Here is a 72,089-nt window from a genome sequence, read left to right as displayed (position 1 = left end):
TTCTCCCGTTTCCTCCCACTTTCTTCATTCCACCATTTCATTCATTACTCATCATCACCGTCTCCTTTAGTCTAACCGGAATAACCGTGGGACGTAAAACTCACAGATCCTTTAGCAACGTTCCGAGAATCACTACTCTCACAGAATTATTTTTCGTTTGATGGAGGTAGTCTTGTTTTCGCTGCTACGTGAAGGCAGCAAATTAATTTTTATAGATTTAATTTAGCTAGGCAGCTAACATTTTTCCTTTTCATTTTCATGCCTGCTGCGGTCAGAGCTCCTGAGAACCACTGTGGAACCCTAGAGACTCCGAGAAGCACAATTGGGGAAAGGCTGGGTTATTATTTTCAATATTTGCTGCTCTTCCACCCTCCTTCCACAAGAACATTATGATTTTTTTCTACGCATGTTAGTAAGTCTTTATCGCTTGTTAGACTAGTTGCTGTGTTCTAGAACTAAATTATGCAGCACGAGGTCCATATCAGAATGCTATTGCATACTTTCAATATTATATGACCTTAAAAAAGAGTGCTATAATTATACCAACTGATTTTCCGAGTGAAAAACGTAGTAACGTTCTCAATCATTTGACAAAAAGCGAGGGAGAAAGAGGAAAGATAAAGATGAAATCGAAAAAGGAATAATATATCCGCTCCAAAATGTTTCTTGGACTATTCGTCTTTCTAGGATGCTTAAACCTAGTTAGAAGGCAATGTTATCACATGTAATGCATTCTCCTAACTAGGAGTCCAAAGAACAAAATGCTGTTTCAGAAGAACCACAGATGAAAGTTTGTGATAGTTGTAACACTGTTTGAATTTTAAACTTCATTCGTGACTTAAACAAATTAAATACCTAGAGAAAACAAGAATTGAGAAATTATCGGATAGTCTTGTATTATATTGTATTGCACACTATTGTTTAATAAGCATATTTGTAATAGTACTCAGGTACATTTCTTTTCCAAAAAAGTTTAAATGTTTACTTTACAATTGATTTGCAAAAGATATATCTTATACGCATATGAAAAACGAATGCGAAATGACACTGAAACTCATATAACAAACATCGTTAATATCTTGAAGATAATATAAAAATAAGACATTAGCTTTATTTTATATACAGTTTGAATGTTTATTCTCAACGAATGCACATCTTTCATTGTCGTAAATATATTGTCAACATGCAATGTTGCGTTCAAAGAAATGCGAGGGTAGTCCCAAAAGTAAGGTCTCCAAAGCACTGGGGACACAAGGAAATTATCCGTGACGCTGTTGGTAACACTGTTGTGTTGATTGTTTTCCCCACTCCCAAATAATGAGGCGGCTCCCCCTAAATGCTCACACAAGACTACCAACGACAACGCATTTCTGCGAATATATTCGACGTTACGATGACAGTAAGATTAACTTTGTGATTCGATTGTCAGGGGTAAGGAAACCTGAACGTTCCATTTCACATCTGAGACCAAATAGCAGTCACGTAAGTGGCAACAATTCTTGAATATTCAAAGAAACACAGTCTGTCAATAAAGTCATTTGAATTTTATTTTGAAATCGCAAGGGGTTTTATTGTACGACTTCGTGGTTTCTGAGACCAAAATAAACGCTGAACAGGTATTGTGGCACACTGAAAAACATCAGGCTAACGTTTCAGACCCAGAGAGGAGGAATGTTGAGCAATATCAAAAGCATTCTTAATGACAACGCTCGCCCCTAGATCACCAGATAAACCGTTGATCTCCTGCAATAGTTTGGATGGGATATTATAATCCACCCACCCTATTGTAGCACCTGCTTCTTAAATTAAAATAATATTTGGCCAGAAAATGCTTTAGCAATGACGACGAGGTGAAAGATAAGGTTCAACGCTTCGTCATGCACATGGCAGTGAACCGATATGATATAGGCATACAGCGCCGAAGTGTCACAGCGCCTTCGCAAAGGCATCAACCAAAATGACGATTATGCAGAAAAATAGATAAATGTACAAGCTTTAAAATGATGTACACGCTATTGAAAATAAAACGTTGTTTTGTATTTCTAAAAATATATGACTCTACTTTTGAAATTATCCTCGTACTTAGATCTAGATTTCTGTGGAACAGCGTATGGTAAAATCTGAATTCTTAACACACTAACAACGCCAAATACTATTTAATATGTCTCACGTAATTTGTGTTGCTAAATTGAAACGAAAAATTTAGGATTTGTAGATTCGACTGTGGTTATATATTTATAATAATCTCCGGAAAGGGCGTTCATCGACAGATAGACCTTTTTCATAAGAAAAACACTCGGCGTTTAATCCAGTGTGGAATGGTCTATCTTATTTCTTAGGAACTTATGTATATACAAGTAATTGAATGAACTAGAGGAATATACTTATATTCAGCAATGAGTTAGTAATGAATATTTAGAAACAAACAATATTAATATTATAAACGAGCAAGAGAGAAAAAGTAAAAGAGTGAGTTTCCTTTGGTTCTGCTCCTTTTAAGTTAAGGCAAACACTTTCCTATATATATTTAGAATTCAAGAAATCGATGTAAAAGTGCTTCGGGATAGATACAAATCCATTTTAAAGAGTCATGCATATGAAAAGAAGGTCGATAACCGAAGTTATTATTTTGTGAAGGGAAATAACATGTAACGCACACCTCTTATGAACATTATTTTCCTTTCACGATATTTTTTAGACCGACACCACACCTTCCGCCCATGCCTTGTGGAGAAAAGGAAAGGAAGACCGAATAGAAAAAAATGAAACTACACACACACACATACCACTTTGCGTCAGCAGTAGCAAAAGTAACATTGCAAGGATCGTAACACTTGCGATTGCGCCATAAACTTGAATAAGATGGTGAATTGAAAGCAGGGTCTTCAGTGAATGCATGGTTCTAAGGGTTGAAAGAGAGGTACACTACGTAGAAGAGTCAAAGGCAAGCAAGGGACCATGATTGGAAAGGAAACGCCCGAGTGAAACAATGTAGAGTTGGGGAAAGGTTATAGAGGATCATAAGGACGAAGGTTGTGCCAAATATTGACAATTAATTTCCAAAGGAGTGGGAACCGAGATTGAGGTTAGCATGAAACCTTTAGTGATGAAAATATACAAGGTTACAGTGGATGGGAGGGAGATGGGAAAGGATGGAGAGAGAGAGAGTTGTTTCGACAAGATGGCCTCTGTAACGAGGGAAAAGCTAGGTCATTAGGCCTGAAATTAGAAAGTATAAGATCCTTTCCCCTTCTTCCCTTAAGTGGTTATTTTACCCAAATCCTTATATTTTAACATTTAATAGATGATTATTTAATCTGGAATTGAAAATATAAGTTTTTGTGATAAAACGTAAACTTCTATTTCGTCTGGTTAAATAAAATAAAATAAAATATTATCAACAATTTTTGTATTTCCAGCCACTAAAGACAAAAAGAAGATGTAGCTTTAACTTATTTATTTAACTGTCGAATGCCGCCATTAAAGTGTCAAATGTTTACGCATAAAATTATCAAATGTATGATTGCTATACACTTTAATAAAAGATTCACTTAATACAACATTGAAATGCAGGTTCATTTATTTAAATAATTCATAACCTTCGACCAATAGGAGACCTATATTAACGGGAGAACTGCTTCAAAGTTGTACTATGTTATGTTTCTTGATTAGTGCAGAGAATTTGATATAGTGTTATAATAAAGTAGTTAATTACAATGTGGCAAACAGGTCTGGGAAGTTGAACATAACATGAGTTGTGTTTTAATAGCATGAGAAACTTGTCGTTTATAATGGGATGATTTTATATTAGCTGACTGTGTGAAATTCTATAGTTGTCTTGTAACATGTTGCTTTTACATGAGTACCAACGAATCTTTACTTAAGCTTTTAACAATAGTATATATTGAAAAAAAATGTTTCGTGAGTTTTGAAGTAGCATAATAGAAGCAATTAAATAAAATATGGGTAGTGCTGAATTTATTATTTTTTATTTAGTTTTATGTTTGAGGAATCTCAACTTCAGGGTAAAGGAGGTGATGAGGAATGAATGGTGGAATTGAAACAATACTTGTTAGCTATAAGAATAGGCACTTATAATAGTTACGCATGTTTCATTTGGACAATATTAAAATAATGAATAAAACAGGACGAACGAAATTACTCAGTAATTTTATATCTATATTAATTTGGTTGTATATCTTGTTTGGTATTCTGGTTTGCTTTGAACAAAATTAGTGTCTATCGGCAAAAAATTTCAATAATCCATTAATGGATTATTGAACATAAATCTAGTTGCTTCACTTTCTTTGTTTCATGTAGACCTGGACACTTTAAACCAAATTGTTATGATGGTACAAGATATAACATTATTACCTTGCTCACTCGCTGTATTTTTCTGACGTCTTGTTTACTGACTGCAACCTCCTCTGGCATCTTGATCAATTCTTAGCAGAGAAGAACTTCCCTTATCACAGTGCTGTTAAGGACTTCAGATTGTAAACTTCAGTTTTCTCTTCTTATGGGATCCGTTTGTCGTTTGAGCGATTCCGAAGCTGGAGTTGGGAGTTACTTAAACTAATCAGGTGATGTAGTAGTTCTATTTATTTATTTATTTTTGTCTTTAAATATGGCATTCATCAGTTAGGCATTTCAATCGTACTAGTTCAATGTATTAATCATCGGCATCGAGATATACGCAATAGTATATTTCCATTAATATATTCCGAACAAGTGAACCAACTTTTATTCAATTTTCCTTGACTAAGAGATACCGTAATTCAATACAATACTGAAAACTTTATTACAGTTCGTCATTGTAGTTGGATGATTTTGAGGAAAGAATGTGTGTCATGTAAGTACCCAGGTTTGGTGGTAGTACGCATTGTATACTTATTGACATGAACCTATTCGTATGGGTTGAGCTATATTAGCGCAATGTTTTGGAAAAAGGGAACGCGTGGCGCGTAGTGTTCGTAAGTTGGAACACTACGCTTTCAATTGCTCATTAACAAATGTGTCTGTAATCTTGAAAAAGTTATATGAGCAACAGAAGGGTAAACAATCATAGAGTTTACATCAATCTGCCGCATAAAAAAATATTCTTGTATGAATGTTGTTGAAACAGATTCATACACCTAATTGTAGGCTCCAAAAAATAATAAAAAATAATATTGAGTCCATTATATAAAGTATGTTTTCATAATATTTGATTTATTACAATTAAATTAAAATTAATTAGGTTTCAAACTTTCACTTTTAAATTACTATACATATTATGTAAAACAGCTGGTAAACTTGTGCCTATTGAAAGTACGTAAAACAAGGTATCAACACTCATATATACGTAAAAATCTAAATGATACTTGCAATACTTTGAGTTTGTCATAGAGAAGTTACTTTTGGCGCCAGAAATCTCTTGTTTGATACCAGAGTAGTGAACATCGTTGTGCCATGAGTTTCCATGACTTGCCCCTTGCCTTCCACAATGTCTTCTCACTAATGCATCTGTAATCTTTGACTTTGGTCCATGATTTGTCTTCCTTCATCTATTGCCTACAGGGTATGACCATGAAATGCTGAATTATAGATTTCTCTAACAAATGATAGCGTATGTCAATATTTCATTTCATTTATCTCAGGACTGTTTAACTCGAGTACATGTTAATGAGTCAAAATCTTGATTGGAACCTCAGAATGATGATACATCCTTATTACTACGTACAAGTCCTAGAAGATGACCACTAGTTTAAAAGAAAGTACAATATGTGTTAAATGGTGAATAACATACATTCTCTTCTTTTAATTATTGGAGAGAAGTTCCTCTTTACTCAACTTAGGCGTTCGTTTGTCGATCTACTCCTCCGAGATGTCTGAACTGTTCATAACCAAATTTAAAATGGTGGTTCGAGAGAGCGCGCAGAGTGTTGCAAAGGGCCGCATGTCCCAATCGAACATACCATTGAAGATTAATCATCAAAAATGAGATGCCCAGCATTAGAAATAGGGCAAAGCCCTTTTCGTTTCGTCCTGAGTACACAGTTTATCAAGCCATTGTGTTTTACGCTGATATGCCAAACTCTGATGTCTACGTGTTGAGTTCTTCCGTGAAAACAATTGATGCACTAAACAATCAATGAATAATCAATAAAGGTCGATCGGTTTGCTCCAATTTGCAATTATTGCAGACTAATTTTTAATTTGCTAGCGATTTTCTTAAAGTAGGGAAAATCAAAAGATGTGGGAGAGTATCTGAGAATATATCTGTGTAGACCAACAACAGGTAAATTTAGTTTGATACTGGTGGCTTGCAGACTCCAAGAAGTTTTCCTTCTTGGGAGACAGAGTAAATGTAATGGAAATTTTACCCATTAACGCAAATGGATTAAGATTTTAGTGTCTGTTGTATGCTAGAAATATAGAATTATTTTAAACATTACCTAAATTAGTTGTGTTATTTCTCTGAAACTTGTAAAGGTTCGTTATCTGTTTCACTCTATCACTATAGTCTATACTAAATTCTATTTTGTCGCTGTCTGAGCCTGATATCTTTACATTAATTGTAATAATTTCAAACTTTCGTCACGTTCTATTTCATGAAATTCTCCGCTTGCAATGTTTTCTCTCGTAATATTGCTCACAGGATCTGCAATCTTTCTTCGTTAATTATTAGTTAATTACGTGGTCACTTTCCTCGTTAATCAGTTGAAGGAATGCTGGCTGTCATTCTTGCCTGAATATAGATAATTCTGAAATCTCTTCCTCTGAAACTTCCACAATTCTGGAAATGACTACTGTGATGGGGAATTCTTTTTTTACCAGTATAAACATTAACAATTCTTCGAAGTCTTATTTATTTGTAAATTTGATTACAGCATCTATTGTTTTCTTAAGCTTAACTATAAATTCTGCAACTTATGATAATACAAAATTAATACGAGATGATTTCGCTAAGAAAAGCGAAGAAATATTTATAAAGCTAAGTTTATGTTTCCACTCAACGATATCACAATTTATGATACAAGTACACTACAGTCTAGACTTCAGAGTGTTACGTAACTGGTGAGTGTCCCAAAACAGTCGGACTTAATTTGGTTACGAAACTTAATTTGGGTACGAATATACTTTAAATATCCATAATTCTGTTTAACAGTATTGATGCTTTGATACTAAGTTGAAGGAGAACAATAGAGTAATGTTGCATGTTTTCCCTTATGAAACATGAGGGGAAAGGTCGCGTTGGCTACAGCAGATAAAGAAGAATTTGTTCCTAAAATGTTTCATGAATGAAGGAGAATCGTAAGATTTTCTATATTGTTAAACTAATCCCTACCCGTGTATTTGTAAACATCTAGGTGCATTTTTAACTAATTGCAGACGTGTACGCAGTTGGTAAGTCATTTTCCTTACTACACTGTAGATGGTATTTTGGGATTTGTTACATATAAGGAGATCCACAACAATTGTGCGTGATAAACAATTTATGCTCAAATTTGATTTCCATGGAAATATTTAAGCGTTACTCATGGCAACGGGTTTACATAAAAACATGAAGTCCCCATATATGTGGTCATACTTTTTCCTACTTTCCAAAGTGAGCAATCCGCGCGCTAATACAATATTTCTAGGTACCATATCTCGTATCGTCAATCTTTACAGTAGTGCAGAACGTAAGCACACACTATTCCCTGTCTGAAAATGACAATACCATTTGCAGTAAGTTCAATGAAGAGAAAAATTGCTCAAGAACAAACAACTTGATCACATTATGTGCTCGGACATACGAAAGAGATTTTCTTTTTAGAACGTAAAGTAAAGTATACTTTCTAAAAATTCGAAGGCCTGAAATTGCTTCATGATTTTCTATCAAGACGATCAATCTATTGGTATAAGATGGAAATAAATAATTAATTTTTCCTAACATTGGCCACGGAAAAGTCATTGAGGAGTGGAGGATCAGAATTCCGTCATTCGAATTCGCATTAACGAGTTCTCTCAGATTTTCTATTATTATTATTACCAGGCGCAATCAAAGGATAGACATTTCAGTTAGTATTGAATATATACTACAACGTACGTGACGAATAGAAAAATGCTTGAGATCGAGTCTTCTAGCATTTCTGATTAATGAATAAAATATAGTCTTTATGACTGATGTTATAACAATGTTGGTCAATTAAACTATTTTAATCTCACAGAAATGTGGTACAATTTTGATCCATTTTAGTTTCATAACAGCATGCCAATGTATACAGTAACGATCCATGGATGTCTTTCAAAGCGCTAGAAAGCTTAGGTAAAAAGAATCACGGAATAACTGGTAACCTAAGAATAATATTATTTGTATACTTAAGAATTGAAATTTTTTATTAGTCCCAGCTGACGATAGAAAACCTCTCAACACTCCAATCAGATAGTTCAAGCATCTGTATGAGCAAGATTGATCACTAACACTGAAAGAGCGGAATAAGTCAAAATGACTCATTTCAGTTTCCGAATGCAGTTTTTTAAAACTATTTTTCATTCAATTCTTTTGGCTTTTTGTGACTTTGTCACTTATCTTCCCAGCATAGTACTGTGCATTTAAAAAATGGATGATTAGTTTCCGAGTTATTGCTATATATGTCTATAAGAAGAGGGTCATTTTGAATCATTATTATTTCTATATAAAGTTTTGAATGTTTTAAAAAAATCGAGCTAAAATACTTGATTTAGTATTGCAACAGCAGGTAACAGTGAAGTTAATTTTATCGTTATATTATTATTACAGGCAAACAGTGGCCCATTCCGTGATGTAATTTTTCTTTTCGGTTTTTATACATTGAACTCTTTCTGTCTCTTATACTCACTACTCTCTCTCTCTCTCTCTCTCTCACACACAAAGCGACAAGCCTCTTCTCCGTCTGTTCAACGTGAAGCATTTTTTATTTTCATGTAGATAGCAGGGAAGGGCACGGTGGCATGCCACTCTAGCGAATTTTACGCGTATAAGGTCACAACCTGTAGTTCATTTACAGAACTAAAATTATCAAGATATGTGGATAGGGATGGATAATTTCATGAAAGTTTTCAAATTGGAATATTTCATAGAAATATTTCATCTGAAATATTTCATTGAAGTTACAGAAAAATATTTTTTTCGTTTTTATGATTGTTTAATACAGATATGACACTGGTATTTTGGAAATAAAAATCACAGCTATTAGTAGTCAATAATGCCTCTTTTTTCATTAAAGTAGGCTAAGTTACCCAACAAGAAGTATGATGTAAGACGTGTAAGACTTTTGTTATACGAGTACGCGGCAGACTCGAGAGTTCCCATGTTTAACTGACTTTAATATGTTTCTGCATCAGAAACATCAGAATGTGCACTGTCACTGTTCTCGGAGATATCAGATTCACCAGTCTCTCTGTATATGGCACATCAACATCAGTGTCACCATCATCAGATTCTGTAGGTGCAAAAGTGTCTGTTTCTTCTTCACACGTTAAGTCCATTCGTCCTTGCATCTGCTTCTCCCTTTTCTTCACTAAATATCCATTTGTTCCTGCTGTAGGTTCATTCTGGTTACGACTCGGACTCGGTCGACTCCTCATAGGAAGGGGAAGATAGCTTCTCATCTCCAACAGATCTCTCTGTAAATAGTGGTGTGTACTTCAGGTTATGCTTTACAAAAATTAGTTTAGCAGCACGTTCATTTGTTAAACGGTTGTGTTTCTTCGTATAGATTTTCTCGTATGTAATGAAGATCCTTTCACAAGTTGTAGATGTGGCAGGAAGGCCAAGACCTTTGCTTTCAACTTTTGTGAGCTCACAAGAAGGGCATAGCCCCTCCCACCAAGTTCCAGGAGACACATATGGCGCAGGAGATCACAGATATTCTTTGGACCAGATATTTTCTGTCATTTTCTATTATGCAAATTGGGCCAGAGCTTTTGTCTCATCAACATCTGAATAAAACCTTGAAATCTGTCTCAGATATTCTTGAGCGTCCGATTGTTTTTCGGTAGTTAAGTTCTTGCCTCTGTAACTTGGATCTAGAATATTCGCTAACAAATGTTTCATTTTGTAATATTTCAAAGTACTGAAATATATCGAGCTCACAACCCTATATGTGGGTTATTACCTTCTACACTCGAGGTCTATCTATCTACATCTATATCTATCAATCTATCTATCTATCTATCTATCTATCTATCTATCTATATATATATATATATATATATATATATATATATATATATATATATATATATATATATAGGGTGTTAATGAACTATACCAAAAAACTTTAAGAGGTGATTCCTCACATCAAAATAAGAGAAAAAGTTCGTATGGACCTAGGTCGAAAAGTGCATAGTTTCAGAGCCTGAGTTGTCCAAAATCGCGAAAAACCCAAATTTCAAGAGGCCCTATTTCGAATTCGAGAGAGTTTGGATAGTGGACCTTATCAGCTTAAAGGAAGTCAAGCATAAGCAATCGAAAAATGCATATTTCATTAATGTTCAATGGGTGTACAGATTATTCCCTGCAGGATGAAATTCCCAGACAAGGCCATCAACCGAATTTTGAGATATGCTCTGACTTTACGATTGGTCCAAAATAGGCAAGCGGTAAGCCTTAATAGCAGTGAACACGGAATCCTTTGGCGCGATGTCGGAAATGTTAAGTATCGTCAGCAGTACGGTCTCTCGTACTCGGGAAAACGCATGGTCCGATGTTTTCTTGCACGCTTATAAATGAAGAAAGCTTGAAATATACGGTTACGAAATACATATCATCACATGTTATTCCGAACACAAAGGAACGTTGAGCTTTCGGTTCCTAACACATCCGACTTTTCTCCGAAGCATTGGATGTCCATTGTTGTCAAGGTTAACCTCCTTCCTACTTTGGACTCTTCTTGAAATCAAGGTATATCTGAAAACTCTATTGAAAACATATCTGAGAATTACACCTTCTAGGGAATACCCTCTACACCTATTGACAATTGATAAAATATGCACTTAAGGATTGTGTATGCGTAGCTTGCTTTACACCGATAAGAACCACCATCCACAGTTTCTGAAATTCGAAATATGGCCTATTAAAATTTACCTTTTTCGCGATTTTGGACAGCCCTAGCTCTGAAACTATGCACTTTTCGCCATAGGTTCATATGAACTGTTTCTCTTATTTTGATGTGAGGAATCACCTCCTACAGTTTTCGGTATAGTTCATTAACACCCTGTATATAGTGCACCCTGTAGTGCAGACATAAACAATACTTTATATATACTAAATAGGAAAACAAGTTTGGAATAAAATAATAGTTACTCGTACAGTTAAAAAGTAAGTGCTATCTCAATTGTTTTCCTTAGATTTGAAAAGATGAATCACTGCCCAAACGCCAGCCACTTTCTGAGCATGTAGTCTTACGAATCATGGAGCCATATAAAAACAAGGGTATATATGTAACATGAAATAGTTATTTTACTTCAGTATCCTGTGCCGAAAAGTTGAGGAAAGAAAACATTATTATTGTTGGAACAATTATGAAAAATTGCGAAGACCTACCAACATCATCGAAACACAAAAGTCAGAAAAGGTTGTTACACACAACAATAATGTAAAAAAATCAATTTGGTTACACTCTAACACATTACCAATTTAATAAAAATAATCATGTGTTAGTGTTTAGTACACTACATTCAGATATACGTCTGCAATCTGAAGAGAAGAAGAAATCTGAGACTTTATTATGGTACAGCAAGAGGTATGAGGTTGGTGTAGTCGACCAGATGCTTCGACAGTATTCCGTTCGGGCAGGCACAAGGCGGTGGCCAGTGCATGTACTATACAACATTTTGAATCCAGCAGCTGTACATTCCTGGATATTGTACAGAGTTTTCACACGAAAACGCAAACATAGAAGAGTTTTTTTTTGTTTTGAAGGAGAGAACAGAGCAGAAATCTACAGCTGCAGGTCCTTCAAGAACTTCAAGGATATAGAAGAGACTTTCCAGAAAATACAAAAATAAGTGTACTAATTGTGGACAAAATGAGTGTGGAAAATGCTCTGCAGAGGAGATTGTGTGCAACACTTCTTACATAAACAACTAGATAAGAAACGTTAAACTTATTTCGGGATCAAAAGTTTGATACATTACGCTAAAGAATATTGGTATTACAAGTGTCACTAGTTGACTAATTGTATCATGGTCAAATATTACAGGAAAAAGTCGATAGAACTTATTTAAAGAATTCTTGTAATTTTGTCCGCATTATTTTTACAGATATACCCTTCAATATGAATGCATTACCAAACAATAAATATTATAAGTTACGTGTAGAATTTAAGCTACTACAATACTGGTAATAATAATAATAATAATAATAATAATAATAATAATAATAATAATAATAATAATAATAATAATAATAATAATAATAATACGTAAAATAGTAGTATTAGTACATTTTACGTATTCTAATCACTTCACCTAGGTATACCTTAAAAACAAACATTTACTATCGAGAGTTCTCTTTCAACTTAGTCGTAGTAATGGTAGTAATAGTAGTAATGGTGGTGGTAGTAATAGAAGTTCTAGTTAAAGTAGTAGTATTAATACTGCTACTGGTAATACTACTTCTACGTAATACTAATCACTATACAATAAAAATATTTAGTTTAATGTGTCATTTTGACTCATCTCTGTCTTTCTAACGCACTAAAGCCTTTCTCATCCTAGCTTGAGTCAAAGTTGATTCAAAATCTACAGAACAAAAGTTCTTCCTAGAGGGGAACTTTGTGATGAACAAACACTATGTGCGTGCGTTTTTTCGGACTTCTCGTGTTTCCTTCCACTTTATTCATTCCAGCATTATAATCCAGTCTCTCTTAGGTTTGGCACCTAACCGTGGGACGTTAAACTAAAAAGAAAATAATTTTCTTGCAAATCCTGTTCATGAAATATTGCATCTACATTTGCAAGTAAAAACCCTTTAAATGGGCATAGATCTGATCAGGATTCTACTTTTCCTTTCTTATCTTTTCTCTTCTAAAGAACAGTAAGTACACAGATGGGAAAGGATTTGTCTATCTTTCAGTCATCGAAATACTGGTGTTTCAGTCAACCAAATTTGTGTTTTTGTAAACTTAATTTCGTTATCCTAGCAAAAATGTTGCGCCCCCTAAAGCCATATAAATAGTTAAAAGACACGCTATGTGTTGTACAGCATCCGGCTACTCACCTGAAATTGCAATTGAGGTTTCTTCGTATCCATTTTATATAGTGTTTTCTAATATGGAGTTCGGCAACGACACTCTTCCACTCTTACAAGCATAATTCAGCTCAAGTGTTGGAATTTTCCATAGAAAATGACAGTCCATTCTTCGCGGAGTGCTCTAACGAAGGCAAGTATCACTGTAGGTTTTCTCGTGATTTGACACGAATTCCGAAGCTCCGGCTTTAGTTTGATTCATCAAGTTGATGATAAATTTAAACTTTCGAGGAGTACAATCCTTTAACGTTGTTTTCATTTTAAAGTTTCTGTGAAACTATGTGTCGACTATTAGATATTTCGTGATGGGGATAAATAATTGTGACATTAATTATAGAATCAATCAATTATACCTAGGTAGAAATCAATAACCACTTTTCTATTTGTCTTGGAACATTAGAGTACAAGTTACCCCTTAGCGTGTATGTGACCCTCATTAACTTATTGTAAGATGGGTTGCATACAACAATGGCATTTCATTTCACATCCTTTTATCCTTATATTCGAAGTTGTTAACATAATTTCTAAAATTGTTACTAAACACATGAAAGTGAGTGTCTACTTATTTGCGTAGATGGTATTCAACTTCGTTTGATTATCTTTCGTTTCTCAATAATGAAAGATTCATGAATGATTTACAGTTATATATCAAATTTGATTTCATTCAAAAAATCGTCATTCATTATCAACACTGTCTCGATTTCTCGACAGAAAAAGGTAACATGGTTATTAAAATATAATTGTGGATTCAAAATTTTACAATTTTTAAAATAAGGAAATAAAAAGTAGCATCAAACTTTGAGCATCAAGACACTTTAGTACTTAAAAAATTATGAAACAAATTCGTCTAATTCTTTTGAGATACTTTTCATTACTGCAAATCACTTCTTGTCAAGAATGACTTTATGAACCAAACGATTAATTATGTAGTAATAACATCTTAATTTTACAAGACATTTGCTTAATTTTATTTTCTACGTACATCTGAAATTTCCGATTTTTTTTAGAATGTGTTACTTTTTTCCATGCTGTCAGAATTAATAGAAACAGTGAGTCTCATACAAGTCACCTCTTGTTAATTATATTGCATTACGTTGTTATTCTTTCGACTTACAAACGTATAAAAACTGTGGTAGTGATATGTTCTGTTTACATGATTTTCTTAAAAACTTCGAATCTCATACCTGTGTGAACATACTGCTAACAGTACAAATGCTTTATTACCATTACAAATGCCTTAAGGTAAATAAATTTCCAGGTTTTAACTTTGTTTTCAATATTTTGTCGAAAACGTATCTTGCGATTTAATTCATATGTCATAAATCATTTATGTCAATAATGATTCTACTAAAAGAAATTATTAATACATGTCGAAAACTAATACAAGAAACGATAATGTGTCTACTTCCTTTGATTGTTATTATTATTACTATTATTATTATTATTATTAACAATAATAATAATATACTATAGGGCAGAATATGACTTTTTCGTCCACCTTTGCCTTTGAAAGATTGCACGTTAAGGAAATAATACCGAAAATGTTTCTCACAAAGGCCACATTCATACAAACCAAATGAATACCAAAAAAGAACCTGAAATTATTTTTTCATAATTCTAATTTAAAAAGAAAATTTATGAATGCCTTTACTTCTTTTACTTCCAATTTTATTACGTGCAACTAGAGGTTTACCAAACAAGTTATTCATAGAAGGAAAGTACTTGGGCTTGAACGGCTGAAGACGCACAAAAAGCAAACCCCGGAAGCACACAGTAATGTCTATTTTCTGTGTTGAGCACAATAGGCACACCAAAATGATATACATTTTGTTTCTTCTTCTGTCAAAGTTGCTGCAAAAATATATCTCATTTCCCAGTTTTAAAATAACTACATCGTGGATCTGGACATCAATCCTCTTCATATTCATTATCTCGTTACTTACACAATTAAATAATTTAATAGGCTTTCTTCTCTGAAATTACTTTTAAAAAGGACAGAAAACGAATGTGTATTTTAATATACGTATATATATATATATATATATATATATATATATATATATATATATATATATATATATATATATATACACTGTGAGTTACAATCTAAAAGTTTGAAAAATTAGAAAAAGAAAAAAACAAAAGAGATTCTGCAAATATTTATTCATTTATTTTAGTTGTGAGTTAAGTTATATTTACTAACATTGTGAACTAGACAACCAGACAACCTTCACTTTCACTCTTTGAATCCGCTAATCGACCACGTCTGCCGTGTAAAATACCACCAAAATACAGATTGTTTTTTTTTTAATGAAGTGGTTTGATGCAGTACAACTGATCCTCTTATTAAAATATTGGCTTTTTGTAGACCTAGCTTATTAACGTTATTTTGATTGGGTCTAGCGATGTTATTCAGTCTTGTACGGACAACTTCTCACTTGGTAATATATATTGAATGTTCTTTTAATCCTCGAGCCATTGAACTAACAACTAGTGACAGCTACAGGCCCAACAACCACAGGAAGGGGGGGGGGGCATGGAATATTTAGGGAGGCCAAGTCATTAAAAATGCTCTTACTAATGTCTAAATATTTTAAAAAATCACAATTTAGACATTTGTAAGAGAATTTTTAATGACTTGGCCTCCCTAACATATTCATGCCCCCCCCCCCAATTCTCTGTGGCTTGTTTCGGGCCTGGACAGCTGTTCACGTCGCGATATTAGTGTCAAAGAAATTCGTAAATATCTGAGTGTATGGATACTTTCCAGCATATTGAATAGGATATTCATACTTTCCTGTGTATTTGCTTATAACGAGTGGATTATCAGTGCTCTATAGTTGATTGTGTTTAAGTGTTAGTTTCCCACACAGCAGCTGAGTCATCCAATTGAAAAAGGACTTATAATACAGTTTTATGTTTGATTGTCGATTTGATAGCCATCCACAGACGCCGTTCATTTATCAGTGGTATAAATCTACACATTTTTGAGAATGTTACTGAATTGCAGTTGAATGGAGACGGGTATTTTATATATGTAAAATTTAAAGATTTCAATGCCTATAAACAGTTTGCATCTGCAGGCTCTGAGTCGGCCGTTTTATTACAAGCAAATGGAAGTATTAGCTGCGTGAACATAGTAACAAGGATGAACTTATGATGCTTTATATGATTACCCATTGGAGATTCCGATTTTAATGTTGGAAGAGGATTTTCGAGTTTATGGTGTGGTATGTAAAGTAAAACCATAATAATGGAGCGCCTCTTTTTTTTTTTTTTTTTTTTTTTGAATTGATATCAGAACCAGGGTCATAGTGCATAGTGCATAGTGGTAGCATGCATATCCAACTTCAGAAGCATATTCCCTCTCACGTTACAGTGCATGATTATCGTGATGGTTACATATGATGGTAAACCATTATTTGCTTTCAGTGTAAATCTCATTTACATATTTTATCAGGTTTTTCTTTTATAACAGATCCAACACTCATCAGCATCGGGGTCAAACCCCCATTCACATCTAACTGAGATTGGTTAAATGCAAAGCAAAACCTATCTCCAAATAACAGCATTGGACGATGAGCAGCGATTTCCTGTTTTATTTTCCTCGTTGAAGGCAACTACTCCGCTACAATCAGTTGTGCAACTAAATGAGGAAACGGGAGAACCAGGATTGAACGACGGGACATCGGAGTTAAATAGAATCGCGTTGCTCGTTATAGATGTCGAAGTGCATGACCCCTTCTCTACGGAGACTTCACACATTACATCAGGTAATTTTGAGGGAAAGCTAAATAATCAAGGATTGTCCCATGAGGCACCCCCATTAGCTCCAGTATCAGTGGAATTAAACTCTCAACAGAAACAACGGAAACGTCTCCGATCAAATTTACTTAAAAATATTTAGTTGACTCGCACAAGGGAAAGAAAGAGAACACGTAAATTACGATCTCAGTCACGTGCAAACCCTGCCTCCGAACTACCTTGAAAGAGGTAGTACGTATTGTTTGTTTACTGTTCCAATGAGACCTTCAGCCATGGTTAACAGTTTAAGATATGTTAGTGTGTGTTTTCGATTTCCTTTTCACTGTGTTGTTTATATGACTCGTTTTCCCCGAGATTATTCACGGAGTATTTGTTATACCTCCTGTATGATTTATGCCTTTAAACAGGCTTATACAGTTTCTTTTTCTTTTTACTATTTGGTATTGTTCCTTTTTTAAGCCAGAAACTAATTAATTTCAAGGTTTTACGCTCGATATAATCGTGTTAATTCTGCTCAAAACAAGACACTTCTTCCACAGTTTCTTAGCACACGAGAGTGTAACGTCATTTATTTAGAAGTACTTACTTTTTCCTCTTTTTGGGCTTTATGACGAATTATGAAGTGTTATTTAAATTAGAACGCTGCATGGGAATGGCAGTGCTGATTATGAAGGGTCTTCATTGCAATCGGGTAATGTATACCTTAATGGAAGAGGAATCCACTGGTTTTTAAGGATATATGCTTTATTTTATTACATAAACATTCAGTATTATTTTTGGAAAAGGGAGGGGGAGGAGTTTTATACAACAGTCCTCCCAGCTTTGATCTCTGGTGTCACTCGTTGTATTATTGCTGGAGGCTATAACGCTGCTCTGATCTCTACCCTCGTATGCCATTTTTACCATAAATGAATGTTTGCTAAGTTTGCAAGTCATGTATTTGCGTGACACACTTATAGTGTCCAAGTAAATCCACGTTTTCACTTACGTAATAGCGCATTGAGGCTGAAGGGTTTTACCAACTTCATTTCAAACGAACTTAACACCAGTCACGGATATATGCAGAGACAGAAGTAAATGATACTTTTACGGTGTCAGGTCGTGAGTATACGATGAATCCATTAAAAGCTCTTTTAAATTGTCTCAACTTCTCAAGGTTCGTTAAAGATGCTTGTTGTCTAAGATTGTCGGCGTGGTTAACAACACGCTTTCTGTTGGCCAATTCCTGCCATTTCTTTTGAATTGTTAGGTGTACTCGCGCTAATTGTTGACAATTTTACCTGGCGTCAGCAACTTGTCATGCACGATGCACTTCCAATCCTACCGAAAGCACAGCATTGCCTTCCGGTCTTCAGTGTGAGCTTTGCCACAGGCTGTGAAGCTTTTCCTTAACTCGACCTTGATCTTTTTCGCACATTGTTCTAGTAAGTTATTCATTTTTCATAACTAGTGATCAACTGTTTTAGAAATGGCTAGAGTTCGTTATGTTTTAGTAGAGAATAGCAGATAGAAATTCCATCTAGTAAATATTTTGAATTAGGGTCTAGATCATATGGAACCAAAAGTTGTCCATTTTATAGCCAGTTTTCTTTAAATAGCTTATCACTATTTAGATCACTGGCGGTGTGATGATTGCACACACAAAAATATTTCAAGATTTCAAAACACAGTAAATCGCAGATACAAAAAAGAAGTTACCAACGGTTCAATAGATACAGGACAATAATCGTGTTTTCAGTGTCGATCAAACAAAAGAAAGAGAAACGATAGATAGAAAATTTCCCATCGGTTTCAATTCCCAAAGGAAGCTATCACATATTTTTAAACATTGTTAACTTCACATCTTCATGAGTACAAAAAGCTGAACTGGATATTTTACAAAAATTTTGCAGTTCAGAGAAAGCTTTTCAGACAATGCTCAATATATACAGGATTTTCATTATAAGGTTGAAACATTTTGAATTCATATTATAGGAAGGCGCATTCAACAATTATTTCACATTACAGTTTAGTACAAATAACCTAACAGCAATACGAGATAGTGTTACAACTTAATTTCAATAGATCTACACATTGGCATGTTCGGTTGCACGAAGAGTTTTTTGGTATCTCTTATGAGGTGTTTCCAACTCTCTATATATGCAACCAAAGTTGTACTGGGACGTATGAAAGAGTATACGGTGTACACCCACATAATATTTTTATAGTCCATAGTACATTTATGAAAGAAGGAGCTTATATGGAGTGAGTATACAGTATGTCCAATTTGTGTATGTGGAGATATTCAATTGGTCTATATAGTTCGCTGCATAACAAAGCTTTCAAAAGTATGTGAATGTACTAAAACGGTGACGTATCTTCTATAAAATAAAATGATCTAAAAATCTTGATTCACAGGATTCCACACAGCATCCAAGCTTCCTCTACCATCTACCCGCAAGGTGGTCAATATTTTTATATTTCCAGCGTTACAATTTCAGTGCAACCGCGTTGGCGACGTAATCTGACATAGTTGTCAAGATGTAATAATCCGGCTGCAATGTTGGGTCATTCAGTTTCCATCGGGTTGTGATTGTAGAAATAGGTCATTACTTCTATATATTTAGTTCTGTAGTCACTTTTGCCACCTTACATCTTATTTTATTGATAAGGGGGACAATCGCCTTTAATGCTGGACAATTCCTCTCATCTAGGATTGGGTTAACAAATTCTATTGCATGATGACTTCTCTCCACGATATATCACTTCTGTTATCACCTCAGATGACGTTGCTCTCTATACGCCTAACACACTGGCTGTCTTGGATGCATATATTTGCTTGAGCTAACAACATTCTCACAATTTTTTCTTTTCAAAATTAAAGAAGTTTTCCATTTTGCGCAATCTGCATATATCAATCCATACTACCACTCCTCGCATATTATTCATTATCGCTCAATAAAGTTCAGAAAAAGACAGTAAAAGTGCACTATGTTCACTATTTGCAACTCGTAAATTTTACATGTTGCAGTAAATAGGTAAGGATAGAGGCTGCTACTTTAAGAAAATACAAAATGTTCTTAACTTAATTATGCGCTGTCCATTAATAGTACTTTTAAGCTCCATTTCGTATGAAGTGAAAAAAGAAAAATTGGCGAGAAAGTAGAGAATTTCTGGAAGAAAAATGTTGATATTGACTTGATATATACGAGGGCTGACAATAAAGTAATGAGAATTGTTAGAAAAAACAACTTTACTTACATTTTTAACCAACCACAATGTGATCACCTTCAAAGTACTCCCTTGTGCCTGCACACACTTCATCGGTGTTTCCATTGTTGGTAGCATCTCTGGAAGTAAGTTTTTGGGATGCCTGCCAAAGCCCTGTTACAGCTGTTTGAATGTCTATTTCTGCTTCAAAATGGTGTCCTTAGAACTGCTTTCACGTTCGGGAACAGAAAAAATCAAACGGAACGATGTCCGGTTAAAAACGTAAGGAGGGTGTGGTAGCACTGTAATGGATTTTCATGCCAAATACTAACGAACAGACAACGAAGTTATTTGTTGGTGCGTCATCCTGATGGAGGATCCAGGTGTTAGCAATCTCTGGACGAACACGACGGACGCATTTTCGAAGTCTTTCGAGAATTTCTATGTAGAAATGTTGATTTACTGTCTGCCTTGGAGGTACCCACTCTTTATATACAATTCCCCTGGAGTCAAAAAACACACAAGCATGCAAAAACGCACTTTGGACTTTGACATGCGGGCTTTTTTTGGTCGTGGCGAATCTTTCGAACATCATTTCGCATTTTGATGTTTCGTTTCGGGGTCACATTAAAAACACCAACGTCCACTACCGGTGATAATTCTGTTCAGTAAACGTGGATTAGATTCCACTTGGTCCAGCAAATTTGCCTCCACAGTCCCTCCAGTCATCTTTTCGCATTCCCAAATTTTCAGTTAATATAAGACGCACTATTTTTCGATTCATGTTCAATTCATTCGCAATCATTTTCACGGTTAATCGTCTATCCGCTCGCAGAAGTTCCTTCACCCTGTCTATGTTCTCTTCCGTTCGTGTTGTTGTGAGTCGCCCACTGCGATGTTCAAATTCGACTTTTGTTCTGCCTTCCGCAAACATTTTGTCCTAACGATACTCGTGTGCCATTGATAACACTTCCTTTCCACAGGCCTGCTGAAGCTTCCGGTACGTTACAGCAGCAGTCTCACCAAGTTTCATACAGAATGAGATTGCGTAGCTCTGCTCAATATTACGTGCTTCCATTGTTATTACGGGTGTCCAACAACACGACCATACTCTTCAACCTTTAACTCTACAATGAATCATATTTTGTGAGTGCCACGTGCTGTGCTAGTGGAGCAGGCCAAGGTCACACGCTGGCCGCGGTTTCAGTCTGCAGGGTTGCCAGCATCAGCTGAAAAAAACATTCTCATTACTTTCTCGGACCTCGTAACATACACAAAGTCCCAGGTTTCACATTATCAAGAATAACATAGAACACCCTAAATGGACTACGTACATGACAAGAACACATTCTCAAGGGCGCCCATGTTGTGGTTTCCAAGGGGGGCAAGTATAAGCGACATTTCAAATGTAGTCTCAAATTTTGCGGTAACTATTCTAAAATATCTATTGCGTTTTCGATCTTCCAAAGCACAATTTCCTCTAAATAGGGGCGGGCGAGCGCCCCACCTTGACCCCCTCTGATGGGCGTCCTTGCACATTCAACTCAATAAATGAAACAAGTCACAAATCCAAAGTGTGTCTGTGATGTGCTACATGCAAAGGAGCACATTGTCTTTGAGTGTTCTGTTTTCAACTTAAATGGCTCCTTAGAAAACATTCATAACTTCTCAAAAGGAGGACTTTAATGGACCAATGGTCTTACATAAATTTGTCAACACTTTTTGCTTATCTATTTCCGTACGCAGTAGGTTTTATTGTTGTTGTTTGTACCACGCACACATGTTTCTACTATTGTTTTCTAACTATCTGAGTATGTATAATGTTATAAAATGATTTCGGTTATCACTATATATGTATAAAACTTTTGAATAACACCTTTGATATTATTATCATAAATTTAACAATTTTGTATATAATATTTCAGATCAATTATTTCCCTGCGGGAGCCCATGTGGTTCGGATTCCACGTTAATCAGTAGGTCCCGTCTCATATAGCCTCGCTGCTAAAAGGGACATTAAACTCACAATCAACTCAACTCAGATCCGTTATAATTAAGTATTGAGACGAATATAATAATGTTCCTTGCTTTCTATTACTAAAATAGAGATGAAATTCAATTACTCAAAAACAATGGCAAAGGTTCCACGTTTAGGATAAATAGCTTGTGGATGTGTTATTGAAGTTATTGAAAAATTTAGGGTGAAAGATGTTACGAGCAAAATTGTCGTTCGATAGGTTCCACAACAACAATCTATATGCCACTACGCCTTTTTTATCTCTAAGAAACAAATGCTACTTCCACTTCTAATGAGTTTCCTACCATTCACTAATTTCAAATCATCTCTTGAATTTCTAAAATTGTATCCCACATATTTTTAGTTACGCTAGTTGTTTTACTGCATTTCTGAAAACGTAATCAGAAGTTACTTGTTATCCTTAACTATCTCTGTAGAGATTGCTTAAAATGTAGCATGTGTCATAATGCGATTCGAATTTTTGAGTTGTAAGAAAACAACTCATACGGTAATAATAGCTAAAACGGAATGAAGACTACGGGAGATGATTGACAAAATAATCGACACTGGAGAACTGTACGGAATGGAAATTAACATCGAGAAGTCGAAAGTCATGAAAATATCCCGTGGAAACACACCCTTATGTATCAGAGTAGAACAAAGAGAACTTGAAGAGGTCGATAATTTCAAGTATCTGGGAAGTATTTTGACAAGAAACGCTTACTGCACCAAAGAGATCATGTCAAGAATTGCCATAGCTAAAGAAGTATTCAACAAGAAAACATCACTCTTAACTAGTAGACTCAATATTGAACTTAAGATGTTGGTCAAGTGCTATAAATGGAACATTGGACTGTATGGTTCAGAGACTTGGACATTACGGAAGTTAGAGAAGAAATATTTTAAGAGCTTCGAAATGTGGTGTTGGAGGAAAATGGAGAAGATAAAATGGACCGAGAGAGCAACAAATGAAGATGTTTTGAAACGGATAGGAGAGAAGAGGACACTTCTAGCCATCATCCTTCGTTGGAAGGCCAATTGGATTGAATACATTTTGCGAAGAAATTATCTTCTTCACACCGCCATAGAAGGAAAGATGAAAGGGAAGCGTGGAATAGAAAGAAGAAATCAGCCGATAAATTATTTGAAAATAGGAAATAATATTGGGAGTTAAAAGAGGAAGCTGAAGATCGAGAAACGTGGAAGGAACATTTCCAGGCCCAAATCTAAAATTGAAAAAACAGTTCTCATTAGACCGAGGACCTGCCGAAAAAAAAAATCCTCATTAGACTCAGGACCTACCGAAAGGAAGAATACTTAATAAAGATAATAATAATAAGAAAACAACAGGAAGAAGCTTATCATTACATATAAAATGTCATTGAGTTTTCTTAGAACGAACACAGCACGTGTTAGTTAATTCCCATTCATTCTCCACTAGAAAAAGCAGTGTAGCACCTATAGTACAAATAGGTAACCAGAAAGAACTTTACGACCTCCTGCAGATTCTGCTTTTCTAACCACACAATCAAGAACACCAACTTTTTAGTGATTTTTCTTTGTTATTTTTTCAATGGTCTTGTAGAAACTCTCTGCCATAACATGTACCCGATAGACGACAGAGGATGATGGTAAAAGTGCCACCACTGATTAATGGGCATTACGGGACGTCTGCTGCGTCTGCAAACGATATAGGTAGATTATCTGAAGAATGTTGGAAAATCTGGAGATACTTCCTTGAGTTGCATCTGTTTTGAGTGTCAGAACACCAGAGAGAATGGTGATGCACGCTGCATGGTCTGATCACAAAATATTGTGATGAAAATTTATAAGTGATATAACATATTATTGAATAATTTTTATGAATATGTTGTTGCTTAATGTTTTCAAGAAAAGATACATTATGCAACGTTACTTATCTCCTTGAAAGACAATAAATGTTGATACTAGTTGTAATTGCAATTTTAACTAAATTTACAAATACAATAATTACAGTTTAAAATTAAATATTAACCGTCGGACTACCAACGGAGGGGGGAGGGTACTTTGTGCCCACCTCTATATTTTTTGTAATTACTCTTCTAATAATTTCTTTAAAATTGTAAGAAAATATGTTATTATTGCTCAACATGTTTAGCTAAAGCGTACACCTTACTGTCGTTCAAATCGAACCTATGTGTGTCTCATCAATTTGTCATTTTAGGTTGGTGGGCACAAAGTATTTCCCGTTAGTAGGAGATGTGCCTGACATTTAGCATTGCCACTCACAGATGGCAGCATAATATATAGTTGTTAGTCTCATCCTGTGTACTGTTCACTACAGCCTCTGTAGATTTCTGTGAGAGCTTCAAATTAGTCTCTTTTGCGAGATATATTTAATCTTAACAGGTGAGCACAAAATACCCCCTTGATACTCTGCGTTACAAAAAATACGTTGGTAAGGCGAGGGTTAATTGGTAACTATTTTCTGCATGTTTCAAAATATTTCTCATTTTGTGAAATAACACACATTTGTCTTATTAACAGAGCCTATGTGTTGTGATGTGATCTGCGCTTCATTTCATCTTTCATCCAGCCTTGATGCTTCTCCTCCATTTGTACCTATTGCACCTTAACAATGATTATGGTTAAAGGCCATAATGACCTATAAATTGATTATAAATAAAGTTATTTCTCCTAACCGCCCATATCCCATCGGTTTGTTTGTTCTGACTGCCATAATATTTCTGCATCTCTTCCCCTACAGAGGGAATAACCCTCTTGGACAGTAGCTAGAATTTGCTAGCGGACAAAAAAAAAAAAAAAATCATTTTGTGGGGTATTGACTTCAAATTTGCGACAATATCTTATAATTTAATCCATCATTTTGAATATGGTGGGCTGAACCATAAGCTAAAACTTAATTCGTTCAAGCAAGTTCTAAGTGTGGTAAAGATACTAACTATCACACTATGCTAAAAATATTATTGATATCTGTTGGTAGTTGTATTGCATTATTATTTCAAACGATTGACATATATCACTGGAATTAGTGCTTTTAGTTTTGGTTAGCACGCAATAACCAATTATATCAAAACAGCTACAGGCAATAGCAAAAAAATCTTTTCTATATTTGATAAACACTGTTATTTGTTCAAGCAATTAGAACATTCTGTATATTTAAATTTTAAGTAATTTATTTGTCTTTACACAGATAAGTTTGTAGCTTTCAGGTTAAAACAAAATCTGATTAATTGCATTTTTTTGTCTCTTTTAGGTAAGTATGTTTGTCCCATTTATACTGAACCTGTGATCGGTTTTAACGACATATAAGTATCAGTTCGGTAAGTAGAATAATACAGTTTTCTTTAGTCAGTTTACAAGTTTCAGCACACTGTAACTTACCAGTGAATAAAATAGAGCTAGTTTTAATTATACATACCAATACATCAAGAAATATAAGGAGCCGGAGGATTCAGTATAGGAAAAGTACAAGTAGTACCGGTAGTAGCATTTGGTTCAGGAGGATTTGCTGTTGCATGACTGTGCGCACAGAGAATTAACAATATTGATATAAAAAAAAGTATGAATATATTCTTCTATTAAGACAACTACTGAAATATATAGTATGAATAAAGAATCCCGTAATTAATACGTAGAATTAAACTGCGAATACACTACGTTTACAAGCAAATCTACTGTATTATTTTTAAACATAAACATTTCAATTCTACTTCTACATCAGTACTTCAGATCCAATTACACTTCAAATATTTTCTTTCGGGTATTACGGGGACAAAATTTATTGTTTGGAAAATTTGTTTTAAATATAATCCTAAAATTATTTTAAGAATTGAATAAAACACTATTTATTCCTTTAATATGGCTTGGTGATTTTATGTTGTCATTTCCAAATGTCAGACAAAAAGGAGGACTTAGTTTATGCCTTTATAAACACTTCTTAATTTCCAAATTTTACAATTTGAATAAATAAGACCAGAGAATGTGTTGGTTGAAATTAGATAACTTCTTATTTCTCTCTTTTCATCACTTTGATTAATTAGTAATAGAAAGAAGAATGTGTAATTTAAGAGTGAGTTTATATTAATTCATAAAAGCTTGAGCAATATCACTTACAATAAGAAGTACCGTAAGTAGAGACTAGAGGTGCATGGGGTGCAAGAAGTCTTAATTTTATTAGGGAGAGAGGAAGATGCACTTCTTGGGTTTCCGGCAACGTTCTTTCTGCATCTTTCCCGATACAGTACATGCAGTAGCTACTTCTATCCAATGTGGTAATGTGTCGTCGTTCTTTGGTATTTTACCGCCTGGAAAAGAACTTGAAAATGTTTATTTCTCTAATAATAATAGAATTTATTTTAATTAAATTTTAATTTAATTTCACGCCTCTTGAAAACTTGTGGTAACGGAGTACTGTGTACTTTACATTAGGTAATCATAATTTATTTCTTAAAATATATAATAATGTAAAAAAAGTTAAAAATGCATTTTGACACATTGTTACAATTTTATATGTAACAATGCAACAATCAAATATGTATATATGTAACAATAAAATATTTTTACAACACTCGGTTTTCTTCAACTTCCTATTGAAACCAATCTTAAATTTTATGCTTAATTGGAATTCTTTGTATTTTGTAACACTTATTGTTTCTTTTCAAAAAAAATATTTATGAAAACGGCTTGTAACACAACAATTGTAAATACTTCTTTATATTTTTGTGAGTATACCAATAAACTTATAAGACAATAGAAAAATTAAAATCAAATCAAGTAACATGAAGAAATTGTGTAGTAAATATGATCAAGAGCAAGAGTACTAAGTAACAGTTAGTTAGTTTTATTTTCTTCAATAAATCTGTTTCCTAAATATTCCTCGGAATAACTTTAAATAGCAACGGAATAAGCTCTCCAACAAAAATTCTAATTTCGGCTTTTGTAAAAAATCATCTGAACCTCACGCTATGTTTTCTAGTAGGAGTTCTACAATATGAAACGGTTCTTATTCCGCGTCCAGTTCAAACATAAGAATCCAAACGGTAAACATACTTCATACAAGTCGAACGCAAGTAACGAATTTACATTCAAATACATGTCCATAATGCATATATCATTGTACAATATTATTATAAGAAATGTTTAAATTGCGGTTTCTTTCCCTTTCTTGCAGAAAAACAAACTATTTTCATCATTTTTAATATTACTGATTTATATTTTTAAAACAGTAATAATAACAGTAGTAAAATATTAAATTTATATTTTTAATAACAGTTTACTGCCTTATAACTTAGAACGTGATTTGTATTCTTGATAAAACTGATAAGAACACTGATAAGAACAACGTCGTATAATTTTAAGCCCAATCTTTACTATTTAAAAAAAAAAGAAAAGAAAGGTCAAATATTCCAAAACTTCAAAGTAATTTTTGACTCTGAGTAAATTAAAACATCGGTGCCATTTACAAGAACATTAAATTTAGGATAAATTTACACTCAAAATTCATCTTTCCTGGTTTGCCTTGAATTATGTGAGCCTATTCACGACTGGGAAAAGGAGAGGTTGTGAGACAGTTGTCTGCTATTAGTTTCAGATATATATCTGTTTGACTGCATATACTGTCAATATATATTTAATTTCTACGTTGTATTAGATAATTCCAAAGGTTTTACTCGCTTCTGACATGTCACCATTTAGCAGGGTACCTATTTCACAAATGTCACTGTCACTGCAAGAATTGGTACTCATTTAACGGGAGAATCTTACGACAGAATCTTACTTAATATATCTGGATACTTAATATATGTGGATGAGACGCTCATGTGAGAAAAGAGTGAGACCAATAAGGAGCATATCATAGATTGGTTATATTTTAATTCTACAAACGCGTTCTCAGCCTTCCCATATATTATGGAAATGTACAGAACAAATAGAGTTGACGAAAAAAACATGTCGCCGGTTTCGAAAATTTAGAGACAAAAGTTGTCAAGATCAACCGAGGCCCTGACATTCAGCAAAATATTCTGAAAAAGTTCTTGACCAACCACAACAAACAAACCAATTTTAGCAGCATTAGCAGACACCTCCCAGGCACAAACAGCACTAATTTAAATATTGTTCAAAGCGCTGATTTCACCGTAAAGTTTGATCATTGGATTCCACATCAGCTGAATTCAGATTAATAGCACGGACGTTTCTTCGATTTATGTTACTTTGCATTCTCCATACCAAAAGAACCACCATTACCAGACGTGGTAACGAATGGCGAGAATGGGTCATGTACGTAAAAATAAGGCGTCAGGTCTGTGTTGCGTTTCTAACTTACCACAATTGACGTCAAAACCAGAACTTCATACAAAGAAGGCATTATTAAATGTGTGGAAGAACGTAAAAAGGAATGATTCACGGGGAATCTTCGAATGTAACCATACCATTAGCGCCACCTTCTACTTTAACCAGATCAATGAACTGTGAGTAGCTTTATGATAGAAATGGTAAGACCACATCAATCGGAAGGAATTATCATCTATAATGATAACACCAGATCAATTACTGTTGTAGTCAAACGTCAATAATTATAGGACTTTGGTTTGAAGGTTTCACCACACCCACCTTATTTTCTTTTATACACCCCTACAGATCATCGCCTGTTTCGCGCCTTCAATAGGTCGGAAAAACTTTAATGATATGGAGGCGATGAAAACGGCATTTTATAATAGTTCTTCAACTCAAATCTGCAGGACTTTCACCGGAATGTGATTAAGTTCCTACTACCAAGGTGGAAAGAGGTCATTAATTGCAGTGGCATTTATATATTGTCTTAGGTGCGTTACGGTTTGTTTTCCACACTTATATCCAGTTATAACAACAGGTAAAACATTTGAACGTTCCTAATATTAAAAATATAATTGTCAATAGTAAATCGTACTGTACGTAATATATTTTGTGAATAATTTATTCGTATTTCATCTGAAGTTTTCTGACAATGATAGTTCTTATTAATAATATTTAATAAAACAAACTTACCGTTAGACCGTTAAGACCACGACTGATTCTCGATAAAATATAAGATTTTTTGCCGACTCCAGCCTTTTATTTTGAAGAAAGGTTTAGATATGTATTTGATCTATATTCATTATCGTCCTCTTAATATACTTAATTTCTTCAATGCCTAGCAATCTAAGGATATTTATCATCTTCCTTCACGAATTATGTATATTATGAAGATGTACATTGTAAAAATGAAACATCATTTAAACACTTTTAGTACAGATGTTGAGGGGAAAATTGATCAAATAGTGTTTATAAAGTATGCTTCGTGTGTACAAAAGCGTTAATTCTCAAAAAGCAGTATCTAGTATGACATATGTAAAACATTTCTTCTCGGCAAACAGTTCTTAAACAAAGAGATGACACGTTTTGCAAATACATCAGGAATATACTTGGAAAACACAGTATCTAAAACGGGTGAATATGTGTAATCTGGAGGCGATCAAAAAGTGTCGGTAATGTGTAAAGTGTTCTACTGCGTCTAAGTTCTTTCTTTATTTTTTTTACAGTCATTTTGTTTTGATAAAAAATGTACCCACTTTATGTAAAGCTTTTAACTTTCGTATATATTTAGTCATTATTATTCTTCGAGTAGTTGTTGTAAATAAGAACCCGTAAAGTTTACTTGTGCAAAGTACAGAATACTAATACGTCAATTGGTAAAACATATGCGAAATCATAGAATAAAGTCCCCTGACAGAAAAAATGAAAATTTTATTCATATTTCTCACTATATTCGTTATTTCAGAAATACTTCTAGAATTAAGCAAATGTTGATATTACATAATTAGATTCTATTGAAGTTATCACACACTGACTTTACTTACAACAAACTCAACACGGAGTGCGAACTCCACGTACCTAATTTTTCAATGCTAAATTTGTCTTAATCAAATATTTCCCAATGTGTTGTCACACAAAATTCTACTAATTTATTGTGTAAATATCAGGAAGTCAACTTTACATACGACAATGTATTTCTTCAAAAATAGATACTAAGTATACGAAGATTCTCTAATTTTTAATTAACTATATCACATCTAACTGTGATCATGGCGCACTTAGTACACAATGAAAATACCGGTACGTTGCATTTACTTGAAAAAAGAAGTATCTATATAATATAGTTCCAGGAAAATATTTCCCTGCTGCTCTTGTAGTTCTATTCAATAGTAAAAATATCAACTCTAGTTCTGAAATAAAAATATCAACCTAATACAAGATTCAGTTTTATAATGTGTTTCAATATAAATTAGGAAACAAATACACTGAGAAAGAAAATAGTATGTGGCGTACATAAAAACATAAGTTACATGTGTAGATCCTGTAGTTTTTGGACTTAACGTGCAGTAAACGTATATCTGAAAAGGTATATTTTATACATACTTTCCGTATAAGTGTTCCGTATGAAGGTACTTTCCGTACGAGCCAAAGAACTGTATATATGCGGTCAGAATCTCACATTCACATGGACGTATGTAACATATAGATGTCGTATGTAAGATACGTATTCGTATGTAATATATGGAAGACGGTTAGATGTTAGATATCCTGCAACGACATTATGTAACATCTGAGCGCGAGAAAGGGCAGTAGATATGTAGGATATGGATAACATGCTCCAAACTGATTTCTGTAGTAAACATAAGGATACCGTATATTTGTACAATATACTGCTCTCCGGATACCGGTAACGGATTTTTCTCAGTGTACGAAGTCAAGTTTTATCATGTACGTAAAACATGACATGAAGAAACATTAATTTCAAATGAAAAAGTTCAATTTGTTTATCTACTTGCAGTGTACGATGCAGTAACGACATCAGTTTACGATTGTTGATTTTTTTCCTCTAAAAAGTATTTTTCTAGCACTACAGAACTCTAATTGTATTATCTGTATAGTATTCTTTCATATTTGCCAACAGTGTACAGGTAAATGTGGTACTGTATTTATGGCCGCTTTGTTACAGAAGAGACTATAGTTTTTTTCTCGATTAGTAAGAAGTTGTTTACTACAAAGTGATGTTCAAAACTCTTTAAAAATTTATAATATAAGTTCATTAAATAATTCTAAAAGCAACGTGAACTATTTTGATGTAACATAAGGGAAAACTACGAATATTTTTCGTAAATTGTATAAATTTATCTACTTTATATCACATTGTAAATGAAATATACCATCTTGTGTTCTCAACAAAAGAACCAAATGTGATTAAAACACAATTACTACTGAGAAATTTTAAAGCATATTACACAGTCCTTGTCGTGATAAATGCCCATTAGCGTATCTCAAGCACGACATTGTAACCTTTAAATAATGAAAAAACTCCAACACGCTATCTCTAGCTACATACAGAAATACGATCAACGTGATAAAAGACATTATAAAAAATATCTTTTGATTGAAGTTCACACGATTTCAAATACTTTAGATTATACTGCTCTAAAAGCTTCAAAACTTAAGATTTGATTAATATTTTGTCAAATCTACAATGAATATAATCATAATATGGTTTCGTAATTAGTGTACTTCCTGATCGTATTTTTCAAGATATCCGACCTTTTATTTAGAATTTCTTTGCTCCTCTGCTACGGTTAACGTGTTAACGGTATCATTCCTTAATTGTAGAAATCTTAACATGTATATGAATTTCCTTGGTACAGTTTCGTTATTCCTATTATTATTATTATTATTATTATTATTATTATTATTATTATTATTATTATTATTAGTAGTAGTAGTAGTAGTAGTAGTAGTAGTAGTAGTAGTAGTAGTAGTAGTAGTAGTAGTAGTAGTAGACATATTATTATGTTTTAATCACTGTATGAGATAAATATTTATTGCATCTTTTAATTTTTCATTGTGACATTATCATTACCTTCGTTATTTAGTTCATTCTAGAGTCTAAGTAAAACAAATAAATTTAAATGATTATTGAATTACGTAAGTACAGTGATTATTGAAGCCTACTGCTAGATGTTTCATAATTAACAACGACATGTATGGCAATATGCTTTACTTGCATTTTAGATAATTGCTTGGAAAGTACTAGCTCTTTATGTTTATGTCGTTAGCCACAATTTTTCTCTTTATAAAATGTATCATTTTTAATTATAATATTGATTGGCTGAGAAAGTGGGATTTAACGTCACTTTAAATTACGGAGGGAATACAAAAAAGTGAATACTGGTTAAAATTCGACTCTTAAGTTCTTCGATTGGTTGATTTTCAGCATCCTCTCTCAACTTTGATGCTATAAGAAACTTGGACCTATAATATGAGCTAACTTCATGAATTCAACTTTCAACGCTTTCACCGGGAATCGAAACTGGGACCTCGTGCACTAATGGCATGTGTGCAATCCATTAGATCTGCAGGGAGGCTAAGCAACTACTTGTGTTTTTTACCCAAAAGATTGTGATTGCACGAAGACTCAACCACAGAGCCACGGTTAAGGATGAATAAGTAGATTTAACAAAGAGCCAAAATGATATAGCTTATCATACTCCTTAATTGTGGCTGTTTCCAACCAGAGTATTGTGCAGTCTCACAGGTGTGTAACAAAATTTTAAAATATAAAAATCTTAGTTAAAATCAATTTTGAGCAAACTATAGCAGTCAATACTCCAGCAGCAGCAACAATGTTTAGTAGTATACGGAGTCAATTATTCATAGAAATTTATAGGTTTACGTTCTTGTAATTTATATTATTATTAGTAATAAATCAAACAAATGTATCGAAAATTTTTGGACGTTCTGTAGTATGTATCGCCAGTCAAAATAAAGTGAACTAATGGTGTAGATAACAGAAAATGATCTGAAAAGGGCGCACAGTGTCTCAGTGATAGAGCGTTCATCTCTGGAGAGAATGGTTCCTAGTATGATCTTATGCTATGTGATTTTTCGGTGTACAGCATAGTGTTCGTGAGTTTTCTCGAAACTTTCAGTTTCCTCCTACATCCTCATTCTCTCATCAATTATTTCGTAACCATTTCCTTTCATTAATCGTTCATGTCCTTTAGCCTATAGTGCATAACCACGGGACAATGAATTATAGATATTTTATCATTTTCCAAGTGACAGTCAGGCGTGTTTATAATGCGAAAGCAGGTTTCTATTACAGCAGAGAATGGAGAGGTTTGTGAGTGAATACAGCTCAAGAGTACAGAGGTTGTTCAGCCTACGTTTGGGCAATTTCGATCCTTCCCCCTCCCGGGCAGAATGGACTCACCCGACCTGGCTCGTGGCGTCCTGCAGTGTTGTGCAGTGGCTTCCTGGAAACGGAGTTGTTTTTCCGCACGGACGACAATAACGCACAAAACAGGATCTAGTTGTGAGTGTGAGTATTTTTCCTCACATTAGTTGGCCCTTCTGTGCTCACACGGTTTCTTCAAGATTATAACGCTAACATAACAGATTTTAACGATCTTTTTAGACTATCATCAAATTGTTTTAGACAAAAGGCCAATAGGGCCTATAACAATCAAGTTAGAGATGGGGGGGGCGGTAGAAGAGAACTACAGCGAACCGTTCTACCACCTCTCATTGGATCAAATGATCCCTATCTTTACAAATTGTTTCCTTTCTTTCCCGTGATTTATATAATTTATTTATAGCCATTTATTTTACTTAAATAGAAATTTTAATGTCAAAACTAAAGAGATGAGAGTAAAATGACTTGGTCGTTGCAGAAGCGGTGGGGCAAAAAGAATTTAAAAAGTTGTTTTTTTTTTATTAAATTTAACAGGGATATAGAAAGAATATATGTATAATTGTAATAATATTTTAGATTACAAGTTCATTTCTGTTAATGTAAGCATTTTGTAATTGTATGTTTTGATGTTAATGCACACACTCGTTTCATTGGACAGTATGATGTAAGTTGTGTTGGATTCTGAGTGATGACATGATGTTCAATCTTAAAGAAGTATTGGTTAACTAAGATTTCTTCATTTGAGAGAAATCTCATACGTATGTATATGATTTCAACCCGACTTTTTGAAACCACAAGCTGCAGCACAAGCACTTTCGTTGTATAAATATTTCAGTTTACTTCATTTTCGGTCAGAAATGGGAGTCAGAATCAGTAACAAATAGGCAGTGAAATAGTAACAGAGAGTCAGACAGCGAAAAGTAAAGAAGCACTCATAGAGACCAAGAAACAGCACATCCACAAGTTCTTCAGATAGACAATTTATAGGTTGGAAAGTAGTTTTTTGTGGTCTTCCTAAGTTCGAACGTGATCATTATCAGTGTAAAATATGAAGCAGTTAACCTTTCCTCTTCTAGGTTGAGAATTGTTCGTCGCTCAAGAATAACATATATATTAGCTAAACTGACATACATATATACACGATAAAAGTGAGACAATATACATGGTAAATGTAACTTCATTTGTGCTTCTATTTTTACACACAGTTCTGTTTTTCCGTCTCAAAATAGTGGTGGAGAGCCCCATTAGTACCTCATTTATAACTCACAAGCAATTAGCACCTTTAAATGCGTCTTTTCTACATTAGCAATAAAGGTAATTTAAGATGTATCTTGAATTAATGTTACTAATCTGGAATTACTGCAAGTGCACTACAATGGATTAAAGCTACGCTCAAAATTCAATTTCAGAGGAGTACAATATTTACGAGGTATTATCCAAAATATTCGGGACTGAAGTTGCCATCTGGTGAAAAATGTACTTTTGAACTAATGACCGCCTCACCCTCGAAGTAGTTCCCTTCCGCACGAAGACGCCGGTCCCAGCGATTCTGCCATTGGCCAAACGTATCTTGGAAGTCCTGTTCTTTGAGGGTGTTTAGCATCGCCAGCGATGCTTCTTGAATTCTTTCAAATGTGTCTAACCGACGGCCTTTCAACTTGCTTTTCAGGGACAAGAAGGTTGTATCATCAGATGCGGTCTGACGAAGCTCAGTGCAAACTGCCACACGCTGTGCTTCCAGATCAGCAGTCAATATCCTTGGCACAAATTTTTCGGCGACACGATGCATGCCCAATTCAACAGTTAAAATTCGTTGGCATATCCTGTAACCAATTCCCACTTCATCAGCAAGGTCGTGAATGGTTCGACGTCGATCCTCACAAACTAATTGTTGAAGTTTAGCAACAATGTCTGACGTTGTGGGGCTAACAGGCCTTCCAGTTTGGGCATCGTCTTCGATATCTGTACGGCCGGCCCTGAACCGAGCATGCCACTCAAACACACGCGTACGGCTCATGCTGTTCCCCAAACACTTATTGAGTCACTGCAAAGGTCTCCGTAGCACCTTTGCCGAGATTCGCACAGAATTTGATACACATGCGCTGCTCTATTCACGGATCCATCGTAAAATCGCCACACACCACACACAAAGTATCATGAAAAGCACTGTGGAAACTCAACACATCAACCCAGCTGAATGAAACTGTGCACTCTCACTCATCAGCTATGCTAGTCTTGCCAACTATTGGTGCACAGCTCTACTACTACTACTTTCCAGATGGCAGCATCAGTCAAGAAAATTCTGGATAGCACCTCGTATGTAGAGAAAAGTATTTACTACAATAACAATGTGACGGAAACGAAAGCTATATTACTATTATTATAAATTCGGATTAAATTTTAACAATATTTTATTGTTATGTATTGAAATATAAAATCATAGCACTGTAACAATTAAAATTGTACCACAATAAATGTATTAAAATCCCCAATTGTAGTACAATTCACCAATTTAATTGATAGAAGAAAGTTAATTATTAGTGTTAAAGAAATAAAAGTACCCAAAGATGAACGATATAGAAGTCAATAGATCTTGTTGGGCTGAGAAAATTTCTCGAAAAATGTGTCATTTTTAGAGATGGAACTGATATTGAAAGATAACCTTATTAAGTTCTTCATTACAACAATAGCAAAACAGCAGCACACAGAAGCCTGAAACTAGCACTAACCTTAAATTTTAATTTCTGTATAACCAAAATACTGTATATGACATATTTCAGTAAATATATCATATGGATCTGAACAAAATAACTTGCTTGTGATTATATTCTCAAGTAGTTTTCAAGAAAATACAAAACTAACTTTCTGACTCTAAAAGTAGGTCATTTGTTCCCAGTAATAATTAACAATTTTTATTTTACATTTAGAAATTATTAATAATGTGTTATTTACTATATATGTATCAAAATAAAATATTAACTAGCAGATTGTGTATATTGTGTCTTTTCCCAATAATGACACCTATATTACTTGTAAAACAAAAATGAAACACCAAAAGAATAGTTGTGTAATTACAGATATATCTTTAGAATGAACTGAATTCATGCTCTTGCCTCTCACTTACTTCAACCCGAAACAATACAAGTACGTCTTAAGTTTCAAACAAAATTTATCTTTGTTTCTTTGAAAAAGGAACTTTATAATTCGTTTTCTTGATTTACGTCAACTATCTTTGCACGTATTTTCCTGTTGAAAAGCCTCAAAAATAACATCTTATACAAGTTGTGAGTTTTCATTTGGTGACACTAAACTCTTAACCTAATACCTGTATCTTCTTATATTGAAGTTACAAGTTCTCTACTTCGCTGAGATAGGTCTGGTTTTCTATACTAAGTTGTTCAATTACTTTTGCAGTGGTAATATATGATTTATCTCATTCACGACATAATCTCTAATACTTTTTGTGAGTTTTGCTATCTTGTTCAAATATTAAATTCTTTAAGAGGGAGTGTATATTTAGAAAATATTGTTATCATATGAGGTATGTATGTACATGTAAATGTCCTTTTAATGAAATGTAATATTATTTTTGTGTTAAAGAAATGAAAAACATGTTCGAATTATGTAAGTTTGAGATTTGAAACAGAGAATTAGTGACTTTTACATGAAGGCAAGTTATGAACAAATTTGGAATCTTAAAGTTTATTCGTTTTTGTAACAGAAGGGTGGAATCCAATTCAAGGGAATATAACATAGCAATCATTCAAATAAATTACAGAAATACTACTAAAATATTTGAAACTGACATGAAAAACATCCAGTTTATTTAATGCTTTATAATAGATTGTTATTTTATTGCTATTTTGAAAGGACTGCTTCAATTATCTAAATAATGTGCCCATATTAATAATTAATAGCTCCTTAAATCCTTAAAAATGCTTGTGAAATAGACTAGGATTTGAAATAAGACATTACTGTATTTATGTAATTTTAAACATTTACTTATTTATTCCGACCAACGATTAAATATGCATTTTACTGGGCAAGATCAAGCTGTAAAGAGCCAGGTTTCACGCCACATGATAACTTTATCTAAGTACTGTGCAAACTTCGTTTGGCAATTCATTAATTTACTACGAACGAAAGTTCTATAGTGCGAATAAATTTGAAGATACCATTTCCTGAACTACAAGACAGAGATTAGGAGCTACAAACCTCTTTTGACAAATAAAAACGAAGCATTCTCCCACTAACCAGATAGAATTACTTGTCGTACGGATTCGTTTAAACGCCTACAACAGGTACTTCCAAACTGTAACACCCACTCAGAATACTATGTAATACTCTTCGTATATATCTTTTTATATGTAAAACGCAAGACTATCATGCACACAATTGAAATATCTGTAGGAACAAAGTCTATCAACAAGTGATTATTTTGTGAGCGCAAAGTTATACAATTTTTTACATAAAGAAGAAATTAAAAGCAAATAGTTGGAAATAAAAGAAATGTCGTTAAATGTTGCGAAATTTGCTTGTTATCCAAACTTCGCTGGTTTTGTATAGGGGTCACATAATGTGCACTACCTAGACCGCACAATCCGTTGGATTTAATCCTCCACAAATCCTATTCGGTGATTCTCATTTAGAAATTAATCAGGCGTTGTCGAGAGGGGGGTTTTATGGAGGACCTACGCTGCCATTATTCGTTCCATGTGTGATTAATGCGACCACTAGTCGCACGAGCTGTGTGAATGTGTGGGTCCATATGGTGCGTGAACAAAACGCGTTTAGTTACATAAACACTTAAAGAGCGCAATGAGCCTCATAATGACAAGAGGTGAATTCTGGTGAACAAAACAGGACGAAGAGACAGATATGAATTTGATTTTCTAAAATTTATTATAGTTATTGTTCAATTAATTATGACGACCGTGTAATTATATACGAATATGAAACTGAATAACAACACCTAAAATTTATCTTTTATGTAGATACATTTGCGAACAAAATAAAACTAGTTACATTATCATATTTCATTTTATTTTTCCTTAACACTTGCGACGTTATGATTACATTTTAATTTGAACATAGAATGGAATATTGAGACATACGGAATCTAAGATTAAATATCAGAAAATTAAAGAAGCTGGCATATTAACAATAAAGTTTACAATAGAATAATTTGATTTGATTTTCAGTTTAGTGTGCCTTTCAGCAGCGAGGATATATCAGACATAGACCTACAGTTTAACGTAGGATCCAAACCACATAAGTTTCTGCTGGGAATCGAACCTGGATCTCCGACGTCAAAATCGCGTACGCTAACCGTTTAGCCACGAGAAAGCTCTTACTATAGAATGAGAATAAGAATATAATACATAGAATGATTCATAAGTAAAGCTTATTGAAATTAGTATATCAAAATATTGGAAGCTTGTTTAAAATGTAAAAATACTGTAAATAATGCATTGCCATACTTTCAATTTTATTTGATACTCCTGTCGGTGTCTGTGCATGTTGTGTGTTAGGAAAGAAAGAAGCTCTAAAAATTGAAATAAATCAAATAAAATGTTCAAAGTAAATGCATGCGAAGGATTTTAGATCCATGAGTAGCAGAAAAACCAAAAAGGCAACATTGTGCTTTTTATCTCCACGCGTTTAGGTCACATTCCCACTGGGGTCTTGAGTCATCATTGAAATTCAAGCAGCGCAGCGAGACAAAGCTGTTTGTTGGGTATGGATACCTCGGCAAAGGCAGCCTCTTCCCGCGTCCCTTAAAACTTTACTCCGAAATGTTTTCCCAGCTTCTGTTTGAGAGTAAACTACAGAAGTAATTTCAGAAGTGGGGTGAACAAGCTTCCTCATCTGAGTCTCTAGGTCAGGAAGTAGAGGCTTCTATAATGCATTCATAATTTCACGCCAAGGTTGGCAGGTAGCGTGAGTTAATTGGGTCGTTCAGTTACACCCAGGTTTCATAAAATTATCATTAGTCTAGATAATGTTTGTTGCTTGAAATTAAAGCAACACCTACTTCACCTTAAGGGTAAAACTTTAAGCACTGAAATTTGCTAGTAGCGGAAAGTTAAACTGCTTGAATTTATATAGTCTACCACTTCTACTCACGTTGTTGTATTTATTTCTAATGAACAGTTACCTATATATGTACAGTACTCTAATAAAAACTGTAACGTACTCAACCATGTTTTATGTCTAAGGTTATATGGACTTCGTACTGGAAACTAATCTAGGAAGAAGCATTACAGTACATTTCAAATCCAACATCTGCTAAATTACTAAGCTTTTTTCACTAAGCATATGAGTAGATTTTTCTCAAATTAGATCTGCTAGTACAATGAGAAAGAGTAATTTGAAAGTTATCAATGGAATTATGGAATGAAATATATTTCTTTCTGAAGTAGTTTGTCACTAGAATGCAGTTGTTTTATATGCACTAACGATCTGAACTAACAAATGAAACATATAAGTTGTTTTTTATGTTTGGCATAGGTTTCAATAACGAGTAAACATGGAAATAATAATAACGTGTATGTAGGTTGGAAGAGATTTCAATCATCTTCGCATGTTGGTGTTTAGAAATCTAAGGTCAAAATAAAAAGTCGCTCATCGCTGATAGGTAGCAATCCCCCCCCCCCAAAAAAAATTGAGTCCTTGCTAGTCACAAACCCATTTTTTTCTGTCATATACAACGTAGAGATGCACTTCTTTGAGATGGAGGTCTTTTTCATAAAAAAGTCGGGTGGCCCTTTTTCAAACAATCAACATATTCTTCTTTCTTGGTTTTTTATTACTTTTTACTCAAGTAGCACTTTTGTTTCCCGTAGTAGATTACATAATTAAAGAAGCGCGTTTACAACTCATGAGTCCTATGTTCAATCCGGGGCTATTTGTCGTAAGTGTAAGTTATGAAACCCACCATATTGTTGGTGTCTGGGCAGATGTTTTACCAGAAAACCTAATATGTGTTCAGTCTACAAAACTAAAACCATAAATTGTTGTTTTGTATATGCTGTTAGTTTAATAAGATAGTAAAACTTCAATATTCGTAGAATCCCTTCTTCTTTTACCGTTATATCGTGGCAAAATGTTTGAAATAAGAGGTTTGTGAATTACGTTTTACACCTTTATACATCTTACAACTTTCTACTAAAATGTATTTACCCTTCAACATTAATTTAATACACCTACAAACAATTTGTTGAAACTAGAAGACTCACTGTGTCTACAGATTTGCCACTTTTGTGTCCTTTTGAATGACCGGTTTTCTTTTGTTCTTGATTTTTCTAGAATAGTTTTTTCAAAATACACTAATTAAATTGTTTTAATGAGAAAATGAAGGGAAACGTGCTGTTATCTCTGTACTAAGTTTTTTTGTTTCAATCGAAGACAGAAGATCACTGAAAAGAAAGTTTTTAAATTCCGTTTCCTTCTAAGCCCTAGCAACTTTAATATGAGGTGTTATTAAAAATTTCTGAAACCCTTCGTCGCAAAAACCTGGAAATTAGCTTTCAATTCTAGTTTTCATTTTATCTTCAAAATGGAAGAAAGTGTGAGAACAACAAAATTATTAGCAGTGTAGCTTCTTTATACTTACAGTTAGAAGACAGTATTCTGGTAGAACAGCAACGAGAAGCAGATCGAGGAGATTTGTTAAGTAGCAGATGGTAAAACTCAACTGGAAGGTAAAATCAGAACTAATTGTAATTTGGAGTGGCAGCCTATGCACCCCATGTTCAATGCTTGCTGTAGCAGACAAAGTCGTTCGGTCTAATGACTCGTTTTTGTTTTTGCTACAAATAGCAAACAACATCAGCTGTAATATGGACTCTACATCAAGAAAAAGAAGAAGAAGAAGAAATAATGCTGTCTTTAGGCTTAGAGATTGTTAAAGAAGTTGGTTAAAAATGGCGTTGCGTTGTGTGCTAAGAAAAGGTAAAGAGGTATTTTTTACTGATTTAGAATGGTGTGGCATTGTGTGCTAAGAAAAGGCAGAGATACTTTCTACGATGAATGTTCAATCAAACTTTACTGAACTACTCTGAAATCTGGGAGTTTGGCACATTATTATTAGCGTTTGACAATCACATTTTTAGTTTTTGTAAATAGAATTTAATATTTTTTTTCCTTGAACGTTTTTGATAGGTTTCTGAATCTGTTCTTGTGAATCTAACACAACGCTTCCTTTAAAATTTAACAAAAATATTTACATTCTATATCCAGCCATTTTAAAAGCAAAATAATAGTTCCTGAATAAATTATTGTTTTGTTAGCAGATTCCATTTTTAAAACTTTATGTGTGCATTTTATCAAATAATAATCTACTTTCATAGAATTTCCACAATGGTTAACATACATATTCTTGAAAGATAAGACACTAGTTCGGTTTCCAGTGAGAACTTATATGGTTCGGTCTCCACATTAAACTGTAAGTCCATATCTAATATAAGCTCATTGCTGAAAGGAATGCTAAACTTCAACACAACACCAATTCATCTGCATTGCAATAAGTGTGTACATAAATGAAAAACTGATAATGACGTAAACCATAGAAATTTTGTCGGGAAGTTAGAGTTAAATTATTTGAAACATATAAACGAGTTAGCAACTATATATACTCGTATAAACAACATACTTTAATAAAATCGTACTCAAGAATGAGGAAATTATCATTAGAGGTCAGAAATACAGAGAAGTTTAGAAGCCAGTATATTTTCCTTCTGCAAAAGCATGATAATTTAAGGGCCAACGTCAAGGACAATGAGATAATGAAGATCTCTGAATATGAAATAATTAATGAATGTAATATCATGCTATAGTTTTTCCTAACCTCCTACCTGATATTTATTACGTGGTTCGGTAAGTCCTGCGTGCCATCCTAGTATCTAGCGCGTGTGCCTTGGATGCATGGCGTCCAGGGTTTGATTCCCCATGCAAGTACATGGAACACAATACAGTGGTTCATGTCTCACTTTAAACTGTAAATTCATACGTATAAATGGAGCATAAAAGGAGAGAGTAAATTGAGTGAAGTTGTTCTCATATCAATAGAGAAAGCATTACTGTAAGAACGGAAAACGAATTTAGACAGCAAAGTTCGAAATAAACTGCAGTATAACTAGTTAAGAATATTGCTATATTTTGTATTAATTCCCTTTAAAGTTTAATTAAACAGTATAATTTCAGAACTTTTCCATATTTTATTATTATTATTATTATTATTATTATTATTATTATTATTATTATTATTATTATTATTATTATTATTATTATTATTTTAACAGAAGTACGAACTACTAATGTTCAAATATTTTCATACCAGTTTTAGAACTGTGGTTTATATTGTATGAAAATCGGTAACAGTTGTCGAAGTACCTAACCCCGCTACTGATCCTGACAAAATTTCATAGTGATTCATCTAATGGTTCTTGATATTATCTTTCTCTCAAACGGGCAGAAGAACACATGAACAGGGTAGATATATAAAGGAGTTTTAGTTTACCGAAGTTCTTAAAAACTTTTAAAAATATAGTCATCATTGTAACTGTTGTGGCACGAAGTTCCTTGCAGGATGAATTATCCACTTCTATAATTGAATTTTTGTGCCTGCTAGTCACGTCACACATGAAAAGCCAATTGAATGAACGCCCATATAGAAAATCTGAGTTAAAACTTCCGTTAAATAGTAGTGTGTGCATTGACTATTTAATATATGAAATAAACAATGTTTACTCTAAGTAGTAGAACATTATTTCTAATTAAGTCATGGACTGGATTGGATGATTTGGAGTTTATCACTCCTTTTTAGTTCCGAGGCTATATTGAATGTGGACCTACAACTTAACGTGGGATCCATACAGCATGAGTTTCAACCGGAAATCGAATCCGTGTCTCCCACACCGAACGCGCGTGCACTAACCGTACAACCACGATTCACTCCTCATGAAGTTGAGGGAGAAACTAAGTGAAAAATATAATTTTCTGTTTTCTGTTTTGTAGCAGTTTTTGCTCTTATAAGCCTCAATCAACATTAGGAAATAAGGGGAAATTGATTTCTTGTTTACGAATTTGTTTTCTTCTTATGACTACCTTTCCTCATAAAAGTGAAAATTCGAAAGAAAAAAATAAACAATATTTTCCCATTAAGTTTCACCACTTCGTCATTCGATTATAATGCAAGAATTCAGGGTATACGATTTTGTAGTTCTGCCGACAATCTTCTTTAAAATTAAATTATGTATTTCTATAAAAATAGTCAAATTACTCTTTCATATTCTGTAAGCAAATGTGATGTGGGAATAACCATATACTAGATCAAGTTGCGCATGGATACCTTGATACTAAAGTGAAAATCTTAAGCTCGTACCAAAATAGGAAACTGGATAATGTATAATTTTGCTAATCAGTATTTTAAGTAAAGACAACACTACATTAAAAAAATAAAATCATTTCTGAATCCCCTGATAATTTATAATTTCTTAATTGAGCTTTAAATCCCTGCTAAGTCAAAACTGTGGCTTCTCTAAATAGTGCATAATGTATTTCGGCATTGTTCTAAACTTCTATTGTTTAGGAATAGGAGTATGACTAGATGTTATAAACTCAATATGTATAGTTTAACGTCGCAAAAGTTTCATGTCTAATGCATTACATTGCAGCAGTACTTAATGTTTGTTCTATTGGAATTCTTTTTATGAGCACGTTTACTCTGAACAAAATAAGTTGAAGACAAGCGAAAATGTGAAAAAATAAAAGACGTTTTACCGTTTATTTTTTTCTCAAGCCTATTTCAACTTTTACTTGCCACGCGGCATCCACGTACTTGTCATTTTGAGTGACATAACTTCTTATTTCGTTCTTAACTGATGATTAGCGTCAAATTCATAATTTGTATTTTCATCACAAAAGGTGCATTGTTTTAATATTAGTCTTCTGAGCAAATGTTTCAATATTCAGCTGCAAAGAAGGAAAACAAACATAGCGTTTTGATATTTTTCTGTAATGTATGTATAAACAAGGGAGAAATCAAATATGGTGCCTTCCATTTCAATTCAGGCAGAGCATGTACCATCACCATCTCAGATACTGTTGAAACTTTTTTTTATAGCAACTAGACATGTTTTTAAGAGACCCATATTTTTTTGTTTTGTCGAAAAAAATTTTCCCGCCAAGTAATGGGCCATCAAAGACGGGGAGTACAATTTATGAATTGTAGAAGACATGGAAAATGGTCAACTTCGGAGCCTTACCATTCGGCTATCGAGACAGGTAGAGTTATAATTCTTGTTGTGGTATGTACATAGGGATATAAATAAACTATATTTTATTATAGTTTGGTTTGCGCATGCGTATCTTTTTTTACATAAATTAACAAATGAACGTCAATTTATCTGAAAAGTCGAAGTTTGCGAATTTTTTTCGAGCACTTCTAGTTCGAATTTTAAAATTCTGTTTTCACGGTTGGTAAGACCTGGTTACCCGCTTTTCGAAACAAATTTTGTATCGCTTCTGTGTGCAACCGTTTTGTCGCAAAAAATTCGAGAAATTGTAAAATTTTCAAAAATCGCCATGTTTGGGCGCCATTTTCTCGAAAACACCATCTTTTATAATTCTGAAATTTTGTCAGATGGTTCAACTTTACATGAATAATAAACACACCAAACACCATTCTCGACCAATGCTTCATGAATTAACTGCAGCCTTTTAAAGTTAGCGAAGTTTCCTTAACTTTGATGTCACAGTTAGCAACACTGGGAACAATAAAAGTGCAATGATTTGATGATGTTTGTGGTTCACATTCATTAAATGAAGAATAAAAGGTTTTCTTGACTGTTTTTTATTATTATTTTGATCAAGAAGGCTCTCTGAAATAGTAAAATGACCCTCCCCCTACTCCTCCGTTTTCTTAAACCGAAATAATCTGAGGTGGAAATTACGATTACGAAACACACAAATTTACGTTTACTTGAAATGGCCATCCAATAAGTTCTGATGATCTACAAAAAGTCTGAATTATTGCCTCAGTGATGATTTGGAATGCTCCAAACAAAGTCTCAATTAAGTGCGATGTCATTCCAGTGATCGAAAAAGGGCAAAAAGTTAAAAAAAAAAAAAAAATCGAACCGTTTTCTTACGCGTACCAAAGAAATTTACTGACTTCTTAAACAAAACAATCCCAACATAAGAATGGGTCCCTCGGAATTTTACAGTATTCGACTAAAGTGGGTCAGTCCGCAACCTGCGAGGGAAGTGTGTATGTGTGTGTGTGTATTCTGCAAATTCTAGGTTAGCTGCTACTGCGTTGCTACAAATCCAAGGTTCAGCCTGTATTGAAGCTGTCATGAGTGACCTATTTCCTTTAATAGTATGATCCGTAGAAAATGACAACTGTCTTCTTCAAGAATGTGGTGAATGTCCTGGAGTGGAACGAATAAGTGTGGAGTCTTTAATCATTGATCCTGATGAAAATGAGTGTTACGTATGCCATATGGGAAAACAATAATCTCGTTAAAAAAAACTGACACTTTCTGTTTTCGTATCGTACATTGCTTGTTTAACTGTAAGAATTGTAATTCATGACTACATCAAGAATTAATTGCTACCGAAAAGCACCATATAAAATTTCAAGATACAAATTCTATTTTACTTCATGTGGACTTCACTGAAAACTGGACTGTTATTCTGCAAAGTGAAATTCAGAGTTATCACCGGAATATGAAACAACTGACAGTTTTGTTGTAATAAACGACGATAAAACACACGATTCGGCTCATTTACTCATAGCCATAGACAAGATTCTAAAAATACTCGAAGAAAAGCAAAAATATATTTTATAGAAAAAGGTTTGAATACGAGAAAAAAAAGTGTCTACAATTTCCCAAACCGTGTCAGTGATTTCTGGTGGTGCTGCATCCCACTTTAAAAATCGCTGTCAGATGTTCGAGATGCAGACAGGTCCGTTAAAGCAGTGGTTTTGCAGTGAAACCGGCCATGCAAGGGTCTCTGCGGCGGTATTGAGGGGGGAGGGGTGTAAAGAATGTGGCAACGCGGCATAACCTTAAGCAAAACAGATACACAGTATTAAAACCGCAGAAGAAAAAAATGAAATGAAATCTTTAAGTTTTACGTCCCACGTTTATGCCGGTTAGGCTAAAGAAGACGGTGATTATGAGAAATGAATGAAATGGTGGAATATAGAAAGTGGGGGGAAACGGGATAACCCCGAGAAAACCCACGAGCACGGTGTTTGTCCACCACAAAACCTACACGGCGCGAGCTGGGATCGAATCAGGGACCCCAAGTACCGGAGGTGAACGCTCTACCACTCAGCCACCGCGCCGCCACTAAAACCGCAGAAGAATTCGTGAGTATAGTGCAAGTACAAACTCCGGTTATTACTCTCGTTTTGTTGCCTGGAACTCAATTCGACGACTTCCGGAAGAAAAAAAGGGAAAGTATGCGACCGGTAACTGGTATTCAACGAAATCATCTTTGGCTTTCGGAAAATGGCGAAGTTTTTATGGCAGTAACGGGTCACCATGAACTAACTTCATGCTTCCCCCAAAATCGAACTTCTGCAATTCAAAGTGAAGATTTAAGAAATCTGCAAAAAGGAACTTTTGTTACATACATAGGCCTATATGTATGATAACCAGTGGTGCGTAGCAGAAATATTATGAATAAATCATGAATTACGTGAAGTTGAAGTGCTGTTTATGCTTCCACATGGACCTTCAGCATTTGTGACTATCGCCAATGTGCTACGCAGGGGCGGATCCAGGACGGACTTCTGGAAGGGGGAGGGGGGGTAATACTGCTACTTAGAGCTACTTTTAAGTGCTCCAAACTATGAGATCGGTTTTATTTATATATAAAATAAAATTTCTTCCCCCTAGATCCACTCCTGGACGAGTTGTGAGTGAGCCAACACCTATTGGAGCACACTATAATAATAATAATAATAATAGTAATAGTAATAATAATATTAATCAGTGAAATTTTGTTTCCGAAGACCATTTTAAGTAAGTCAACTTGAAATTTCTGCGTTTCGTAATCGTAATTTCCACCTCAGATTATTTCGGTTTAAGAAAACGGAGGAGTAGGGGGAGGGTCATTTTACTATTTCAGAGAGTCTTCTTGATCAAAATAATAATAAAAAACAGTCAAGAAAACCTTTTATTCTTCATTTAATGAATGTGAACCACAAACATCATCAAATCATTGCACTTTTATTGTTCCCAGTGTTGCTAACTGTGACATCAAAGTTAAGGAAACTTCGCTAACTTTAAAAGGCTGCAGTTAATTCATGAAGCATTGGTCGAGAATGGTGTTTGGTGTGTTTATTATTCATGTAAAGTTGAACCATCTGACAAAATTTCAGAATTTTAAAAGATGGTGTTTTCGAAAAAATGGCGCCCAAACATGGCGATTTTTGAAAATTTTACAATTTCTCGAATTTTTTGCGACAAAACGGTTGCACACAGAAGCGATACAAAATTTGTTTCGGAAAGCGGGTAACCAGGTCTTACCAACCGTGAAAACAGAATTTTAAAATTCGAACTAGAAGTGCTCGAAAAAAATTCGCAAACTTCGACTTTTCAGATAAATTGACGTTCATTTGTTAATTTATGTACAAAAAGATACGCATGCGCAAACCAAACTATAATAAAATATAGTTTATTTATATCCCTATGTACATACCACAACAAGAATTATAACTCTACCTGTCTCGATAGCCGAATGGTGAGGCTCCGAAGTTGACCATTTTCCATGTCTTCTACAATTCATAAATTGTACTCTCCGTCTTTGATGGCCCATTACTTGGCGGGAAAATTTTTTTCGACAAAACAAAAAAATATGGGTCTCTTAAAAACATGTCTAGTTGCTATAAAAAAAGTTTCAACAATATCTGAGATGGTGATGGTACAATTTTATATTTTTTTGCCTGAGTTGAAATGGAAGGCACCATATTTAAAACAAAATCTATATTTTGTTTCAATGCGTTTACTTATGAAGAAAACAAACTGTCCTTTTTTTCTTTATTTTATTCTTGAAATCTGAGTTTACTGCAGTTTCAGTCAACTTGTTTAGTTACAGTCGGATGCCATCATATTAGTTATATTTCACAATATCCTTCCTCTAGAATAGAGGCCATTCTGGCACTGAAATTATTGAAGAAAGAGGGGTTTCTTAATAGATGACAGTAAATACCTCAATAATAAAAGATGTTCTTCGATTCAAGCTATTCTCAGTATAAACAAAGCAACATTTTCTCATATTGCTTAAGGTCATTTGCGATTATATGTTAGACAATTTAATTTGAGCATACAGTCATGTTCAAAAACGCATTTTCGCTACACATCTTTTTTTTTCGAAAACCCTTTATCCTTATCCATAGGGGAATTTAAATCAAACAAACGTGATTCTTCTTTGGCCAATTGAAGTCTCCCTACAGCTCAAACTACTTTATGTTGAAATTTCATGCGTATAATTTTGAGAATCTAACCTTTATAAGCGAGGTAGGAGGCGATGATTCTCGAAAAAGATCTACCTGAAATGAATAAACATCCAATCCTCTATCCCGTGGTATACAAATAAGATTTCAGTAGAATTTTGCCTTAAGTTTTGCATACGTATTTTCTCATAATAAAGAAAAGTCTAATGTTCACTATAGCAGAAGTAAATAAATATATAACATTCATGTCATGGTACGTTCACAGCACAAGGGAATCAAGTACAATTACCAAAGTTGTAGGAAAGAAAAACAAAATTTTTTTGAGTTTTACGTTCCACGGTTATGCCGGTTAGGCTAAAAGAGACGGTGATGATGAGTGATGAATGAAATGGTGGAATGAAGAAAGTGAGAGGAAACGGGAGAACCCCGAGAAAACCCATGCACATGGTGTTTTTCCACCACAAAGTTCACTTGGCGGAAGCTGGGATCGAACCCGGGACCCCAAGCACCAGAGGTGAACGCTCTACCACGAAAGAAAAACGAATTTGTATGTTACACATAAATACATACGAAAGTTAATACAGTTTTCTTCTTTTGTCACATTGTAAGAGTTATATATATTGATAACTGACAATAGGAACTTAGCAGAAAGATATGTACAAACTGCAGGAGGTGATTCGTGACATCAGAACTAGTTAAATGTGGCTATGAACATCAGCAAAATTTTATATTAAGCAGTTGCACACACTTATATTATTTTTCAAGAGAAGTCACTAAACCCACATTATATGGTTATTAATGAAATATTTATTTATGATACATGAATGACATCCTCTAACCTATTTTTAAGAAAAGCGTCCAGACAGAATCAACCCGCAAGATCAAACTACTTCTTTTGATTTTTTTTTTATAAGGTAAAGCACCATTGGTCGTCACTTTAAGGTTGAAAAAGTACTCTTTTGTCTTTTCTGTGAGCATCGTGAATCTTTCGGAGCTGTATGACCATTGGAAAGACACATTGATCCTTCCTATATATGGCCATGTGGTTAGGATTCAAATTCGAATAGCCGTTGAAGGGAAACAAAATACTTTAAATTAATTGTATTGCACCAGTAGTCGTCACCTCAAAATTGAAATATCCCAATGGTCATCAGGATTTTGTACCAGTGTTTGTCACTCACATAACTTGACATAACTTATTTAAATATCCACTGTTTATCAGTTTTTAACAATAGAGTATAAACTACTGGTAAGCTTAATAACTGTACATCACTTTTGGCTCAAGAAAGGAAATAAAAATATTTCTACACACTTTTTAAAGCAATTTTAGAAAGAAAACTGTTAGCTGAATTCAAAAGTTAACTGTATGTCACTTTAACTTCAAGAGTACAATATAAAATACTATGTTTAATAACTATACTTCACTTTAAGCACTTAAGAATGAAAAGAAAAATGTTTTTAGCTATATATATTGTATTTACATGTTGTTATTACTCATTAACATTTTTGATAAATCATCAGCCCTAGGGATGCGCATGAGACAAGATTTGACCTTGTCTCCTCTCTCAAAATGGTGCCGCGAAGGTGCTGTCTTGTCTCGTAAATTGTATTTGTTTCTATTGGAAGAGCTCTATCTCGTCTCGAATTTCGTAACGAAAATGGTCTCGTCTCATCTCGTGCGCATCCCTATCTGTCCCGTAGCCAAAAACATCATTTCGGAAGGGGTCCGGTAGGGCTTTACGATATCCGGATTTAGATTCGATAATCGATATGGACAAATATCGAAACTTGTTCGATATATCGAAAGTTCTATTGTTACACGTCACGTGACATACTGAGAAAGAGTGTAACGAAGCTAGCAGCGTATATCTGAATTTTTAGTCTCATGTGGTTTGAGTTGAGTTGATTTTCGTTTAGTGTCTCTTTTAGCAGCGAGGCCATATGAGACGTGGACCTACTGATTAACGTGGAATCCGAACCACATGAGCTCCCGACGGGAATCGAACCCGGGTCTCTCACGCCAAAGGCGCGTACGCTAACCGCTCAGCAACGAGGGAGCTCTCTCATGTGGTTTTCTTATTTTAAGGATTTTAATGCTTAAACGACGACTACAAGTGCAGTGACGACACTTGGTACTTTTATCCTAATAGCGACATATACCAAATTATAGGTTTGCTAATGGAATTCTGATTTACGAAATATGAACAAAATCATAAAAGTTTTTACCGATAAGAGTGGAAAGTTTGATTTCTATTCTTGACTAAACTTCCATTATTTTGTGGATAGGTAGAAGATTTAGAAACCTTCCCTGGATAACATAAAAACGTTAAACTTATAATTTTCTTTCGATACGTTGAAAGTTATGGTCTTAATTAAATTAATCATTTAAATCGCGGTGGATAAACATCCAAATAGTCGTTTTCACTTTCGAGCGACGAGAGGAAAAAGAAAATATGGTCATTATGGAAAGAAAAATCGAATCTGAGATTTCGATAGGTCTAAACTTTTCACACTGTCTATATACCGAAACAGTAACTTCTTATGCATGTTTCTTTGTCCAATATGAATACTCTCGCCAAGAGACCATACCATTCAACGTATCTAAACCAAATTTGAAATATCAGGGGAGAGCTGTGATTTTTTTTCGTATCATTCAAAATAGGGGCAGTTTACTGAAGGGTAAAAGTCAAAATGTAATTTCCTAGAAAGGACTTCTAATGTTTTGGTTTATTTCATTAAGTCTCTTTCAATATAATATACGTGATTTCAATGAAAAAATATCCAGAAGTGGAAGGGTATCAAAAACGAGTGAGACCAATTTGTTTATATTTCAGGAATAAGGTTTCATTTAATCTCTTAGAATGTGGCCGCAGTTATTTTGAATGTAAAAGTCCACAAGACATTGTTTGCTCTTCGGAGTGTTTTCTTTAACAATTTTCTCAAAAACTGTTCAGTTAATTTTGTTCTTATTTCATAGATAAATATTTCATTAACACTACTTCCGTAGCATTAATCACTTTGCGTTAAAATGTGCATAACAGGTAAATTACTTTGAAGATAAATTCTTCAGGGATGATTTTCGCAAATGTGACTCACGTGATTCTGTTTCTTTTATATAAACAGTGGTGGATCTAGCCCAGGGCAGGAGGGACCAGGCCCCCTGGTTTTTTGACTGACAAAAATAATTTATGCTATTATTTATATATTTTTGAAGGTTTATAGTAAACTCATGATATACCTATCATAATCTGGGTTCTGCTCCCCCCCCCCCAGTTTTTACCTTTTATATCCGCCACCTCCATAAATAAATATTTCATTAAGAACTCTGTCATGTGACTCTATGTTTTTAATGAAAAAAATTCTAATCAAACGTTTACTTTAGGAATTGATAATCCGGAGAATAAATGCATGATTTCAAGAGAATTGTACACTTTGGTATACCAAAATGAAAATTCGCATACATATTCTGTGTGTCAATTTGTTCAGTTTATGATAGGAGGCATTTCGAGAATCGCCTATATTCAAGATGGGGACCAATTTTCAAAATAGCCGAAAGTAAATTCAGGAGAACTAAGTGGAAATAATAATTTTCGAGGTAACTGGCTGGAAACAAACTGTTATAGAAATATAATATATGCATTTTCTTTATCTATTCATTTGTTTGTTTTACAAAATGATTGGCACAAAATTAACTAAATATGTTTGAATGATCTGAATATTTCAACTTCCAAAACAATACACATTCCTAACGTCTAGAAGTAAAACTAAAAGTATACAAACGAAGAAAGAGAAATTCACATGGAACATATCTTTCATTTAAACTAAACAATACAGTCTGAGGAAATTCATCTGTTGGAAACACGTTCATCACAGTTAACATTTAAAATTTAAAATAAAAGTTCATGGTGATCCATTTCCATTTTAGTCATCTGTAGAACAACATCCGCAGTGGCAGAGTGCTGTGCATGCTAAATCAGTCTTTTCACATTTGCAGAGGGCCCCACATCTCTTTAGACAAGCGCATTTGAGGATTTGCCTTCATGTGCAACTTGAAGAACTATCCTAGTATCTAGTTCTTGTGGTTGCAGGGCATGAGTCCACTTACGTCGATCGAATTCTAGCTGGAAGCAAATTGTCCTGAAGTTACACAACCGTGCCACGGAAGGAAGCTTTTGATATTCTGTGTGTCAAAAATAAGAAAAGCTTATGTTTGTTTACTTCTACACAATGAAATTCGTTCCATTTGCTTGGTACTTTCTTCCCAGGATGTATTTTTCTTCTTATACATGTTCCTCTTTTTCTATGTGTCTCTGCTTTTAAGCTGTCAGTCCTATATACGTCAAAAATCACATCAATTCTGAGAATATTTGGGTGGCTGAATTTTTGGGTCAAGTAAACGATGAATTATCTGCGTAGTCTTGGGAAGTGTTTGTCAAAGTTGGCTTCATCATGTCTGAAGCTGCGCCATCAATAATGGTCATATTTTCAGACTGATCGACCTTTTCTTCTACGATTTGCTCGTCCTTTCTTAGGTAACCTTCTAAACTTTTCAGCAGATCAGACTTCCCACCAGATCGCATCAAATCATCTTTTTACTGCCAACACTGGAGAAAACCGTTGATTTTCATGTCTGAAAAATTTTGAAAGATTTCCATCACGCGCTTGACAAGTGATGTACATACGTAGGAAAAGGTTACGTTCTTGCTTCAGGGAACTAGTTGCTGTTTCTGCTTGCTGAGTTTTTCTTCAGACTTCGAGTGAGACAATAGTAGCTTGTTTTCTTCAATACATTGTTTAATGGCACAGTTTGGTTTATAAGACGGTCCTCTATAAATTCCTGGCATTCCCTTCTATTAATTTCTTCCATATTGAGAAGAGACTGTGCAACACTTGATCCACTACTTCGTCAGTATCAAGCACAAATAAGAAAGAGTATACGTCTAGAAATGGGTTTGCATTACGTTCATAACTTCAGCCATCGCAGCGACATCTTCGATAAACATTTGCTGTTTGCTGGGAATATCTTCGTGGTGCAAATCTGGATCAGCCAATGGAGAATTCATTTGTGATGGGCGCGACTTCGGATCCGCTTACCATCCATCTTAAAAGAAGATATATCCCGTGGGTGAACTGCTACAGCATGTGCATACTGGACATGAGCAAGCGCTAAAAATAGAAACAAAACATTAGAGAGGGTTTCAACATAACTCCGAAAATTTCCATTGTGAATTCTCTGTGCCATGAAAGTACATTTAATTGGATGTTAATTATTAGTTGCCAGTAGTGAAATTGTGATCTCTTGTTTTCCATGTATTTATGACATTCATGTTCATTTAGTATCTCTCCTTCATTGTTGCAGCAATATTCATGGTATGTTTGTTGTCTCAAATAGAACAAGGCACATACAGAGTATCCACTCCGTCCTGTTCTGTCACTGAATTCCATTCATTGATGCTCAAAATGTCGCCAAGAAATTTTAGAAGTGTCAGCTTGATACGTAATCCACCGACCATTACAAAAAACTAGTCTTCTCCAAATTCTCCAGGCCATAACCATTGGACTTTCTTGGGATTTTGTACAGAGGTTGGCCACAGGCAATAACAGACACCTGTCCATGGTTTAATACTTCCACTGACTTCTTCACTAATGCGTTAATGGAATATCTAATCATGGCGACAGACTTCGAAGCGTCGGGAAACAAAAGAAGTAATGCTGTTAAAGAAGTTGCTTGTTCACTATTTCCATTAACTTAGTATCTTCTTGAATGAAATGCTGCCCAAGTGCAGTGCACATTGACATTTGGATTTGAGGTTGAGTTTCTGCCAAGAAACTCACAAACTTCTTTACATCATTGTTGTTCGTCAGCTACAAGGTTTGTATTACTAAAGAACGTATCACATTTTGGATCTTCTAGGTATTCTGGAATGTTTATTTCCTTTCCAGTGTTGGACACTACGGGGACCTCAGTGTAACTGGGAGGTAGTTTATGAAGTTTTTTGATCTGTTAAACGGCGTTTTGTTTAATTCTTGTTGTAGTCCCTGTTCACAATTATCCGGATGCTAAAATAGTGAGATGGATGTAGCATGAAAGAATCTCAGTGCCGATGTTGATGTTGGATTATGGTCTAAGTTATCTACAGCTGACGTAAAAATGCCGATTTTCAGTTGCGGAGGACACACAGTTCCCACATCATGAAAATAATTTATATTTGCGTTTCCCAAATCACCTGACAAGCTCAGGCACGATCATATATGATACCGAGAGACCAAGCCTATACATAGTATTCACCAATTCTTTTGATAGGGTTTTACTAAGGATAAAAAAAGCCCAAAAACAGTAGAAGAGGAGTTTCGCGTTTGCTCGAATGTTTAACTACTGTTCGCTGTACCAGTACCCACTAGGCGACGATCACATTCAAAGTTGAACAAAGGCAGCTTAGAAATCGATAAATACTTCTGTGATTTGTAGTTAGTCTGATTCCTTACATATGTAGTACCCAGTGGCGTATTTAGGGGGTGGCTTCCGGGCTTAAGCCCCGCCGAAATCTTACTTGGTATAGTAAAGTAAATTAAATATCTTGCAGAATTTTCACATTTCCAGGCAAAGCCCCCCCCCCGAAAGTTAGCAAAGCCCCTCCCGAAACAAAATCGTAAATACGCCACTGGTAGTACCCAAAAGCAGTCAAATCAAAGTAATTAGGGAAGCAGGTACTGAGTTTTCCTGACAATCTGTTTCAAATGACCCTTTGAATGATACATAGGGAACTTGAGTTGGTCCAGGACTCATGTTACAGAAATCTTGAGCATAAATACGTAAACAAAATCAGCAGATTAAATGATAATAGAAAAATATCATGGAAGTACTAACGGTGATATTGAGATGACGTGGAAGTTGTTTCCAAATATCTTCATATTGAGAAATTGCAATTGAAATGTGTAAAACATATTTCGAAACGAAAAGAGCAATATTTCCGTTACTTTCTTCAAGTTACAATCCGCCATTATGAAAATTAACCGCCATTTTAGATCGCTGTGGATTGTAAATAGTTTATTCTTTATACTGACCACCAGCATTCACAGAACACTTAATCTAAATTTCAAGTTATCATTTCTTCCGTCTATTTCCTGCAATTACCATCCACCATTTTGAAAATCGACCTCCATTTTTATAAGAAGCTTTGACAGTTATTATTATTTTGCATGTAAAAATTACAAGTAGAACACAAAGAACACATATAGTAAATTTCACGGTATTAGTATAAAAAGAAGACTTTTGTGTTCTTCCATGGTAATTACGTCCAGCCATTTTGAAACTTGGCCGCCATTTTGGATTAACGTGATTTTGAAAATGCCTCCATATCTTAAAATAACCAAGTGATTCTAGAGCGTTTGTACCAAACTTCATGTTGGTATACCAAAATGCACGATTTTTCCGTTATCCTCCGGACTACGTTCCTTCCAGGCAGTTGCTCTAAAACGTTTTTAGTTCATTTTGCTCATGTTTCGTAAATAAAGAAAATCTAACAATCCTATAATATTTTATAAATAATTTCTCATAAAAATTAACAAGAAGTAGTTTGCTCTTAGGAAATAATGTTCGAACAAAATTTTTCGAACACAGTTATGTTCATATTTCGCAGTTGAATTTTCTTAACTGCTGCACAACATGGTTCAATCTAAGAAATGAAGGCGAAAAAATTCAGTGTGGCGTCTAGTACTTTTCATTCAACCGTTGAGATTTGTTTTAACTATCACAACAGTTTCTTCTCTATTATCGTCACCAATATCACAGAAAATTGGCAAAGCTCTTAAGTCCCTTCTTAACGTAATTTAAAACATAAGCTACAGAGAATTTGATGGGTAAAAAATCTAGTTGTTTCCTCCTTTTATTAATATTACAAAATCTATCATATTGACATTACACGACTCGGGGATCCAGAATCACTTTACTCTACTTTTTCGTATTAATCAGGTAGATCAAAAGCTAGAAGATAAGTATTAAAATTTTCAACTTGGTTCGATTTCTGTATTTCTTCTTCTTTCCTTTTTCTAAATGGAATGAATCAAATATAATTTCACAAAAATAGAGGTAAATATAGATTTTTCTTTTAATAAAATATAGGAGTAGGTTTACGTCTTCTTCATCATTGTTATTCTACCGTTATTAACAGGTTACTTTTCGCAAACTGACAAATTTCGAAGCACCACGGTCTTCATTTAACCATCTCGTCTTCACATATTGTCTTTCACAATAAAAAGTGCATGTTTCTATGGTAGTATATCATGCTCCTTACTATGACAATGAAATCGATACGTGTATGTTTCTACCACCTCGTGATTTAATGAAGTGTTTTAAAATTTTGAAGGCGCAATCCCTAACCTTAAAAAAAGTGGAAGAATATAAAACTAGGTTCTTTCACAACTTAAAACTTATTGCTATTAGTCACATATTTACAGAGTACGTAGTCGCTGTCACATGTTGTTCCTTGGTCTATTGGATGCGTATTCGACTACTACGCACACTATCCCTATTTGATTCTTCATTGCTTCTTGCTTTTGTTTTCTTTTTCATTCGGGAGGCTGAACAACAAGAAAAGTATGAAAAATATGGATTACAATTTTAGATGTAATTAGACTTTTTGCAGATATTTTATTCAAGTGAAGAGGACGAAGACACCGACATCACAAATGTAACATGTAAGCAGAATGATTTTGGTATCACAGTACTAAAGAGAGTTTGGATCCGGTCAATCTCCTCTTCCTTACACTGCTGAAATGTCAGATTTTTGGTCAGTGCCTATTTTTCCTTTAAAGACATTCAAAAGATAGCAAGTAACGTAATTATTCCATTAGGAAACGTAACTTATACACTTTTAGTGCCTACAATAGCCTATAATAGAGATATAATATAGTTCACCTTGCACAAAATATTGAAATAAGATGAATATCATTTTACACTGCATTCTGTTCGAGAATACACATTAGAAACAAGACAATAATATGGTTTATTATACCCACTACATAGCTGAAATATACAGGAAATTACCGTTCATCTGAGCTTCCATCTGTGTATATTAGTATCGTAAGATCCTGCTCTCACCACAGGCTTCAATCATGTATTACCCAATATGCCAGCTTTTGATATTTATTATTGTCTTCATGTATGACCGTTATAAATTAGAAATTAGAAATTTATTGCGGCATTACCAGGTGGTCTCTTCTGGGCATTTACGCGTCTTATGCTGTGGCAGAATAGATTTCCCTGTAACCACAGACCCGAGGGATGTACGGATCTAGTTTTCTCCTTTTCTTTCCTTTTTCTTTTTTCTTTTTTTTCAGTTTGGCTGTGTATTCCTACCCCATATACATACTCACAGTTACACAAACCATAACAGAGTCTGTCGCACCATTTAGATGTTATTCCCAACTTGATGCTCTGTGATATCAAAATTTCCTGCTCCCATTTTAAATGTAAACACCAAAAGAGTGAGGACAGAAACATGAAGAAAGCTGACGATTAAGAACATTAATCGTGTATTCAAGTTTATTGGTAGACTGCTAATATTTCTCTAGTTTTGTATCCTGTCTTGCCAACTCCTCTCTACGTATTTCTATCAGATACTACTCCTAACGCAAAAACGTACTATGACGTCATACATGAGACAGTTGATGATGACTCATCTTAATGACAGCAAAATACTTAAATAAAGGGCTTAAAATGTTATTAGGGCTTCTAGGTTATAATTCTCTTATCGTCAGTACTTGTTGAAAGGTTTTTAGATTGCGTCAAAATAGAACTTTGTAAATAGTATTGACTATATGCAAAACTTGGTAGAATCGTTCTCGACTTTGATACTGACGTATGAATAATATGATGTCTATTTTTCCCTTTTCTTTCCGTGGATTTTCCATCTTCTAACAGCAACGTACAGAACAAGGCAGGATCAGATCCGACTCAAACTTTGCCCAGAATACACAGAATACAAAAGAAGAAAAAATGCCAAATTGGAGCTGCCCCCATCCAGAAACACTGGAGATATACTCTGCAACACAACGCACCACACGGCAATATAATATAAAGTAAACGTCGCAAGATACTCGTTTATGTCGACCACGGAAAGGACGAGGAGCACCGGGATGATATTAAGATATCTGATATGCTATAACACTGACTTGGCGGCCATCTTGAAGGCCAAGATCTTGGATATAGCGTAAGGTATTGAAGTGGGAAGCGGGGTGTGTAACATATCAGTGTAATGTAAAATGCAAAACGAAAACCAATGATGTAACCGTGAAAAACATATGTGTAATGGTGTGGACGGGACGAAGTATGGAAGATTCGGGCAAAACAACCGTGCATGCGAAGGATAGAATAATAAGGCAAGGCAATGCTACGCGCCACGGCAATGCTACGCGACAAGTAACTGCGACAGTGTCTGTGCATGGAAGTGCATCGCATTGCTTTCGAGGATATTGGGATTCCGTTTGGGACAGTGAAAACCACAGTTGCAACCCGTGATACGAGCGCTCGTTTGGAGACTACGTCAACTACGAAGGACAATTTTTGTGGAACAACAAGTCGGTAGCTCGCTCTGGTGTGTACGAGATGTCATCTTGGATTGGTGATCAAAAGCACGACTTATCTGGGATTGAAGGCCACTCCTGGAAAACGTTTTCAACGTTTCTTGTTCAATTTTCTTGCTGTTTCGTGTGAACAAAGGGCATTTCGGCCTAGGTTTGTTTAAAATACAGTATCTGAAACAAAGTGTGCACAGATGACAAAGCCAAGTCATGTTCTAGCTTACATTTCTTTAGGAATGTTTCTTTTCGTTTGCGTGGTTTGCTACACTGTTTCGCGACGGTCTCAAACAGAATCACAATATCAACAAAATGCACCGTTCCACATTGACTCGATGAGTTCCACGAGTTGTAATTTCCCACGAGAGGACTAGTTTACCACACAATGAGACGACTCGAATTGTGTCTACTGGTTTCATTGACACAGATAGAAACAAGTGAACGTGACAGCAGGGGCCAGCCAGAGAGACGTGATAGTGTGTTTGCGGCATACGCAAGTCAAAACGCGCAATATTCTGTGTAGTGAATGTGTCCGCAGTATCGTTCATCTACGAAGACCAATGTAGAGCTGCAATGACGAGTCCTCTTAATGTGGTGTTAGTGATGCAAAGTGTACTTCCAAAACGACGGTACGTCCAATCAACAAAACCGATAGCGGCCGAATGACAAGCAACTGAACACATGCTAGAGATTTTGAACAACTACGATGTAACAGAAGTATATGTGGACGAGACTCTCGACATTGATGAGTAAGAACCAGGTCGGATCCAAACGAGTGAAGAGGCTGCCTTGGAGTGATTCTTCGCCCAAAGAACAGACAACACGGTTTTCATTCGTCAGTGACTATTAGCGAGTGGAAACTAACGTAATAGGCAATATTATACGTTAGATGACAAAGTTATCATGTTACACCACTGGCCTGACGTAAAAGGTGTCAAAAAGGCATCTAACATTCGCAGAATGGACATATCGCTCGTTGAACAAAAGTTCCGCAACTGTCCGTTGGAGAGAACACTTTAAATGGCAAGAACAACGCGATAAGGGCTTCTTGAAAACAAAACACGAAATATATTACGAAATCACAGAACATTTGTTGCTACAATTTACAGCAGCGGGACGTGATAACCACATTGTGCATGACTGTGACCTGAAATTTGGGCAAAGCAGCAGGCTCTTAAGAGTAGTCTCTGCACATTCAATGCTTATCACGCATGGATTGCGGTACTCAAACAACAAAACAATATCATGAGTCGTAAAATCGCGTTATGTCACAATGAAGTATGTACTCGACAAGGAGGATATTGATTTACTTATTGCATGGTGCCGTGGCGAGATCAAGAACATTATGGAAGATTTTGAGAATGCAAATATATGCAATGCTGGTGAATACGGTGAACACATTAGCCAGAAGATGATCATGCCACATTCAGAACTATGTCTAGTCTATGCATGCAACGACGCATACATATACTGTGGTGCCGTTGCTGTCGGGTGGTGGCAGATAAACTCTTGGTCGTTCTTCAGAAACCCATAGCTATAAGTGCTCGGGTTCAGGAGAATATGTCCGCCACACCAAATTTAGTGGTATTCTGGACGCCTTCTGGTAAAATGACAAGCGGAGCGTATTCGGTTTTCATCAAAGAGTGCGTATACCACAAGTAGCAGCAGATGCTACTAACACACACAGTCTTCTGTTGCTTTATTCATATGGACTTCATAAGGACAGAGACACAGTTACAAGGCTTCTCCATTATTCAATGGAAGTGGCTTCAACACCGATCATATTCGCATCCATATTATATCTGAAAAGACTACCTCCCAGTGCCAACCGTTGGATCTGTATTACTTCTGTATGTATAAACACATGATGCGACGGATTTTGACGGCATTGCGTGCTCATACCAAAGTGACCTTCACCAGCGAGACACTGTCCTTAAACTGCATTCACTGGCACACAACCAAAGTTGTTGTCCATGATTTCACATGAGGCATCAATGCGGGTTAAAACTAGCTGAATTAGCGGAGGACGTTGTTTTTCAGTACAACACAACTGAACTTTGTTTCAATATACGACAGCGTGAGTGTTGTACAGGCGAGTACCCAGAACCTTCTGTGAACAAATATGCTTGGTGTTTGCGGGAGTTGTGAGTCACCCATTATTTTTTACTTACTACCACTACTGCCGAGATTTTCAACAATAGATACAATCTTGACAGACCACACGCATTATCATATGCAAATGATTCCTGTCTGCACATTTGTCTATCAGTGTGTTGCATGTTCTCGAAGACAGCGCCTTGCCTTATCTACACCGTTGTTTTATTCCGGTTGTCCATTATATACATACACATACACACACACACACACACACACACATATATATATATATATATATATATATATATATATATATATATATATATATATATATAGGAAAGGGGGGTAGAGTACGCAAATTTTAATTAAACTTATATATTTTGGTACAAAATAGTTACAACGGAAAACTTTTACATGGAACACAAAACTTGAACTCTCCTTTACGAAATCTGAACTCAACTTTTATATACCTCTATTCTTAGAGGAACTAGAACTCATAAAATGAAAACATTCAAATTCGTACTTGTTTGTTATGTTTGGTATGTGTGATTGATGCGCAATAGTTGGAGGACCACTGTTATTTTATAACAGAACTGTATTTCCATAGGAGGTTCATCCACGGATACGCGAGTTGAATAATGATCGCATTCGCATTCAATAGCAATTTAATTTATTACATATATAAATAGTTGAATAAAGATATAAGTTAATTAAAGAAATATATGATTGTAGATTAATAAAGTTAAACCAATATATAATTGCATCTATTGTTTCACTTGATAGATTGTTTATAATTGAAACACGAAATTGACGTGATAAAAGCGCATTGTCTTGCACTATTGCCCTTGATGGCTGAATAAGCATATACACTGATTGCTCTTGATACACAATTTTGTATTGCAAGATGTTTATGAGAAATTTGATTTGTTTGTCTATGTTAAAATGCTAATTTCACGCACACACAAAACACTCGCGCACTGGCCATCTCTGCTCACTTCTGTTCCTCGCGACGAACCCTCTTCCTCCGGCGAGGACACTTCTTCCCCCTTCTCCCTTTCTTAACGGTTGTCTTTTGGGTGAAAGTTGGAAACTGGTACTGTTTACAAAAAATGCATTCCAATGCCATCTTTGGGCCAAGAAAACACACTATTTGGAAGGGAAATAAGAAAATACTAGCATACTCCCCCCTCTTGGTCGGATAGCGACCAACAAACAATGAGACACTTTCACACATAATTGTCACTGATGGGAAGAAACTGGGGAAGGTAATGGAACCAGTTTATTCACTTCACGTTTGTAGATGCTGCTTGCAGTTCGTACAGTAACAACTCTCACTAGCGAGTCTTTACCCAGATGCACTTCTTCAATTACACCTAAGCGCCATGACAAAGGAGGAACGTTTGCTTCCTTCAACAACACGATAGTACCTGGGGTTATATTGTTCTTTTGGAAATACCACTTATTTCTCTGCTGGAGTCCGTTCAGGTATTCCTTAGACCACCGCTTCCAGATCACTTGAAAATATTTTTGTGTTTGCTGCCAACGGTCTAGTCTGTTGTTAGGGAAGTCAGTTATGTCTGGCTCAGGGATAGAGGTGAGAGGTTGGCCTATTAGGAAATGACCGGGGGTTAAAATATCTGTATCGTTAGGGTCGTCGTTCATTTTTGTTATAGGACGAGAGTTGAGACACGCCTCAATTTGCGCTAAGAGCGTACAAGTTCTTCAAAGGTCAATGTCGCGCCCTTTGTAGTTCTGACGAGATGATGCTTAATAGATTTCACTCCTGCCTCCCACAATCCCCCGAAGTGCGGAGATTGCGCCGGGATGAAATGCCATTGTATGCCTTCCGAAGATGTGAACTCCTCCACCCCTTTATGAAATGTATCTTCGCGTAACATCTTGTATAGTTCTTTAAGCGCATTATTTGCACCTGCAAATGTTTTGCCATTATCGCTGTAAATATTACTGCATTTGCCTCTTCTTGCTATGAATCTTCTCATGGCTGCAAGGAAAGATTCGGTTGTGAGGTCACTGACCGCTTCCAAATGTATGGCTCTTGTAGACATACAAACAAATACCGCTATAGGCCTATAACATTTTTTGAGCGATTTGCTTCTGACAGTTGATTTGATGTTTATTGGCCCTGCATAATCGACCGCACAATTTAAAAACGCTGGTGCCGGCCGTACTCTATGAGATGGCAATTGTCCCATTTGTTGAGTTATAGGTGATCCCTTGAGACGAACACATGTCACACAATGATGAATAATTTTCTTTGCTAATTGACGACACTTCGGGATCCAGTATCGTTGACGCACAGAGAATACTAATAATTGTAATCCAGCGTGAAGATGTCTTTTATGCTCATTTTCCAAAATCAGTGTTGCCAGCTGCGAATTTGAAGGAATAATGGCTGGATGCTTTCTTTCATAGGGAAGGTTACTATTTTCTAACCTTCCACCGACTCGTAGCACTTGGTTCTCATCCAGTAAAGGGCACAAATTTTTGAGAGGGCTACGTGCTGAGATTTGACGACCTGCACTAACGTCCTTGATTTCTTGTTTATATTCCCTTTGTTGCACTAATCTGATGCACAGCTGTAGCGAATTGTTTAGTTCACTCGTTGATAGACTGCCTGTCTTTCGCTCGCTTCCCCTTCTTGCATTGTGCATGAAACGGCGACAGTAAGCTATCACTCGTACTAGCTTCGTTAGTCCGGAAAACTTGCTGATGACGTCATCCTGAGGCTCTTGTGTAGTCAAAGCCACAACTGTTTTTTCTCTTGCTTCGGGAACGTCTTGAATGCTGGATTTCTTTCTTGAAGAAGGCCATGTGTCTTTGGGCTGTGACAACCATGGAGGCCCCTCCCACCAGATCTTTCGGTCCTGTATGGAAGCAGGTTCGACACCACGAGAGATCATATCCGCAGGATTGTCTGCTGATCTGCAGTGTTGCCAGTCGCTGATTTGAGTCATGTCCTGTATTTGGGCAACTCTGTTTGCAACAAACGGTTTCCATCTTGTGGGCGGTGACGATAACCAAGCAAGCACAATTTGTGAATCAGACCACAAATAAATGTTATCTATCTTGAACTGTAGAACAGGTAAAATTTTATGAAGTAAATTTGCGAGTACCAATGCTGCACACAATTCTAGACGGGCTAATGTTATTTTCTTTAGCGGTGCTACTCGTGATTTCGCACACAGCAATTGTGTTTTTGTTTGACCATTTTGATTCGTTGACCGTACGTAAATACATGCTCCATAAGCTGATTCGCTGCTGTCCGCAAACCCACATAGTTCAATACTGACCGGTTCTCCTTCCACTAAAACGAAACGATCGACTTGAATATCTTTAATGAATGCTAATTGCTGCTGCAAGTGTTGCCATCTTGCGTGAAGTTCCGGCGGTAGTTCATCATCCCATGTGATTGGTTCTAACCACAATCTTTGCAGAAAACACTTGTATGTGATTACTACTGGGCTTATCAAACCTAGTGGATCAAAGATAGTCGCCACCACAGACGCCACCTGTCGCTTGGTGATGCTACTTGAATTTTCAATGATGTCTGCTGGCCGATGTTTAATGAAAAATTTGTCCTTGCCTGGATGCCAGGATAGACCTAATGTGTTGACGCCCTCCACATCTTGAAACTGGACGGGAAATTCAATTTCTCGATTTTCTGGCGGAATGGCTTCCAACAAAGCTGCACTATTTGAACACCATTTGCGTAAGTTGAATCCTCCCCCTTGAAGCAAAGAAATGAGTTCTGCTTGTAGCCTTAAAGCCTCCTCTGTGCTGCTCGCGCCGCTTGCGAGATCGTCCATGAAAAAATCTTCTTTTAATATTTTCGATGCCTGAGGGAACAGATCTGATTTCTCTTCCGCCAGCTGTTGTAAGCATCTTGTAGCTAAAAATGATGACGAAGCCATGCCATAGGTTACGGTCTGAAGATCGAATGTTGGAATTGGCTCTTCAGGTGATCTTCTCCATAGAATACGTTGCAATGATGTGTCATCGGGATGTACTCTAATGGCGCGATATATTTTCTCTACGTCAGCCGTAAACACTATAGGGTGGGCACGAAATCGCAATACAATGGAAAACAGATCTTGCTGCAACGTAGGCCCCACCATGAGAATATCGTTTAGTGACTTGCCACTTGTAGATTTGGCTGACGCATCGAACACCACGCGGACCTTCGTTGTGGTACTACTGGGTTTGAACACGGCGTGATGTGGTAGGTAAAAGGCTGCTCCTTTGTTTTCTTCTCTTAACTGCAATTTTTGAATTTCTTTCATGTGTCCCAATTGCTCGTATTCCTCAAGAAAATTTACATATGATGTTTGTAGCTCGGGTTGGCGCTTCAGTTTCCGCTCCAGTTGTTGTAGTCTAACTGTTGCTTGTTGAAATGAGTCACCAAGTACAGATCGGTCTTCACGCAATGGCAAACGAACCACAAATTTGACTGTCTCGTCTCGCACAAAATTTTTCTGGAAATGCGTTTCACATGCTGACTCTTCGGCGGTCCGAGGGTTGGTGAACACTTCTTCCAGCTCCCAAAAACGACGTAGTTGATTTGAAGATTCTCTTCGGTTCTGGTGAAGAATGACGTCACTGGACTGTTTCTGTGGCATTATGATGGGATGCTTCCTGCGATGACCCAACCCAGCTGTGTGTCTTGTAGTACCGGAAGCTCTTCTCCCATCAACTTCCGTTCGGCTTTGAGTATCCTGAAGAATACTTCCGCGCCGAACAACAAATCGATCTTCCCTGGAACGTTGAAAGTGGGATTCGCAAGCGCTATATTCTTCGGGATTTTCCAATTTTTGCAGTCCACTCTTTCCGCCGGTAAATTTCCAGTGATGCGTGGCAACACTGAACAACTGATGTTTGCCTGGTATGACGTCACCATTGACTGTAGTGCGATGTCAACACAAAACCGTGCTTCTGACGCAGCATCGTTTATGCCTTGAATGGGCATGTGTCTTCTGTGCTTCTTGAGACGCAGACGTTGGACCAATGTCTCCGAAATGAAGTGGCTCTGGGATGCGCTGTCCAGGAGGCCCCGACATGTAATCCACTGTCCATTGCTGTCCCTAACCTTCACCATGGCCGTGGAGAGTAACACCTGTGACGTATGCAACCCTTTAAGTGTACAATATGAACCCTGAACATTATCTTGCTCCTCTTGGGATCCATTGGGCGTGTTGCTGCTTCTGTTATTCTCTGCCTTTCTTCCCTCTGAAGACGATAATCCACTTGATTGTTTATTATAATGCAACAATGTATTATGCTTCTTGCCGCATTCTTTGCACAAACTTGATTTGCATTCGCTTGCTCGATGATTTTCCCGCAGACAGTTAATACATAGATTATTCTTGCGAACACACTCATTCTTTTGTTTGTCACTCGCTTTAACAAATGATTGGCATGCAAATATAGGATGAGCTTCCTTGCAAAACTGGCATGCACGAGAAACTGTGGACACATACCCCTTAGTATGATTGCCCTTAACACCCTTTGTTTGCGATTGATGTATCCTTGCCCCCTTTACTTCACTTGTGTTCGCAGTCATTGTTTCCAACCCTTGGCATCTTTTCTCCAAAAAGGACAGGAATTCGTCAAGCGTGGGAAATGGTGTTTCAGTTTTGCGTAGCTCCCATGCTTTTCTACTGCTACTGTCTAATCGTGACACAAAGTGTTGAATAAGAATTATGTCTAATAGCTGACCATCTGTTTTGAGCGCTTGTAATGCGTTCATGTTGCTTGCCGCGGTGTTTATAAACTCCCTGAGCTCTGCTGCGCTTTCTTTTTGCACCTGACGAATGTTAAGAATCTCTTGAATATACGCTGCAGCTATAAGCGGTTTATTTGAGTACCTGTCTGACAGTAATTTCCATGCTACCGTGTAATTTGCTTCTGTGATGGGCAGATTTGTACCAATTTTAGCGCTTCCCCTTTCAAAGATGATCTCAAATACTGCAGTTTTTGAATAGCAGCAATGTCTTGATTATTGTGTATGAGTGATCTGAATGTGTCTTCATAGGGAAGCCACTGTTTGTAATCCCCGTCAAAGTGAGGAATCTCAATCGCGGGCAACTTTATTTGTGTGTGTGTATTTCCTCTTGATGCGTCATGATCTGAAGACTGATTCTTGTGTTCTTGTTTCGACAGAAGCGTTTGTAATTGTGCCTTTACACCGAAATACAAGTTTTCGATTTCTACCCCTGTGTTGTCTGTGTCATCCACTTGCTCGATTTCAATGGCATCTTGTATTTCTTGCAGTTTTAACCACACCCTGTCCAGATGCTCCACCCGTGCTTTAATGTCTTCTACATTTTGTTGGGCTTCATCAAATTCATTTATAAATGTCTGTATGCGCGAAAGTTTCCCTTTGTACGCAGCGCGTTGGCGTAACAGGCGTTGTGTCTCACTCATTTCTAAATTTGGTTTAAACAAGCAAGGAAAATAAAGGATGAGCCAGATAAATACTTACTGACCTTTGGTTGCAAAGCTGCTGTCTGGATACTGCTCTGCTGCTGCAATCCTGGACCTCTTCTCTCCGATCTGGGTGTGATGTGGCACCACCGCACTGACAACGACGCGCGGGAAATGCTTTACCCGACGCTCACGTACGCCGCCATATTGTTTTTTCTAATGCACTGAATTAATTTGTCCACTAAAACTGTCAACACACTAACGAGTTCTAGCTCCACTCGCGTATCCGGCCCTGGTAGGACCAATGTTTGTTATGTTTGGTATGTGTGATTGATGCGCAATAGTTGGAGGACCACTGTTATTTTATAACAGAACTGTATTTCCATAGGAGGTTCATCCACGGATACGCGAGTTGAATAATGATCGCATTCGCATTCAATAGCAATTTAATTTATCACATATATAAATAGTTGAATAAAGATATAAGTTAATTAAAGAAATATATGATTGTAGATTAATAAAGTTAAACCAATATATAATTGCATCTATTGTTTCACTTGATAGATTGTTTATAATTGAAACACGAAATTGACGTGATAAAAGCGCATTGTCTTGCACTATTGCCCTTGATGGCTGAATAAGCATATACGCTGATTGCTCTTGATACACAATTTTGTATTGCAAGATGTTTATGAGAAATTTGATTTGTTTGTCTATGTTAAAATGCTAATTTCACGCGCACACAAAACACTCGCGCACTGGCCATCTCTGCTCACTTCTGTTCCTCGCGACGAACCCTCTTCCTCCGGCGAGGACACTTCTTCCCCCTTCTCCCTTTCTTAACGGTTGTCTTTGGGGTGAAAGTTGGAAACTGGTACTGTTTACAAAAAATGCCTTCCAATGCCATCTTTGGGCCAAGAAAACTCACTATTTGGAAGGGAAATAAGAAAATACTAACAGTACTCTTGTCCCTATATGTGGGGCAAGAGTACGAAATCAAAGGGGCAAGAGTACGCACCCAAGAGAGCATTAACAATTATCACAGATGAAGGTGCCTACTCCTTTATATGATGTATATTCTTCATGCCACCTTTCATGGCATCTTGCGCACTTGATCCAGCCTTCTATTGATGGATCACTGTAAATGATATTGCATAATGGACACTCGTACACTACTTCCTTACTGACTTGAGGAGTTGTAGCTACAACTTTGGTTGTAGCTTTCCTGGTGCAACATGATGTTTGCCTTTGCTCTTTGGAGGGCGCCGTTTGGAAAGTAAGTTCTGCTTGAAAGGGGAGGATATCAGATCTCTGATTGACTTCGAGAAGATCAAGATCTACTGGTTGAGTGCTTCTTAGCAGTTGGAGGAGGACTGACTACCAAATGAGTGCATGATGTAAATGGTCTACATGGCCCCCTGCTTACCTCCAGTTAAGATCTAGTTTACTGGTTGAAAGTTTGGTAACCGATGAACGAGCAGCCAGCAGAGAAGTATTTGATGTGGATAATCCGCATGAGCTCCTGCTTGCTTCTAGTGAGAATCCAGTGTTACTGGTTAAAGGTTAGGTAACAGATGAATGAGAACGAGCAACCGGCAGAAGAGTATTTGAAGTGGACAGTCAGCATGAGGTCTTGCTTGCTTCTAGTGAGGATCTAGCGTTACTGTTTAAAGGTTTGGTAACAGATGGAGGAGGACGAGCAACTGGCAAAGGAGTGTTTGATCTGGGTGCACCGCATGGGTCGCTTTTTACTTCCAGTGAATCATTCTATGAACGATTTTATTCTCTATTCAGGTCTGATGCTTAATTTTTTGCTTCAGGAATGCTTTCGTCTTCAGACCTGGCTTCTACATTGAAGTCTATCACATCCACAATAGAAGGAAGAAAATCTTCTTCAGTGAACACATCCAGATTCAGTAGGACAACTCCAGATTCTTGAAGACGGGATACCAATGGTTGCAGCTTTGTAGTCATCATCATCATAGGTATTCTGCCTTTATTGGCAGGTCACTTGCCGCAGCTGAGAAGCTTCCATGCTCCACGGTCCTCCGCTAACTTCTTCGTCTTCGCGTATGATCTTTCTGTTTTTATATCATCCATTAATTGTGGTCTCCTTCGCCCCCTCCCTCTCTTTCCCGCCACCATACCCTCTAGGACGTCCCTCATAATACAATATCTGCTTAGGCAATGTCCCAACTAGTTTCTTTTCCTCTTCCTAATAATATCTAAAAGTGTTCTTTTCTCACCCAGCATTTCTAACACTCTCTCATTCGTTTTCCGCTCGACCCAACTAATTGTTTCCATTCTTCTCCACACCCACATTTCGAAGGCTTCCAGTCGATTTTCATCACCTTTACGTAATGTCCACGTTTCCGCCCCATACAGTACAACACTCCACACGAAGCATTTTATGAGTCTTTTTTGTAGTAAGCCTCAGTAAACAAACTCGCAATTTGGAATTATGTGGGATGGATGATTCCTCATCCATTTATCACACACTGTTGAATACCAGGATTTCAGCGGGTCAAAAAAAGGAGCGATCTAATGGTTTGAAATTATGACTGGGATTTGGTGGTAAACTCAACATCACTATCCTATTTTGCCTGCAGAAATCAATCGCTTCGATTGAAATGTGAGAGGTCTGATTGTCAACAAGTAAAAATACCTTTTTCGTAACCGAATTTGATCGCACATGTTGGTGTAAATAATATAACCATTCTACGAAAAGTTGTGAGTTGATGAACCAGAATTAGATATTCCCACAGAACCTGGCGGCGAGCCATCGAATAATTCTTGTTTCATTTGTTTTGTGGGAAATATCTGGGGAATAAAGGAACCAGATGCACTCACCATGAAACAGCTGTTATGTTAAATTCAAAATCACTAGATACGGTTTTATTCACAACTGATGTTTAGTCGACTTTTGGAACTTTATGAGGAACCGTATTTATTCCAGTTTCGTACATGTTGTAGATATCCCGTGGAGAAAAGCCGTTTCGTCTTACAAGATCTTTTAGACAATTAAAAAAACATTCAACTTGTGGCTTGCTAAAACCACGAGCTCTCCCCAGACCAGTCTTTGAAAGCTGTTGCAAAGCAATTGTTAAATGTCTACGACGGAAAGACTCTGTCCAATCTCTTTCTGCCGTTCGATTCACACGGCTAAAGGATATGGGGCACCTAGTTACGTTCAGCAAAATTGTATGCCATTCTTCTTAGATCTTTTAAAGTTAATTCATAGAAGAATTGATCCAGTAATGTGATATATTGCACTAATTCGTTCTCCATTTCTTCGGTAAATAGGCCTACTGGCTTTATTGTACCTAAATACGTTGCAGATTCTCATTCAAAAAAAAATCCTTAATTCTCCTTATATCAGTAATGGGAATGCACAGGATACCAAAAAAATCAGATAATATTTAGAACCTTTATAAAAATATATTTCCAGCTTATTCCATCAGTTACAGAATGTTTGTCACCTACGAGGGCAACTTGAAAACTTCTCGACCTATCCTTGGTGAAGCTACATATTGTCAAATGTTAGGTTAGGTTAGCTTCATATATCTTTATAGAATCCCATACCAATCATTGGACTGATACCGCCTTATGCAGAGTCGTTTTAACGTATGATTACTAAAGGACTGACTACCACAGGAAACATACGGTAGTCGAACTTTTTAGTATGGCACTAATCACGCGTCAGAACGACTCTGCATAAGGCCCATTGAAATTTATTACTGAAGACTACTGACATTTAAGATAAAAGAGGACAAAGCGTAGTATTTCTGAAACTTGAATAAAATAAGCAAGCGTAACGTTATTCAATAACTGCAGATGTCACTATCTCACACGTTTATCTGTTTTGAAAACTCAAAACACCACCTTAGATACTGTTATGTAAGGAATGGTATTTAGAATAAAAATTTACACCTCGTACATAAGAAAATATCAGGATTCTTCAGAATTCTTAACGTTAGAGGCTACATATGGGAACCAGTATTCGTAA

General features: G+C 35.7%; 2 protein-coding genes across 2 annotated transcripts; both read right to left on the bottom strand.

Moving 5' to 3' along the window:
• Positions 1-63,345: 63,345 nt before the first annotated feature.
• LOC145682045 (uncharacterized) lies at positions 63,346-66,279 on the bottom strand. Its single transcript, XM_081753644.1, has one exon. The coding sequence runs from the start codon at positions 66,277-66,279 to the stop codon at positions 63,346-63,348; it is 2,934 nt and encodes a 977-aa protein (XP_081609770.1).
• Positions 66,279-67,406, bottom strand: LOC145682044 (uncharacterized). Its single transcript, XM_081753643.1, has one exon. It carries the CDS (start codon positions 67,404-67,406, stop codon positions 66,279-66,281), a length of 1,128 nt encoding a protein of 375 aa, XP_081609769.1.
• Between the last annotated feature and the right edge of the window lie 4,683 nt (positions 67,407-72,089).

The sequence above is a fragment of the Thermobia domestica genome, chromosome 3, assembly GCF_964235325.1.
Source record: "Thermobia domestica chromosome 3, izTheDome1.hap1.1, whole genome shotgun sequence".
Classification (NCBI taxonomy): domain Eukaryota; kingdom Metazoa; phylum Arthropoda; class Insecta; order Zygentoma; family Lepismatidae; genus Thermobia; species Thermobia domestica.
This window is presented reverse-complemented; position numbering and strand designations above follow the sequence as displayed.

Bases quoted from the DNA above. Each gene is read 5' to 3' on its own strand.
- LOC145682045 (XM_081753644.1), bottom strand. From the start codon at position 66,279: ATGCCACAGAAACAGTCCAGTGACGTCATTCTTCACCAGAACCGAAGA.
- LOC145682044 (XM_081753643.1), bottom strand. From the start codon at position 67,406: ATGAACGCATTACAAGCGCTCAAAACAGATGGTCAGCTATTAGACATA.